Source organism: Argopecten irradians, chromosome 9 (assembly GCF_041381155.1).
Source record: "Argopecten irradians isolate NY chromosome 9, Ai_NY, whole genome shotgun sequence".
Lineage (NCBI taxonomy): Eukaryota > Metazoa > Mollusca > Bivalvia > Pectinida > Pectinidae > Argopecten > Argopecten irradians.
The window spans coordinates 19,418,311-19,490,399 of NC_091142.1; the positions used below are offsets into that span (position 1 = coordinate 19,418,311).

General features: G+C 35.0%; 3 protein-coding genes across 3 annotated transcripts in view; 2 read left to right on the forward strand and 1 right to left on the reverse strand.

Moving 5' to 3' along the window:
• Positions 1-1,903: 1,903 nt before the first annotated feature.
• Positions 1,904-32,831, forward strand: LOC138330859 (lysosomal proton-coupled steroid conjugate and bile acid symporter SLC46A3-like). Its single transcript, XM_069278361.1, has 2 exons — positions 1,904-2,104; positions 31,192-32,831. The coding sequence occupies exon 2, from the start codon at positions 31,232-31,234 to the stop codon at positions 32,735-32,737; it is 1,506 nt and encodes a 501-aa protein (XP_069134462.1). The 5' UTR covers positions 1,904-2,104; positions 31,192-31,231; the 3' UTR covers positions 32,738-32,831.
• On the forward strand, positions 17,820-21,323 carry LOC138330858 (uncharacterized). Its single transcript, XM_069278360.1, has 2 exons — positions 17,820-18,193; positions 19,920-21,323. Exons 1-2 carry the CDS (start codon positions 17,923-17,925, stop codon positions 20,735-20,737), a joined length of 1,089 nt encoding a protein of 362 aa, XP_069134461.1. The 5' UTR covers positions 17,820-17,922; the 3' UTR covers positions 20,738-21,323.
• A 33,713-nt stretch (positions 32,832-66,544) lies between the features above and the next one.
• LOC138331715 (ester hydrolase C11orf54 homolog) overlaps positions 66,545-72,089 on the reverse strand; it is a 7,876-nt gene continuing 2,331 nt past the window's right edge. The window contains exons 3-9 of the mRNA XM_069279466.1: positions 70,739-70,812; positions 70,440-70,541; positions 69,872-69,949; positions 69,452-69,538; positions 68,710-68,859; positions 67,712-67,825; positions 66,545-67,288 (exon numbers count right to left, since the gene is read on the reverse strand). Of these exons, the coding sequence (XP_069135567.1) occupies positions 67,118-67,288; positions 67,712-67,825; positions 68,710-68,859; positions 69,452-69,538; positions 69,872-69,949; positions 70,440-70,541; positions 70,739-70,812 (776 nt within the window). The 3' untranslated portion in view covers positions 66,545-67,117. The remainder of the gene's footprint in view (positions 67,289-67,711; positions 67,826-68,709; positions 68,860-69,451; positions 69,539-69,871; positions 69,950-70,439; positions 70,542-70,738; positions 70,813-72,089) is intronic.

A 72,089-nucleotide genomic window follows, 5' to 3' on the forward strand; every position in this document is an offset into this window, starting at 1 on the left:
CAAACTATTTCGTCCCCAGTCAAGATTCTGGCAGTGCCAATTGGATTGGCCATTTCCAAAGGTCATCTGGACGTGACCCCTAATGGAATGTTGTCAGATCCTTATATTAAACGTAGTGATATTAGTATCTGTATTTTAATCAGATTGATTAAATGTTAACGATCGAATAGATCATAGATTATATAGTCAAATACATAATAGCATAGTCCACGGACAAAGTATAAAATGGTGGTCATCAAGAACCTCCGGGGACTTACGAAATCACCTCGTCAAAAGGATTATTTGTCATAGACATAGTACATAGGAACCTTGACGGGAAATTAAAAAAAAACCACGACATAATCAGTTGTAAGGGTGTTCGTTATTACGTGTTTTATATTGCATTGATCCTTTTTGTCTCACCGTTCTAGCTTAAAGATTTCAGATTGCTTTTAACTTCGACGAGGAAAAGTATGAAGCAGCAAGATATTTCCGTAGTATAACGAGAAATAAATGTATGCTCTTTGTTTTTGTATGGTGAAAACATCAGTGGCATGATGCTTTAACTCTTAACTTGTCAATTGTATCGTTTTCTTAACTCAATTGACCGAAAACAGACATGATGATGGTCTGTCATCCAAATTCTCAATTAAGGCAAACATACATATACTGTTTTAAACTTAAACACACTAGTGTTATACTCGCAATATGCAGACAAACAAAATGATCTGTTACAACACCTTACAAACTGTCATCCGCATATTCAGTTTATCGGAAAATTATCATGTAAAGAATATTGTATAGTATTACTATCATCAGCTATATACTGTCATTTGATATATGCTACAAAATGACATTCCACATATGTTGCATGATGTAATACGAGTTTTACTACGACATTTCTATATGTTTGCTGCTATAATCAATATTACATATAGTGTGGTATTATCAAAACTAACTGTAAGTCAAAACTTACGTACGTTTTAATGTTAAACATTGAAACACTAATTGTCCATATCAGATAACACTATAAGATTTGCTAAATTTGTCTCTATCCGTAGTAAATAAACGTTCAATCATCTGTTAGGTAGAAAAAAATAAATATTATCATTGCTTCCACGATTTTTAAATCGCTTGCTTATTTTCGGATTTCGAAAATATTCTATAATATCAAGATTAACAAAAATAGGTAAAAGTATACAGTAACTATTATTCCTTAAGGAGGATTTTTATCGTAGAAGCTTTTCTTTTACTCTTTTAGAGGCCTTTCTATTATTGTTTTAGGAGTCTTCATCTTTTGTCTGATGTGTTTCTGAAAAAACCACAAAAATACCTACAAACAGACGCAAGTTCCTTATTTAAGTTTTCGAAGTGATATTAGATAACCATCGATTGGGCTTTGTTCCAAGCTAAGTACCACGGGCCTGGAACCAGAAATTTAGTGAGTGATATCTTTCTGTAGGTTATCGGCGGTGTCAACTATGTCATAGTATATCCAATGTGTACGTTACAGTACTGATACACATTCAAACTAATACTGCTAACTAAATAGTACACATCCTTTTGGGACTGAAATTTTATAGGTATTTGATTTATCAGAAATGCAGCAATCAAATCCTCCCGATTTTGTTTCTGACCTTGTTCTTCCTTACCAAGTACCACACACATTCAAACTAATATTGCTTACAAAATAGTGCATGTCTCATTGGGACAGTAGTTTTATACTTAATTTCATTCATGAAAAATGCACCAATCAAATCGTCCCGATATCATTTTTTCCACCTATTGAATGTTGATCCTTCTGATTGAGGGCTGACACTATTAAATCTAACACAAAGATCGATGCCGCGCCGATCCCGCGCGATGCTGCTTTAACATTGGGTATATACGAGTACCGTATGGCATAGATCGTGTTGCTGCCACAGAGGCCAGATGATGATACAGAGGTCGGAGTACTAGTACTGACATCGACTGGACATGATGTAAACTGGACCACCCACAAAACGGTCAATCAATTCGACACTCCTACACCTTAATTCTTAGGAACCGATTTAAGAAATGTCACAGAGTCTGCTGATTTGTTTGTGAATTTCTCTGGATGCGGAATATTGATACCTCTAGATAGGTATGTATTTGTTTTACTTTCGTTGCTGAAGAGAATTTTATGCTATATAACATTAGTTTATATGTGCTGTAGTTTTCGTACTTATCAGTCAATAAGAGGATTTAACATCTTATTCACAAATCAGAAGTTAATGATAATTCTGTACTTAAAATGCTCAAGTGTTAGGTTTACAAATTCAAACACGAGTTCGTAAAGCCAAAAGTCCTGATATTTACAGTGTTGTAGAAGCCAAGTTTTCTGGTGTACCATTTCATTTCACATTTTTGCATCGACACCAGACACTTTAAAGTGACTTTTCAGATGTTTTCATCTAAATGTAAATTAATCATAAAAACAAGAACTATAACGGTGTATCAATGCTGAGTTGTAACTAATGTTTATAAAACATCATGCATGTTCATCTGTGCCTTCGAATGATTTTCACAGCATAATTCAACAAAACCTATAGTTCCTAATAAATAAAGAACAAATAGCATGTCATTTTCTCCGTCCAATTATCGACTTATCAATTTAAAGCAAAAGCTCATTGAAACAATATTAAATATCGTTTGTTAACATTACTTTTTAAATTACTTTTTCCTATACACCCACACACCAGTTGTCATAAAGATATCAATTTATTGTGTTCCAGTCTTTCTAGTCCATGTATGAATTCTATATAATTGCATTTGTAATTTCAAAGCTTGACGTTCATATCTGTTTACAAACAGATCTCTTAGATCAGGTATTGTTGTTATTGAACGATTAGTTCACATTTTCACAATAGAATGCAAGCTAGTAATCGTTGGTATAGTCTAAAAAAAGGTTGTTTGTATTCCTGTTCTCGTGCATAAAAAACTGGAAGATTGGGTAACCGTTGTCAGTATAATATGACTGGATGGGATGTAATGTTACAAAAGAACAATTCATTAAATACAAATTACCATTCGTCGGCGATGTAGCACCTTAAATATAGCATGTAATGTTGAGATAACTTTTCCTATGAACCAGTTGTCATAAACAAATTAAGTTAATGTGTAACCACCTTTATAGTTTTATCTATATATGAATTCTATATAATTCCACTTTTAATTACAATGCCTGAGTTTATAGTTTCCCTGTACTTTAGAAAGAGATGTCTGGAATATTTATTTTTTTTTAACTTTCCGTAAAAGACAATACTATTGTACAAATTTTCGAAATATAATTCAACATCAGTATTAATAAGTAATTGCATCGTACATTTATTTTTAATTTTTAAATATAATATAAATAACAAGACGGCTTAGTAACGTTATAAAAACGAATTCCATATAAACATCGGCATTGTGCATTGTAGTCTCCGTTCAAATGAACTTCGAAATGAGTATATATATTCTATTTACGTGTACTGGGTTCGCATAAAGACATTTTTGAAACATTTAATGAACTTTTGCAATCGATAAGTCTTCTCTTATGTGATTCTAATATAGAACATTAGAATCCAAATTTTTTATAATGACCACTGAAGGGACGAGAAAAATGTTTATTATTATTTATTATTTCCCAACATAGTATATGAAATGGAAGTTTCTACTCCTGTTCAGCGCTCAGCATAAATGGTAGGGGCCATGGTGGCTGAGTGGTAAAGATGTCCCGACATTTTCAAACAAGCCATCCATCTTTGGGTTGCGAGTCCAAACCCCAGGTGGGGCAGTTGCCAGGTACTGACCGCTGGTCAGTGATTTTTCTCCGGATACTCCGGCTTCCTCCACCAAAAAACCTGGCACGTCATTACATGACCCTGACTGTTAATAGGACGTTAAATTGATAAAACCCGAACCATGAATGGTATGTGACGACTGGTTTGGATACACTGTTTGGTACAATATCAATGGTAACCCTTGGTGGCTTGTTTAGATGTATGGTAGTATTTACGTTTACAGTATTTACATATGTTTACATAGATGTCCTAGGTGAATAGTAGAGGTTTCATGGCGTGTTTCTGTCGGTGATTATTCAATCTGTTTGAAATGTTCACAATTTTAACATAGACCACATATTCAGGGCTGGTATTGTAAAATTGTCTGTGGCACCTGTGTAACAGGCATTACATATTTCAAAAGTTCTACACTGGAGGCAACTGACTTGTTTCTGAGAGATACAGCTATAAATAATTACAGTTAATTGCTTTTAACTTAATTGAATCACTTTAAAACATTGTGGTTAAGGGAAATTAAACATTGATTAAAAAGTGGTTTTTCGTATACATAAATATATAAAATATACATCACATATTTCTTGTCTTAACCATCAAACTATACACGATTACCATGCATGTACTATTTATATATGTCTTATTCACAAACAATGATAAGAAAATGCTGAGTTTCAATATACTTGTATATCGTTTCCTGACGTCACGTGATTCTTTCACGTGCATGCTTTATAGATATAAAGAATTAGTAATAAACAATTAGTATTTAAACATGCGTGATGCACACGACAAACTCAACTAAACATCTGCGGGATAAAAGGGGAACGAACAAATAACAGGATTAATTCTTTAGTAGGAATACGTACCTCAAGACATCGATAAACACAATGTAGATCGCTAAAAGGTTTGTCATTAGAAAATGTGAATGTAGTATTGCTCATCAATTTTACATTTGTTTTAAAGATGCATGCTCCATCTTTTTACACGTATCTTTAAAAGCGTTGGCCATACAAATTTATTTAGAAATTATATCAATTATATCATATCAGATTTAGTATAAACTGTATTTTAATTCGAAATTTTAAATTAATGTTATACATAAACAACAAAATAACACAATTTAAGGCGTTCTACACATGTAATATATTTTCTATAATGTTAAGTAAATTAATGGTATGCGTAAGTGAAAATTTTAGCAGCTTTACATTGATCCTCGGGTGTGTTTGTGTCATTCGAGGTGTATTACGTCTTTGCATATAATACAACTCTATCTGCCTTTCGGGGAGGTATAAATTTAGGGTTCTGGTTTTATAAGTTTAACGTCCGGGGTATTTTAATGACGTGCCAGGTTTGTTGATGATGAAAACCGGAGTACCCGGAGAAAAAACATCGACACGCGGCCAGTACGTGGCAACTACCCAACGTGGGATTCGAACTCGCGACCAAGAGATTGAGGGCTTGTGGTAATATGTCGAAAAATCTTAATCACTCGGCCACCGCGACCCAAAAATATGACGTAACGCTGAGAAACACATGACGTGACAATCAATACTTCTCCACATGGACAGATAATTCCGTAATATGCAAATACATAATACCAAATCAGTTTCAAATGTTATTGTCTACATTCTATATCATACTTGGATTTAGTTTCACGAGCCTTGACTTATGGAAACTTCTTAATTCCCCATAGGAAAGAATTAAAGAATTTAAAGTAATGATTTTTCTTAATTTAAGAAATGTTCTTGAAAATGGTGCCAGCTTTAAATGCGCCTTTGATATATATTTAAATGTGGTTTAATGTAAATCATATAAAAGTTATCACGTTTCATAGAATAAAAAACTATAAGGGTTGTTTTAATGGACTGCCTCTCGTGTATGCAGTGTATTGAGTGTGTGAAGTGCGTGTTTTAGAAGACCGGAATATTCCATCTGGTCATATTATACTGACAACAGGCAAACCAATCGTCCCACTCTCTTTATGCTAAACGCTAGGCTGGGGCAGAAACTACCACCTTTATAAAAAAAATAAACACAACCACAAATACTCGTAACGTCATAAGACCACCTGTATAGATGTTTACTGTGTACGATTTTATCGTGTCTTTTAAAACACCTCTTTATACGTGCCTTTAAATATTTTTGTTATATTGAACACATGCATAATACTAGCAAAGATATACTTAATCAGTTTTACACGTTCCTATATAATTGTATTCCAAATGTTAACACGTGTGTTAATCGATAATAATGACACAATTTTTACCATAAAAGATATTTAGCACATCAGTTTGTATTTGTTTACTTTTGAAGACGTATACCCCAAGTTAAGCATCATGCCGTTAAGGATACATGAAGCACATTTCTCTACTCGTGTTTCACACGAGATGTATTGTCAATCGTGGTAACCAGGTCAATACAATGGGTAGAGAAACAGACTACTTTATATACACTTAACTATACAGATCCATGTTAATTTCTCCTTCTCACTACACACAGTTTGTTTGTAAAATATTTGTCTTTTGTGAAACATGACAGCGATTCAAATTCTCGTTCTTAAGGTTGCTTTTTTCCCGCAACTCTGTGGAGTGACTGATTATAGACAAGGGGACCCAACGACGATTGTAAGATGGCCTCATAAATGAAAGAAAAAAGTTGAAAAAGCAATATAAGTATACTGTAATTTTTCACTTTAAAAAAGATACTTGAATTCAAAATATCTAAGAACTCAACAATATTTTTCTATATCCATATATTCATGTATGGACCTCATCAAAAGTTTATATTTGTATGATGATTACCATAATACGTAATATTTTCAATAATTCATAATATCTACTTCTTCGTCAACATTTTTCTTTAGGTCGATATAACCATATGTCGACCTCATTAAAACGGTGTATTTGTATAATATTTACCCGCATTACTGTTCGTATCCTATTATGTAATCGTGTTCGTACTTCCCTGTCCCATATAATATTTACCACATATCATCATGATAAGAGAGCATCTCTTTCCGCGTAGAGCGAAGCTCTACTAACCATTGCACGTGTGTGAGCACATTCCAGTACCCCTTGGACTTTGAAATCGATTCCCGCGGGAAAAGTCTCGCGCCTCCATGCAGGCAGCCATGTTTTAATTCTCGTTATCAGCACGACGAGCTTTGAAATTTTCTCTATAGACAAAACGTGCCATCCGGTTTCACTTTGAAATTACTGTAAAGTAGTTTTAGATAACTACACAAAGACAAGAACGACATAAGAAATGAACTGGTGAAAATGGTATACTGTCTGTGTGTTGTCAAGCGCACGGCAACGACAACCGTGACGTCAGGAAGCTTTGTGCCAAAGATGACGGACCATATTCCCGCGTATTTTTGATACATGACATGTTGCCAAGTTTACCGCCTTTGAGAGATTCTAGTGGAATATTTCTTTCTGATCTGTAGAGTATATGACAACTTTCAATATATATTGCTTGATATAAAATATACATCAATAGTGTTGAAAAAAACATTTAATAAAAATCAATGATCGGACTACAATTTTAAACAGTTTTAATGTCGTTCTGGGGTTATTATCCTAAATATATTCACATTTTTACTCGTAGCTGCGCTCTTCTGAGGCTTTGCCTTAAATTCATATTAGCATTTTATCAGTACTGATTGGTATGAATATCAAATTACACGTACAAGTACAACACCTATGTGTTTAGCTCGAGAGATTAATGTATATTGTGGTTCGTGTATAACCTCTCATTTTGTGCATACCATACCTGTGTTTAAAACCATGTTTTGTAATGCATCGGAACATCTGCTTCCAGTGTTATAGTATTCCTTAAACACCACTATAAATCTTTACGAAACTTTTCTGAAACTATCAGTTTGGATTGGTTTTATGAATTTAATGTCAAGTTAACAGCCATGGTCATTTATGGATGTGGCAAGTTCAGGGGATGAAGGAAAGCCGAAGTACCCGGAGAAAAAACCACAGACCAGTGGTCAGTACCTGGCAACTGCCCAACGCAAGACTCGTACTCACAACCTAGAGGTGATCCCCCCTACCCCACCCCTCCTTAAACTTGCAGTGCCCAAAGACGGTGTACGCTAAAGGGTGTCAATGTACTTTGATTGTAAACATTCATAAAAAGAGATTTATAGAGTAAAAGTTTTCTAAACAAAAATATTCCTCAGTCAATATTGGAAATCTTAATCAACATTAAATTAAATACCTTGACGACGGTAATGCCGTCATTATCGTGGAAGTTTGGCAATGTCACTGTTAAGTATCAATAAAAAACTATTTGTTGACAAAGTGTTTCTATTGTTATATTCTTCCTAATGTTAACGTAGGGCTTTAAAAGGATAATTTTACAATAACCATGATATCTTGAACCAACAGCTGCTTGTGGCCAATATCATGTAAAAAGGGCATGCGAATATCTAATCTACATGCACAGGTTATTATCAGTGAAAGAAATATTATTAGGTAACAGACAAAGAAAAATAGAAATAATATGTGAATATATCTACAGTCAGTAGTGAATTGATAATATAAACCCCGTTGATTTCTACCAAAGGCTACTCAACTTTATTTCTCGATAGATTGAGTATGTCAAGCGCAATTTGGAGCCGCTTGGATGAATTTATGATGGTCCAAATCAGAAACTTTTGGTGTTTTCAGTACCAAACGTACGTTCGATGAACATGTACATGTATCAAAATAGGTTTGAACACATATATACATGTACGTGTGTAAATACAAATGTAGAAAAGTTACATTGTTTATGTTACTACCGTACCTCTTTGAGTATTGCTTCCGTGCGTATGATAAATAAACAATGTTGTACAATGTACAGTTTTGCACATTCCTATGACGTCGCAATGTTTACATGTTGTGTGTCGGTGAGTCGGTGTTGTTCGCTACAACATGTAGATCTACATCCTATTTGTATTTTTAACATCTTTGGTTGTACACAAATGGATAAGATATGTCAGAACACCATCAGTCTTTGAGTTGGATAAGTTTAACCAAAACGACCTAGCACGACAATGCATTTTTGTTCACCTCGGGGGACAGACAAGTCCTACTGTAAATCGGCGAGAGTAGGCCTTACATACACAATGCACGTTTTGGTGTTTAGAAATATCAATGAAACGAAATTCTACAATTGTAGCTTAACAATACTTGTAATATATATCTTTAATATTTTTGAAGTGTTTGAAACAACAATATAAATATAAGCTACGATTTTGAAAGCGGTAAACGTTTACAGTAGTGGGCCTACCTGTGTTTGTACATGTTCCTCGAAACGACGTCCGATACATTTGAAAATCTCCAAAATCCGGAAATAATGACATGGAACTATGTAAACATCCGTATATTCAAGAAATTTCAAACGTGAACTGATTAAGAAGAACTCAAGTGATCATGAATTGAAGAAACTCTCTGTTTGTCACACCTCCTTGACACAGGCGGTTTGAATCGGACGCCGCGTCACAACTACGTTAAATATCCTGCTACGTTATGAATTCGTGTAAGCGTGTGTAATCATACGAAGCAAAAGATTAAGACCCAACTGCTTTGCACCGAAACCCAAGATATATGCTTTATCAGACGGAACTCGTTTTATTTGTATAATCATTGATAAATTGGCGGGAATTTCAATCACTTCGAGTGGCTGTTCCAAATGTCTGTCGGAACCAAACGATATAATTCAATTTTAGTCTTATAAATGCCATAAACACTATTAAGGGTAAATTTTGAGCTATAAAATTAATAGTTAAGACTGTAAATATAAGGATTAAAGTCTCTTTCTGGTGGTTCTATCGAAGGATAAAGTTGAGTAGGGTATCGATATTTGTTTCATTTCGCGGTTCCAAATTCATTCCAAATGTTGATATCCTAGGCTACTCAACTTTATCCTTCGATAGAACCACCAGAAAGAGACTTTAATCCTTAAATATAGATGAATTTTACAGCTGTGCAATTTATTAAAAACGTGGACATGTTCGCTAGTGTTTCATTTCGTTATTTATATAGGTAAATAATTTGCGTTGTTATTAAGATACGTGATCGTAACACAATGCATAATACACCAAATATCAAGGTGAATTAATTGATGATATTTTTTGGTCTTCCTAACTAGTAACTTTATTCTTCCTAACGTCTCCCGTTATTCCACATCACTTTTTGCATTCTGTTGGGCACTCGTCCCTATGAGGAAGGCTCTTGATACTGGTTCGCCCGTTATCAGTATAATGTGACCGGGAGGTGGGTGTTGCTTGGTGTCTTCGGTGGAATGCTTCAGTGATATAAAAAAAAAATGCACCATAAGAGAGCAAGAGTTCCACAATACAATTAAGTCTCTGAAAACAAACACCTTGCACTCCACATACATGGGAGGCCGGCCTTACATGACCCTGGCTGTTAATAGGACGTCCATATAATAAAACAAACCAAACTCGCCTGTTTCGAAATCTTCGTCTTCATGACGTCGATAATCAGTTATGTGTTCATATATGATTTCAGCTGAATAAGACCATTTTTTATTCAAATTGACCATTTTCGAAACGACTTGACCTGTGATCGACTAGTTATAACGATAGCAATGCTTTGTCTGTCAGTGGCCTTTATAGATAAGTATCAAAGTACATTTTATATGAATAAGTAAATTCCTTAAAATCCTTGTAATATCAACGACCGTGGTGTCCGCGATAAACTATGAAAGACAAGATAAGTAAACCTGCCTAGCCGTCACCTTTCTATAAAGACCGCCTACTTATAAAGACTGCTTTTTGTTATCCTAAATGGTTGAGCCCAACACTATTTAATTAGGTATAACTGTATAAAGCTTATATATATTTGCATCAGAATACTTAAGTGGTGTTATAAAGAAAAGCATTTAATACTTTCGTTATTGATAACATATTTGGATATGAGCTAAAAGCAAATCCCCGAAATTATCCGTCGGGGATTATTGTTTCCAATACACTGTCACCATCAGTGAAAACCTAGTGGAAGAAAACGATAAATATTTTATGAATAAAAACATCTGGGTATGCTAATCACTAAATGGTAATTTACTACTTAGATTAGAAAAGGTTATAAAATGGTATCCTTCTTCGGCTGTGACGTCAGCCAGTCGTCGAAATATCCTGGGGCGCGTGCAATAGGAAACGTTCCGCCCTCATCAACTATTAATAACCTTTTTGTATTAAGCTTAAGTATGGCTTCGTTTCTGGTGGATAGTCATTCTGAATAATGGGTCACAATTAGTTACTATTCGAAGGTTGAGTAAAGATTGGTAGAAGAAGGAGTTAGGGAGAGGTCGTCAGTATGTTGGAAAAACTCAATTGTCTACACAATAAAAATACGGTTGAAATCATCAGTAATCTCAGTTCACTAAACTGATGTACGCGATGCCTTCTTTCATCGTGTGTGTTTTATTGTTATTATTTGTTATTTGGTTTTTGTTTGTATTTTATTTTCATTTTTTTTTTCATGAAAAAAAACTCAAAGCAGATTTCTGTTAGGAAACTTGGCGTAACAATCACAAAGAAATGGGAATTTTAAAAGTTACTTTTATCGGGCTCTAGTCTTGTCAATATTCTTAATCTAGGACAAATCTTGCACATAATAATATGTCTTCAACTGCTATTTTTGGAGCATGTTAGTTAAATAAATTTCCTCAGTCTATTTTTCTTTGATGTAAGGAACATTTAATGAAATTGAGCTCAGTACTTCACGGACTATACAATTCTAAAGGTACATTACAGTATGATATATCTACCTCTCCTCTTTTGTACTTTTGTAGTCGTGGATCTTCTGACCCAACCTTTTTGTTTATTGAAGTTCTTCTGGAACAATTAAAAATTCAGTAGACATTTGAAACGCTGCATGTGATAACATTTCCATTCGAATCGTTCTCATTTTGGGACCAGGGGAAATCGATATTGTGGAACAGCGTAGTAACCATGCTAATTGCAATCACCGAAACTTCGTTACACAAAACAAATCTGTGTTGATATATTTCATTGAATCAGTGTCTAGGGTTATAGAACTAGGCATTAGTTTAAATTTCTTCGTACATAATACAAATCTTGTTGATATATTTCATTGAATCAGTGTCTAGGGTTATAGAAATTTGCATTAGTTTAAATTTCTAGGGTTTTTTCAGAGTACAAGATTGGTGGATATAGTAGTATATAGAGCAGTAGCCAATGCCCATCTCATCCATATCGTACAAAAATGACCATAAATACAACAAATATTTCATTATACTAAATCACTTCAGAATATTTATTACCCTATTACAACTATTACAATAATCATAGAAGTCAACTGGTCCCATGGTATACTCTTCAGCTTTAAAAAGCACATAGCTATATGTAGAGTACAACTAAATGTATGTTGTAAACATATAAAATGATCAGAATCTTACACTTTTAGCGGTATCATCGGTCCATGAGGGTGAATAGAGACCATCCAAACCAGATTCTTGATATTCATCGTACATATAAGCAAGAATTTTACTTTTAAATACAACATATTCATATCGACAATACCAGCTTTTTGTTTTAAAAAAATCAATTTTATTCAATACTTCATGTCATTAATATGTTATCATCACACAGGAGTTCTCATACTAATTTTCATATCGAGTTTTCATAATTTTACGCAAAAAGTTACATCATTCTTTCTTTATAACACATTTATTTAGCACACTTTTCACAACTCACCTATTTACATTCATTCCATATCAATATTTACATTGTATATACAGATTTAGATTTCTTCTTTTACTGATATGAATAGTAGATACTTAAAGATGCTCCACCGCCGACAAAGCATAAATGATATTTCATTAGTTGAACAATAATTGTTGTTTGATCATGTATATATATATGTCTAATTAACACAAAAAATAATATAGAATGCTCCATTTCGCCTTTGAGGCATGCGCAATCAGTACTTCCTTCCATATAGGATATAGTGACACGGATTTTTTTCGGGATGCAATTAATTATTTTTCATATTTTTAACTTGAAGTAAAATTAGAAGCTCAAACTTTTCAGTGGTGGTAATGGTGTAAAGTAAGTAACTTTTGTAACTGAAGAAAAATATTTAATCGTCTGTTCCTGTTTTTAATAGTGAAAAAATACCATTTGTCAGCGGTGGAGCATCTTTAAATATTTTTTTTTAATTTGAGTTCCTAATGTTGTGTTTGATTTAATTTGAAAACATAACTTTTCAAGCTCCAGCTTGAAACTAAATCTCACACTCTATGAAGGTACACATGTACTGTGCGATAAACAGAATCTAAACACGTTCAGTAGAAAGATAAACTAATCATTTGATATATCGAGTTAATTGTAACTCCGATGATTGCGGCGGTCTGGTAGAGGTTCGTGTCGTGTATGAATATTGTTCGTGTGCGATATTAAGCGTTTCAATAACCGTGTGATGATAAGAACAGAAGGGACATTAACGTCCAGTGAATCTACAAACAGGTGACAAATCCATTATTGGATGTAGTGCACAGATTAATTTATCATAAACATTGTAGGTTCACGAAATATAGCATTGTATTTTATATATGAAAAGTAACTCTGAATAATGGACGTGCCTTTTACACGTGTGACGCGAATATGGTGCGTGAGTGATGGTCGCACGCCCCGTGGATAACCTTCTGTCTCTGTATATTACAGTGTTTTCTCTCTTGCACATAGATATGAATTGTGACGTAATTACTTTGTGAGCACAGATTGCGTCGTTTTCTTAGTAAATATGGCGTTACACTCATGAATACGTGACGCAAAAATCAACACCTATCCACAAGGACAGATAATAAGATAATAAATGTGCAAATGCTGAATTCAGTAGGTGGTGTTAATTCATCTCTCTGAATAGCATCCTGGTAACTCGAAGAACGATAACAGTGTAATCACTTGACTTGGCCACAAATAGCAGTACAAACAAGTTCGTTTCTCAGCTTCAAACTGATAAGGGAAGCGGTCTGAGAACTTTGGGAGTTGATTTCTGCCCATTCCTTATTTCATTCTGCTTTTGATTAGCGAGGCGACATAACGCTAATTATTTTTCTGTCGAGACGAAATGGCAGAGACCAGCCAACATACTTATCGGATCTTCACTTTATCCCCATGACCAATCTCATTGCGACAGAGATATCGTCCGTCCACTAACGCCTGCTCTGCAATCTCTTAAGGACATTGAGGTTTTGAAATGTAAAGAGACCATGCTATTTATGTTGTCGGGTTACAACGAAAACCCAATGTATTAGATCTAGATTGTTATAAGTCTGCTGCTTGAGCGGTCAGAATAAATTATCCTCGAATCTGAGACTAAAATTCAAAAGTGCAATTTCAGCATAAATCATTACTTCTTCTCTAAAATCGATCATTATCTCTGTCTAGCTTGTACTCCCTTAGCTGAATTTTGATTGTTCATACAGGAAAAATTCGTTCATCCACGTATTGATTGCAAAGCCACATGACGAGCATACTGAAATACAACAATAAAAATTCCAAAAAATGTCGCACACCAAAGTTCGTCTCGTGATCTCGTAAAAACTCCTTGTTGGAATCTTTTTGAATAAATTCGATCTACGAAATTCATTGAGTCTTCGAAACTCTAGGTCGCCTCCTGTGTAAATGTCTATGCATGTTTTGAATCTATCCATTGTTTGCGATAGACATTCTGGAAATTACGGAAATTTTACTGATGTTATGAGCTTATGTCTTTTATTTCTGTACAGTAATCGATGTATGTAATTTGATATTCCTCGATAGTCCAGATAGTACAGGGATTACAATCACTGTTTTAATATCACACCTCTGGACTATCTCGTAGTAAAACTGATGGCAAATCAGTTCGGGAGAAAAAAACTGACCAATCACAAGCCTGCAGATAAATATCAGAGAGTGCGAAACTCAACTTCAAAGAAACGCTATCAATCATAATGTATCGATTAATTTGATGTACATCAAATGACCAAACTACCTGCTTACACTGAGCGCCTTCACTTTTACTATAAGATAGTCCATACAGTGTCGGCATTATATGATCCATTAAAAAATCACTGTTCAAAATGGCGCGTTAACTTTACATCTTTATTGTAAACCAACTTACTATCGAAGCGACTTATTTTCGCGTTTAGTCTTTTTCACTGCAATTTTAACAGAGGATGGAAAATCAAAAGAATTTAAAAGGGAAGTTTATCAGCGTTTGTGGGAAGTTTATCAGCGTTTTTGTGAAGGAATACAACCAACGTTAATACATTACATAGGCGACCATACCAAGAGTGTTACAAGGGCTCGAGGTCGACTAAAACACGGAACGATACGATACGATACGGAACAGGAGTATACTAAAGTACGGAACAAGATACGAAACAAGATACGAGTTCATTCACGCGGTTTTGTGAAATAGTGTCCAACTGTTCTCAGACCAAGTTCGCGGTAATTCATATTTGCGGTGTCAAATCATCCGTGGAATACTTGAAACGAAATAGGTTTCCAGTACAGAACAGTATACCAAGCTCGTGTCGGAGTCTACAATTTTTACAGCAGTGACATAAGTCTGCACAAGAGTTTACTTATTCTATGTACACACAAGGTTTTACTAATTCTATGTACACACAATATATTACTAATTCTACGTATGCAAGAGATATTACTCATTCTACGTATACACAAGATTTCGTATACACTAGGTTTTACTAATTCTACGTCTACACTAGGTTTGACTAATTCTAAGTCTACACTAGGTTTGACTAATTCTAAGTCTACACAATAATTTACTAATTCTACGTATACACAAGGGTTTACAAATTCTGCGTCTACATAAGATTTTACTAATTCTAAGTCTACACTAGATTTTACAAAATAAACGTATACACATGATTTTACTAATTGTACGTATACACAAGGTTTTACTAATTCTGCGATTTGACTAATTCTAAGTCTACACTAGATTTTACTAATTCTACGTATACACAAGATTTTACTAATTCTACTTTGACACAAGATGTTTTGCCTGAATTTGCGTCATGGATTTTGATTCATGTAAAACTAGCATTCCCTGTCAAGACGCACTTCCGGAGGAGCACAAAGTTTCTTACCCATTTTACAAAATGTAGTTATGTTTATTTTAAAAAAAAAACTGAAATTTAAAGTCTAACCATCCAAAAATTCCAAAAAATGTCGCACACCAAAGTTCGTCTCGTGATCTCGTAAAAACTCCTTGTTGGAATCTTTTTGAATAAATTCGATCTACGAAATTCATTGAGTCTTCGAAACTCTAGGTCGCCTCCTGTGTAAATGTCTATGCATGTTTTGAATCTATCCATTGTTTGCGATAGACATTCTGGAAATTACGGAAATTTTACTGATGTTATGAGCTTATGTCTTTTATTTCTGTACAGTAATCGATGTATGTAATTTGATATTCCTCGATAGTCCAGATAGTACAGGGATTACAATCACTGTTTTAATATCAACCTCTGGACTATCTCGTAGTAAAACTGATGGCAAATCAGTTCGGGAGAAAAAAACTGACCAATCACAAGCCTGCAGATAAATATCAGAGAGTGCGAAACTCAACTTCAAAGAAACGCTATCAATCATAATGTATCGATTAATTTGATGTACATCAAATGACCAAACTACCTGCTTACACTGAGCGCCTTCACTTTTACTATAAGATAGTCCATACAGTGTCGGCATTATATGATCCATTAAAAAATCACTGTTCAAAATGGCGCGTTAACTTTACATCTTTATTGTAAACCAACTTACTATCGAAGCGACTTATTTTCGCGTTTAGTCTTTTTCACTGCAATTTTAACAGAGGATGGAAAATCAAAAGAATTTAAAAGGGAAGTTTATCAGCGTTTGTGGGAAGTTTATCAGCGTTTTGTGAAGGAATACAACCAACGTTAATACATTAAATAGGCGACCATACCAAGAGTGTTACAAGGGCTCGAGGTCGACTAAAACACGGAACGATACGATACGATACGGAACAGGAGTATACTAAAGTACGGAACAAGATACGAAACAAGATACGAGTTCATTCACGCGGTTTTGTGAAATAGTGTCCAACTGTTCTCAGACCAAGTTCGCGGTAATTCATATTTGCGGTGTCAAATCATCCGTGGAATACTTGAAACGAAATAGGTTTCCAGTACAGAACAGTATACCAAGCTCGTGTCGGAGTCTACAATTTTTACAGCAGTGACATAAGTCTACACAAGAGTTTACTAATTCAATGTTCACACGAGGTTTTACTAATTCTATGTACACACAAGGTTTTACTAATTCTACGTATGCAAGAGATATTACTCATTCTACGTATACACAAGATTTCGTATACACTAGGTTTTACTAATTCTACGTCTACACTAGGTTTGACTAATTCTAAGTCTACACTAGGTTTGACTAATTCTAAGTCTACACAATAATTTACTAATTCTACGTATACACAAGGGTTTACAAATTCTGCGTCTACATAAGATTTTACTAATTCTAAGTCTACACTAGATTTTACAAAATAAACGTATACACATGATTTTACTAATTGTACGTATACACAAGGTTTTACTAATTCTGCGATTTGACTAATTCTAAGTCTACACTAGATTTTACTAATTCTACGTATACACAAGATTTTACTAATTCTACTTTGACACAAGATGTTTTGCCTGAATTTGCGTCATGGATTTTGATTCATGTAAAACTAGCATTCCCTGTCAAGACGCACTTCCGGAGGAGCACAAAGTTTCTTACCCATTTTACAAAATGTAGTTATGTTTATTTAAAAAAAAAACTGAAATTTAAAGTCTAACCATCCATATTGGATGTTCTAATTTTAGAATATATTTTATTTTTGATTTTATATGCATGAATCAAACCAAGGGATTCTCAAATTAGTTTAAGAATATCTCCGTAGTCAGGTCGCTCTCAACGATGACGTCACAATTAACATAACGTCATAATACTCAATTGTCGAATGCGTCACTTGATACTTGCATAGCTACATTACAGGCTGCAAGATCCCGGGACTGATAAAATCAAGTGTTTCTCTGCGACATCTGACATATTTTAAACTACGATAGAACCAGCATGTCAGATATATCATACTTTACTCTCAATACCAAAGTTAAAGACTACCTACGCCAGTCGCTAGAAGACAAATGCTCAACGGTTGGAGGAAAACATGTCTATTTTGGTCTGAATGATGCTGCGATACGGATGCTTACTCCTATCGATGAGACAGCGACCCCTGTCCCGAGGACGCTATCTCCTCCGAGCAGATCACGGCTTCTTCTTCCGTTTTATAACTCCACCACATGGATCCTGTCAAATCCAGAGGACTTCCCCGTGGGTCCATCAGGTAATAATGGCACCCATTATCTAATCGATATGTATATTTACCATAAGGTTACATGGCATTGAGGTATTCGTTGTATAGGCCGTAGGCCTCTCTGATCTAAGGTGCTAACATGCTATCATTAGTTCCTATACTAATAAGATATGTGTTAGTGAACATACAATATCAACAATCTGTAATGATACATGTAGATTAATAAAGACCAGGAATCTGTGTATGTTTCTCGTCGGGTAATGGTACTTTATCGGTTCGATTGTCGTCCACTAGGTAGCGCAATAGTTAGAGTATCCAACTAGTGTTTGGAGGGTCCCGGGTTCGAATCCCGTTCTGACTCTCATTTTCCCCGCGTTTGGTAGTTCTATGTTGGAATCCTGATCTTAATGTGCATTTTACTGTTCCTACTAGCTCATGGTTCGAATCAATTTCTAATATGCTGCTGCTGCAACAGCACTTTGAATCCAGAACCTCTGAACATTATAGACGGACCCAACCAGTAGTCGTAACGGAACAGTAGTCGTGATTGTGTGCATATTTTAATGAAAGTTCAGATTTCCGAATGTCTGGAGCTGTTGACGAATACTTTATGATGGTGTAGTTTTATTAGGTGGAAATGATGTGTTTTGTGAGATGAAAACAATTAAATGTTTCCTAAATTACGACTACTGTTCCTTCACGACTACTGGTAGGGCCCCAGTACCCTACCCTCTGAGCTACCTGATTGCCGCCAATCGACCCGATCCTGAACTATTAGAGTATTTCCTTGGGCTTCCATTCATTTTAATAAAGAGACTGTAGGTGTCGTTTTAAGTCATTTTCTTTTGTTTATTAATTTTATTTCAACTTAGAGAATTACCATCATGTAGCTTGTCTATATATGCTATATGTATTATTTAATAGCTGGCTAGCATTATTTTATTCATAAATTTTATATTAGATTTTAAAAGATTTCAAAGATAAATTACAAATTCGTATGTGTTGGTATTTTTTCAGTGTTTTATCAAGATAGATTTATGTCTTTCTATGAAAACCTCTATTTTATGTCTTTCAATGAAAAACTTCTTAACCATGTAAAGGTCACGATCGTAAACTTAAATTATACTCATAACAAAAACTGCAATAAATACATTACCGTTACACATTTAATAGATATTCTACCTATCTCAACAAAGCTCTATTTTCCGTAATAACCTGTGCTCTTTCAATTTTCGTTTTAGATATAAATAATAATTTTCTTTGTTACTCATCCTTAACGATTTATGATAAATTCTTAAAGTGAACAGTCGGGCAAAGAAAAGCTAAAGTCGGTAAAACTGGTGTGAATGTATCCAGTATAATTTCTTATAAAATAGAAAAATCGTTTTGATATGAAAAGACTTTTGAAAGGCCAATGAACACATTCAGACTGATTTTCTTTGCCCGACTAATCACTTTAACTATGCGGTAAGTCTAGCTTAAATGACTCATGGATAAATTATACACTTGTAAAATAAACTTCGTATCACAGAGAAGGGGGGGGGCAATCGTTCGGTTGCAAATTTATGAAATCTACATCGTGACGACGTGTTCGCATTAAAATTAACACAGGTTGGGAACAAAATTACTTCTAGCGTCATTCGATAGCGGAAATCATCCTCTATTCATTTGTACTTTACATGTATGTTGTATTTTCGAAGGTACATTGATTACGAAACCAATCATACGTAAATAATTATATTTCTAACTATTTCAGATTTTGATACACAAAGAAGTAAATGTGTCCTGGAACCTGCTATTGAGCCTAGCATTGACATCAATGCTGCTCGAAATAAGAGTGATGTTGGTAAAAGTAAGTCATCGTCATTTAAAACAAAACGAAATAATCGAATTAAGAAATCTAGAACGTCCATTGGTTACAAATCAAACTCGCCTCATAAAGACGTGTCAAGAAGTCATACGAACGCACCCTGCCAGTTCCGGCGAAGTGAACAATTATTGGATAGATATCAGCTTGATGCCAAAGACGCGGAGAAATCTGATTGTCAGCAGAAGCTTACAAACAAAGGACAAAGTGTCCCGGGTAATCCGGTACCAGCGTCATTTCTGCATCTGAGGAAGAAGGATTTGAATGGAACGAAAAGGAAAACGTCCTCTAGAAGGAAAAATGGTTCTGGATTTCAAATACGCTGTGTCAAAGACTCGTCAATAGACACCATTCCTGAATTTGATGATCCCACAGCCACTGTTCCAAAGAAAACACGTACATGTAAGTCTTGTGTTACAAACAAAGTACATAGTGTGATGCCTGTTCAACGTAACCAAAGAGCGTCTCGAAGTCAATCAGGATTAGATTCTCTGTCACTCCCGCCTATCAAACCTGTTTCCAATAGAGGACATTTTGGTCGACGACAAGCAAAAGAAGTAAAGCTGACCATGTCGGTGCTGTTTCACGATACACAGGATGGAGGAGTTACTAAAATGTCTCCGACCGGCATCTCTGTTATTACTAACATCGGAGTTCCCAATACAACCAATCGTCCCGGTAAACAGCGGATTCAGTACGAACATTAAACGTCAATTGAGTATTCAGCGGGAGACGGGTGATTTCCTCTTTACATTACAAATACCACCAGCAATTCTAGAATACAGCGGGAAATTTACCATTTTCTCTTCCACTATTAATCCGGGAATACAGCGGGACTATTTGTATTTTTTTCTTCACAGTGCCAGTACTACAGCGAGACCACTTATATTTTGAATTTCTCAGTACACATACTACCAGATAGAACCATGTGAGAAAATAGCGGAAACATTTATAATTTAGACTCCTCAGTACACGTGGCAACAACTGCAATCATCCGGGAAAACAGCAGGACCACTTACATTTTGTTCTTCACAGTGCAGGTACTACCAGCCATCCGGGAAAACAGCGGGAAGCAACTTAAAGTACAAATACCAATTCCCGTTTGTAACTGGGATGCTTAAGAAGAATATGTATGAAGAAAGTCTGACACAAGATTAGTGGTAAATGGGATTTTTCTTCAAACACGTGTCTTGCTATTTGAACAATGTATGATGTATAAAATAGTGTATTTTTGTTTCGTAAAAAAGTAACAATTAAACCGTCTTAATATAAGTAGTATTTGAAGTGTTTGAAACGAGAATAAAAATATGTTTATAAACATTTTACAAATCCTGTTGTGTTCACTTTTTAATAACTTGTTCTGTCCTCAAATATGTAATTAATATGACCTTGAGAAAGAGTTATACTCTTTGAAGTTTATGTCAATTTTATGTATCTTCAACAACACGTGTATGAGTAATTTATCAAATGCCTTACGACAAGTCTTGGAAATGACTATCAGCGCCAGTATTAACTGGCATAACAATGCTGCCATCATATAAATTTCACTGGAATAACCGCAGGATATCGTCTGTAAGAAAATTTACAAAGTCATATTTTTATCTCTGCTGTATTTTTATCTGATAGCGCCAAATCCTTATTAATATTGTAACTGATTCCCTATGGATTCACGGCCTGATGACCTTTTAAATTATCCGATCAATACTTTGAGAATCTTGAATGGTGATTATCGATAATAGATTGTTTTATTTGCAACAGTTTGTCTTGCGGGTGAAACTGTATGGTGTAGAAATTATTAATGCATGTAAATTGATCTACTTGTAACAATATGCCTTGAAGCGAAATTTAGAAAGTGAAATGTCTTAATACGACTATACCCTTTTGTGGAATGTTGCCAAATCCCTAACGACGTGAAAAAAGGGAATATGGTACTGAACCACCTGATGTATGCTTAAGAAATATGTGATATATAATATGTATAACTTAATTGTGGTCGCGGTTTATACAGGGTGCGCTTTGGTTGTCGGTCATTATACCCATAGACCAAATTATCATCGCGTAAAATCCATATTTGTGATCAGTTGAGAAGCCAAGGCTTCCAGCTGGACAAGTATGTTGACCATGACTCTACCCTTAAATTAGCTGCAATATTGTAGCTTAAAAGACTTTTAGGCAGACAGTGTCTTTTGAATGTGCAGACGACCGTAAACGTATATTCGTTTTACCCTGAAATATGGAGTTGTTAAGAATATCTTATTGAAAGAACGCTTTTGTTGACAAGAACTACGTCCTTTTTTGTGCGGATTGTATCAACGCATGGACGAACATAGTCAAATGGAGATTAAGTCTTTCAAGGGGTATCATTGTAGGAAAGCGATAATAGATCTCACAACCTCTCACAAGCAGACTTATTCCATGTCTGTAGGCATAAACGCCCACAATGAAAGTGTTCAGACCTTGAAAATAACCGGATACAATGAATTGAGATCTAACCAATCAGCGACTAAGATTTGATGGTATTTGCTGTTACTAAACAACGTGTTTAAAGACACTGATTTTCCGAAAGTCCCAATTTTATTGCTACTTGCACGATATTTGGTGTTGTGTCAAAGAGCTGTAAACATTTAAGAGGACAATCAATATTGAACCCTAGTCGTCATGAGTTTGGCGATGGAGTAGCGAGTTACATCCCCTTCTTAGGTCGGATATCTAATATTGTCGCGATCCATTAATGAAGCAATGCAACGACATCAAGAGGATCAATATTGGAGCCCTTACCCCCAGTTAACCGTCTTTTTCATCGAACAACAGTCCATTGTTTAATTGGTATATATCAGCTATAACTGTTTCGTTTAACTGGGTATTTTATTCACGTTTAACCAAATAAGCCCCATTTTCAATACTCGAATGATAGAACCCACATATGATTCTATTGGCCTTTAGATGTTTGTTTTCATAACTGGCGGCTAATTGGGACAACGATTATTAAAACATCAATATTAAAGGTCATTATGTTTATTTACTCGGCAAACAAAACGGTTGGTAACAGATTCGATACGATGATCGCATAAAATCATCATGCCAAAGACATTTGCAGCTTTCAATCTAGCAAATTACTTAAGGAAAGCTATCAATGCTATCTAAGCTTGCATTTTTCCACTGGATGCTTACGAAATATCAAGTAATTATAGTTTCATCGTAATAGGTCATCTCTCTATTGATATTATTGGGAAGCTGTGACGAGAGTCACTCTAAGCCTAAAACGCTCATATACACGGTACAATTATCGACGTTGGTCTTTTTCTGCTTTGGCACTTACAATGTGTTTCACCTGCTAACGAGTGCTATCGATCATATCCCACTTCACGCCTCCGTTTATAGAGTACCCGTGTATTAATAAATGCTGCCAACGATAGGTATTTTGCACTAGTCTTTTAACACACGGAATTAGGTATAGAATGGAATCAATGACTTGTCCTCTATCAACTCGAAATCAAATACAACATAGCCAGATTGCTCTTAATTTGTCTCTCGGGTTTCATTTGGGTGTACTCCACGTTAGCTGGAAATGATTTAATCAAATATCGTTAAGAATCCATTTATTATTAATGAAACTTAAACGTTCGTTACAATGCAGTTAATTAAAAACATCATTTATTAAATTGTTCCGTTATCAAGTATGTTGATAAAAGCATTCTTAATTCATTGATTTTATGTGATGAATTTCGATATAACTTTAGCATTATTTATTTATAATTTCTCATATGATGATTAAGTTGATAACTTTATTTCTCTTTGAGTGTTTTTAACACCTTGTCTGTCCTGTTCTCTCCGACATATTTATGTATTTAGTAGTTAGTGATATAAATTATTCATTCAAGGAAAGTAGTCTAGCGTATCTAAACAGACTTCCTTAGGACAGAGAAAAATATCTTTATAGCCAGTTGGTCTTTATACACAGATTGACCTATGTTGAAATTGGTCATTGGGGATCCTTGAGAAGTGATCTTATTACGTAGGTTGCCTTTATACAGAGGTGGTCACTAAAACAGGGTTTACTGTATCCGGCTCTTGTCTTCCGCTGATACTTAAAACTTGTTTCTATGTGTAAAATTACTGTACCTGATGATATACTTTGTAAACTTCAATTTCTTTTTGTGTGATTTTCCTATAAGAATTTATTCTTCCTAACGTCTATATTCCATCGCCTCATTTTGACCTTAGATTATAGCTTTCACACTGTGATGAATGCTCTGGGTTTCGCCCGCCTAGCAGAGATATTGACAAAGTGGTAGTTTCTTCTACAGCTTATCGCTCAGTACGATTTCAGATTCATATCATCGGCTGGGATGTGTTGCTCGGTGTCTGTGGCAGTAGTATGCTTCAGCGAGATAGCGCTTTAAAATGGTAAAAGCTTCCACAATTAAAGAAGACACAACACGAAGATACCAAAGTCTAACAAGATACGCACACACTTCACATTTGCAACGGGTTATTAACGTTAGCTGTCGGCAAAGTGCTTAGAGTGAATAGTCGGGCAAGGATGGCTAAAGTCGGTGAAAATGGTGTGAATGTATCCAGTATAATTTCTTATGAAATGGAAAAATAAAATCTCTCGCCAAAATCTGTCTGCGTACGAAGAAATTAATTTAAAGTATAGGAATCCTAATACGTCCTCCCGGCTGACTATGTCCGTGGTTACATTTACACGCAGCCTCGCTTTCAATGCTTTCAACTTTCCTTTACTTTAATGGTCAGAACTGGGAAACGTAAGCAGAACTTGGCCGTCGTATTAATGTGTGAGAACTTTTGGAAGGCCAATGAACGCATTTAGACTGGTTTTCTTTGCCCGACTATTCACTTTAATTATTAATTAATCGATGAATTTGAAGCACATGTGTTACACTTGTACAATAAGTGTGCTATGTAGGTCGACCGGATGTTACAATGTGAATTATCAATGATCATGTATTATCACTATAGCTTAAAGCAATTATATTTTTAATCTAATGATCCGTAACGTGAAGTGTAAAGAAATAAAAGTGATGATATGAAAAAAGTGAAAATGACACCTATGCTATTAATCAATAATATATCTTTTTTAATATGCATAACCAAGCATATAGGTATTTTTATCACAGCATTAATCAGTTGATGAATATTTTATCGCATGTTGTACGGAAACGACGGACTTTACATGTAATGAAAAATTATCCAAGTATCTTAAACACTTTGCCATCATAGTTATGTAATGAGTGCAACAAAAATATCATAATAACGTTTGGAAAGACATCACACGAGAATCTGACATTGTATTAAGGTAAGTGATTATTTAATTCATACATTAACAATCCTTAAAACAAAATCGCTCTTGCACTTAAATCATGTGTCGCTGATGTTATTGGCAGCCATTAATACTATTGGACGAGGAAGATCGATGACTGCTTTCACTTTGAAGGTTTGATAATGTCATTAAATAAAGAACAATACATCTTCGTGCAGAATAACAATCTGTACACATAATATTTGTTATGTTAAGGCAAGGTTATATTCGTCTTAGTTTCAATGATATTCAGTGATAATAAATAACTGGATAGAGATGCACACTGCTGCTAAGGCTTTGGAATGGAACAACCTTCGTGTTTATGGGTCTGTCACAGAATATTGATGGACACATTAGTTGTAAAAATGATAAGGAAGTCTGTACTTAATTCTATGTGGCGTCGTTAAAATGATATTTAACACACAAATTCACTTTATTTGAAAAATAAAAGTAAAAACATAGAATAGAAATGGCCGTCAAATGACACGAACGTACTTAGCATTTACGTCTCTTTCATTTAAAAACGTAACATGGGTATGCCGTCCTTGAAGGTGCGAGTTTTAAGCCAATCATGTTCAAGATGTGAGTGAAAAATCCACTTGGTATGTTAATAGATTAAAAAAAACTTGTATCCACCATCGTTAAATATTCTATCCATTAATTGTTAGAAGTAGATTCCAGTTTGATGGCGAATGTGCACTAATGTGCATGTCAATATCGTTTACGTCATTGCGCGTGAATTGCTGCACGTGCTGCAACTTCCTGCAACACCAAAACATACTTAGATGAGTCTGATGGTTAGAAATCGATAGCCATCAGTAAACTGTGTTCACACTAGGACACCACGTCCGGAGATCAAAGACTACTATTAAATAACATTTACTAATGGCTTCTACTTTATGTAGGTGTGGGCTATTGAAGATCGTCCAGGAGGTGTGCCGACTGGGTCAGAACTCAGACCTGTCACTTAATGACAATCTGGGATTTCATGTTAGCTATTTATTTAATTTTAAGTGTCATTAAACATTCGATTAGCACGGGCTATTGTATTTTTATAAAGAGTAGAATAATTACATGTAAATATGCTCTTATATAACTAATATTCTTTAAAATAAACAGGGGGTCATCATCAGGTCATTCTACATCAACCTTAAATTACATTGAACAGTAATATGAAGTTCTTGAAATCTAATGTACTGTAAATATAGTTATTTTAGCGGTTTTGTATTTCGGCGCTTCTCGTGCTATCTTTGAATCGCTTATTCAAGTACAATCCTAAAATGTGTAAAAGGGTATTCCGGTATAGAACAACCGAATAGCGCAAATAAACTGTACTAAAGCATTAATGTTACTATTTTTTAACTTCATGGGAGTATGAAAGAAAGAGGACTCTCACAAAAGTTTGCAAACAAAATTTAGTATGAAAACAAATAAAAATTAATTATACGGTAATAAATCATAGTTTACCTTTTTTGCGCTAAAATGTGCCTATGTTAAAGTAAGTACATTTACAGGATATCGACATTACTGTAAATCAGCCTACGTAATTTCACGGACGATACATTTCCGCGTATATCACGAGAGATAATGATAAATCACGCAAATGAATCGTCGCGAAAAACTTCTCATCATGTGTGTAAGGTAATCATATGACTCAAAATCGTCTTGTAAAGGCGAAATGAAGTCGTCTTGAAAATGTCATTAGGGATTTTAACGCGAAATGAAGTCGTCTTGAAAATGTTATTAGGGTGTAAACCCGAAATTAAGTCGTCTTAAAAATGTCATTAGGGTGTAAACGCGAAATTAAATCGTCTTGCAAAAAATTCGGTTTACAGTATATTGGGATAACTTAGAGTCTTTAAAAAGCCAGACAAGATGATATTATAGTGATTCGATTATTTGCAATGACTTTGATGCTGAAAGGGGCTGCGGTTGCCAAATATATATGTATGTCCCGTGTACTCCAGTTCTTTGTTGCGAGTTCGAATCGTATGTGGGGCTGTTGCCAGGTACTGACCACTGTTTGGGAGTTTTCTCCGGATTTCATCTATCATCAAACCTGGCGCGACCTTAAATGACCCTGGTTGTTAATAGGACGCTACACAAATCAAACAAAAACCAAATTGATGATGAAAATGACAATGAATAATGTATTGAAAGAAGTAGACTACTTTACAAATACCTTTTCAAATCCATGACCGCATAGTCGTTTATTTTCTAGGAATTTTTTCGTTATTTCGCGAAACAGTGCTTATGTTTAGAAATGGTGGCCTATTATTTACTCTTGGTGCAAAATCGCGAAATATTACACTAAAATTTGGTTTTGTAGATTTAGATATCGCATATTACGAATAATTTTCAGCCTTCTATACCACAGTATAATATTGCATGCATCCTGTACACCACGTATGTCAGAAACATTTATAGATTCACGAGACAAAAACACTTTCATTCATTATATTCAGTGGATGCGAAATAATAATTGATATTAAAATGGAGTTATTATTTCACTTCATGCGGAATTATTTCTGTGAATAGGCTATGCGTCTAACTGCAGGTTGGATATAATTGAGCTGAAAAATATATAACACAAATATAATATTTAATCAGTGCTGTAAATTAATAACAGTAAATTCTGAAAAAAAAAGATTTTCTTCGAAACACAATCGCATACTGATTTAGTTTCTAGTTAGGAACATTACTAAATGGGATACGTTTAGTTAAAACACCGCCTGCCGATCGATCCGAAGTATTGATAGAGGCGAAGCTGACAATAAACGATGGTTTAGTCCTGACAATTGTGACCCGTACAATACTGGTCGGTGTAGAAATCATTCCCACCCTCTCTATCGCCAATCACTGTTCCCGTCATCAAAAGGCTGCTTCACACTAAGGGCCGACTCCCTGTATTTGCGGAGTGTTGTCACAGAGCACAATACAGATGCTAGTTCAGCTCTCGCATTACGCCATACTGGACACAAAGGACATTTTCATTGTTACTCAATAATATTACTCGCTGCTTATCGGAAAAGATAATATTTCTCACAAGGACACTCTTTGTGAAAACACCAATATTTATGACTCGAGATATCGTAAAAATTGGATTTCAAACACAAAATCTCGTTTGAACAGAATTAAGCGAGCCACAGCAGACAAAAGATGGAATGGACATTATAATGTTGTTTTGAAATGGTATGTAAATATTGGTGGAAGGAATGCGACACCAAGGGTTGATTTTGATTCGATATCTGAACGCCAACACAAGATCATTTACATAGTGATGTAAAAGGAAGGGGCCCAGAGCTCCAAAACAGCTCATTGATTATTCCAACAAGTCCGACTCTCTGCTCGGAGAACAATTTATGATAACGTGATTTTTACGGCTGGTTAGAAGAATTTGATTGAGTAGTAACTACCCATTAAATAGTGGGTCCAACTTTTAAGAGAACAGACGAGAACAGACGGTCTTCCTTCATAACCATACGTGACCCCAGAATGAACAATCCGGTGCTGATTGACGAACGGATATTAACATCTTTCTAAACGTCTTGACGACTGGAAGCATTTATGATTATTTCTTTATGGAATTCGGTGAATTTTTATTCGACTAAGGGAATAAAAATCAGGGATAATTTCCTGCTTTTGTTTGGTAAGATCTTTTAAAGATAAATACACCAAATATTCAAATGGTGTAAACGGTTTTTTAGAATAAATCTAACTAGGTTTATATGTAACACTTATTATAAGTTATTGGATTTCTGTTAAGTGTGTTTTAGCGAAATTCATTTGAATGTCAAATTTATTTCAGTGCTTTTGAACCAACACTATTTGTTTATTGCTATGTAATTTTGTCATTTAAAACATTAGATTTTCAAATAATTACTAATACTTTCAGGCATCTTAAGCTTAGAAAATGTGCCTTTCTTATGCTCTAGTTTTGTAATATGTTTTTGGAGTTCGTTTTATTTTTTTATATTTGCAGTATGTGTTTGCGACGAAAATGTTTACTTGTCGCAAAAAGAAATAATTGTTACGTAGAGTGAAAACTATAGTAACAAGCTTGGGAGGGATGAAGCGGTCGCTAAGAACAAATAGTCGTCAATAGAAATGGTCGTTTGTAAATAGTTAAACCTAAGACAGGCAATACAAATATTTTCATTTTTTTTCAAGCTTTTCATCTTTAAGACCAATTTTTCATTTCTTACAGAATTATACTTTCTTCCCTTGATCCGCTATCAATTGTATCGTATGTTACCAGATATGTATTCTTTTTGTTGTGTCAAAATAGCCATGCACTTTATGTTTATCCATATTTTACTACCCGGTTCATCGTGTTCTGATATCAAATGACAGCAAACCACACGTGGTGTTAAAATAAGTGTTTCGAAATATTCGGTATTACTAATCTATCTGTAAAGTGCTTTTGTTTCGCGGGGTTGTATTTCGCAATACTTTTAATTTGTTTCAAAGTGCGGATTGAGCGAAAACTATACATACCAAAAACTGGTGTATGGATATTTTTAGACCCCGCTAATAAGTTCCGGATTCGGATTAAATTACTTTACGGTAATCAGAAACATATATACGTATTAAATCAGTACATATAAGGTACAAGGCCTCAAGGTTTTGTCTCTGTGCTGTATATGTAAATTGATGATTGATTATTGCCAATTTTGTTTATCCTGGTTATATTGATACACTTCAGAGCCATATAGTTTTATTGTCGACATTATAACAACGACACCATATGATTAATATGGCGGTGTGTTATCCATTATAAATCAGATGTAATGTTAATAAATACACATACCCGGTCTTCTTCTAACATACTGTCATAGAATTTACAATATGTATGACAATGCTTTTCTTTGTTTTGAAGATAGGTGTGGCAATGCAACTGAAAAGTGGGTTATTCGTTATGGGTATTATTCATAGGTTATCCATTGTAACTGGATGAATTAAATTTTAACTGTGTATTTTCACCAATCTTTATGGTACTTACTATACACAAATTATACAGTACTCCGTAGTATAGATGGATATTTCCTGATAACATGTATACATATTCTAGGAAATATTTTACACCTAATGTGTTGTTTCGCTTTGAAAGCATCCACATGTCTCTGTAAACGCCAGATATCTGAATATTTTGTATGCCAAGCTGTTAAATTGCTTTTTAGTCGCTTTCATGTGTTTTAATGTGCAAAATAATTAATCTAGATTATTTTTGGTATGATCAATGTAGTTTAAATAGTAGTTTAAGAAATTAATTTCCGAATGTTCGAAACCGTTAGAAAACTGTACCATTTCGCGAAATACAAATTTCGCGAGATGACGCGAATTTAAGAAAACCGTGAAAAGTTGTAAAAGCCATATATATCAATTGTCATTAAAAACCGTCGATCGCTAATTCATGTATTCGTGAAAATATTGAAAATAACGAAAACGGGCAATATTTTCTACACGAACGCGAAAATACAGTATTCTACAGTTGGAACTGTTCTAATGCTCAGTATTGACGTTTTTTAAAGTATTGTTGATTGTTTTTGATGTGCCATGTCATGGAAGTGTATTACACGAATCAGTGTAATCTGAATATTTCACAGTCTGTTCCAAAGTATTACATACATTTCCGATTTTTCAAGATACTTTCCCTAATGAATAATACAGTCATTCTTAACTACTTTACCAACGACTGATTATATAATGTTTGTAAGCCGATAAAATGCTTGCTACTCGCAACATTGTATACTGTTTGAGTTAAAAATAATCTATAACTGTTTTTTACCATAATCATAAACACTAATGTTACCTTTGATTATTGTTCTGTCTTTACAGGTTTAAACCGTGCCGGAACTGAGAATTACAGAGAAACAAGATGGAGGAGAACTGCTGTACGTATGATATGGTGGTGGTGGAGCTCATATTCTTCCTGTACAAGACGGGGGAGTCCATGCTCGACGCTACCATCCGTCCATACATCGTGAAGGCAGTGTGTCAGGAAACGTTTCCCTTCAACGCCTCCGTCTGCTTTGACCTAGATAAATACCCGGAACATGAAGACCATGTACAAGGTATCGCGGGAAGCTATTTGATGTATTATCGTCTGCTCGTGAATCTCCCGGCCGTGTTCCTTGGATTGTTCTGTGGTGCTTATAGTGATAGGTATGGTCGTAAACTACCCATGCTGCTCCCCAGTATAGGTAGTGTGCTGGGCGTGTTACTCTACATACCTAGTCTGATGCTGGAGGAGTTCCGAATTCCTTTGATATTGATGGGAGCGTCTCTACAAGGGATATTTGGTAAAAGCTCCGTGATCACAATGGCGGTGAATAGTTATGTGTCTGACATAACGGAGATGGAGGAGCGGACTAAAAAACTTGGAAAACTTCTGGGTATGAACTTCTTTGGTCTGTTTGCCGGATCTCTTCTCTCTGGTCTGTTACAAGACACTACCGATATGTTGACGACTTTCTGCTGTATCGTGATGGTCCACGCCGCCGTCGTATTGATCACAGTAATTGCAATGAACGATTCAATAACCTTCCCGTCAAAGAAGGTAGAAAACAAAGGATTAAAGGGGGAATGTTGTGATGTGTTCAAACCTTCAAACATCAAAGATAGTGTAATGGTTATTTTCAAACAAAGACCACGAAACACCAGAGTTATAATTTTAATACTTTTCTTCACGTCGGTACTAAATCAGACTTGTAAGGTCGGCGAAATGGACATTACAGTGCTCTTCGTGGCCAGAAGTCCACTAAACTGGCCGAAATCCTGGTACGGTTATCTGTTGTCGGTTGACTATGCTGTGATGGGATCGTCACTGTTTCTAATACTTCCTGTGCTTACAGCGTTCTTCAAGGTCTCGGATGTTGCGTTACTTCTCATTGGAATCACATGTAAAATTATTCGTCTTATCTGGGCTGGCTTTTGTAGAGAAACATGGATGGTTTACGTATCGGTTGTGATTGGTGCCTTTGCCGGAATGATTACGTCATCACTGAGATCACTTCTGAGTAAATCGGTTGACGAGGATGAGGCAGGGAAGATATTCTCACTTCTTGCGTGTGGCGAGACGGCATCAAAGCTATTGGGTGTAGTTATTTTTGTAAATATATACAGCGCTACAGCTGCCATATTTCCGGGTTTTGCATACGGCCTGGAGGCATTCATATACCTGTGTATGTTTGTGATGATTTGTTTCATGTATAAAGACATTCGTTCCGCGGGAACAGTGAACTTGTTGCAGGCATTTTCTGAAACACCAATGTACGGAAGTACGACAGGAGGTTATGACACAAAAGACGGAAGACTTCCGATTGTGGACGAATTAGAAGAACAGTCATCATTTCCGCCGCCTCTCCCCGCCACCACACCCTGACAGACCACGCCCCTTTTTACAGACTAGTTAAGTTTAACCCAGATATAACAAATGGCACGTTAAAATGGTCAAGAATAAAATCTGTCCGACAAAAGTTGTTCTTTGTTCTCTAAAGGGATTTGAATAGCAATAACACGGTAATGTATGGTCGGTTATTTTTGCGGCTCAATTTTGAATCTAAACTATAACGGAACAATTATGTTCTATAATTTGTATTTTGCGTTCGGGCTCTAAACGCGTGTATGACTGGCTTTTCAATTGCTGTTGAAGGATTCGATTGATCGCGACCCCAAAAACATTCGAAATATCCCCGCCAAAATTACCGGCTATATGACAGTTTTAAACTCGATAATTCATGTTTAGGAAATACTCTAATAGTTTATACCATAATACCTGGTATACTTACACAAAATATGATTCACTTGCGTCGTACATACCAGATGTTTATTATAATGTTACAAATAATTCTGATGGATTATAAGTTATAAAGATGCAGAACAAATAAATGGTGTGTTTTATATTAATAGCAAAATAAAGTATCATCTGTTGTTTGAACGTACGAAATAATTTGTTGCGATCTCATGAAATGCAATTTTTTATTTAAGATTATATTCCGTCTTGGTAATCGTTATGCAAATATGATAGTAAATAAAACAGTAGCCTTACCGTTAACACAAACATGTCTTACTACCCGTACGTAAAATCAGCTGTTGTTTGCCTATTTCATTTACATCTAATTCTGATCACTCTTACTGACTCAGTACATATCCCCATTGCCAAAAGAAGAATTGGTTTAAGGAGGGACAACAAAGGCACTGGTAATGGTTAATCAATCAAAAAGGAATTACGGTAATGAAAAGCATGTGTCATTCAAATCATAAAAATACACAAACATATTTTCTGTCCAAAATTATTTGGGATAAAACAATATCGAAGTTTTTGGATTCTGTACTCATATGGAACCTTCTGATCACTGTAAATATGTGCTATGCTGCTCTTGAAATCACCGCCTAATCGAATGGTTAACTTTTACAAGAGAGTTATGTAGTTCCCTCCTAAGATAATCAATAATGTTTGATGCTACATCGCCGACATAGCAAATGTTTATTGTTATTCTTTCTACATTAAATAAAATTCGATCGGTACATACATTTATGTTGTGCATACATACATATTCTTTGAATGTTTGGCCAAAGATGTTTTTTTATAATAAAAAGTCATTGACGATGTTGCACCATTATTCGTATACAATGTAACTATACCATAATATCACCAATCGATACCTGAAGTCGATGTACTCGACTAATTCTACAAATACGCCACAACCTTAGCCCTGACAATGCATACTCAGCAAGAAATTAGAATGTGGTGACCACAGCAAAATGGCAACATCTTTCTTACAATGTAAATATATTTATTGGACGGATTATTCTGCAATAGACATCATGAAATATGTATGTTTGGATCTGTGTCACAAAGCAACGACAAACTATAAAATTACGGATAGTGCAAAATACACACAAGCATAAAAGCACTTTCTTCGATTAGATTCCTTCATACAGCTTGTTTGGTCATTCTAAAACTGTAGATTATTCTTAGATGGTGGGGGGATAAGGGTGAATAATGTTTGGATTAAATTTACCTTAGGCCAAAAACATATGTCTGTTAAGGGTTGCATTGGCAACAAAATAGGATGGGTAGGTCGGGATTTCTTTTTTTCTTTTTTTAGTGTCTTTCACTAATAAATGGCTAGAGCCGGAGTCTGAGATAGGAATCCCGACTTTTAATTTCGTTTTTCCGTAGAAAAATGAGAAAAAATTATGGTCGTGGTAAAATATTTGGATCGGTCAGGTAACCCTAAACAGACATTTTTTTTACCTTATATTTATTCAAGGTATTGTTGAATAGATCAGTTTTATCGATATGCATGTAGTTTAGCTAATGAATTAAGGAATGATGTTGATTTTCCTTTCTAAAATTATCTAAATCTCTTCTTTAATATAACATGTTTTAAGTTAGATGTTTTTTAATCGTATTCTCTGACATTATTTTTGAAAACTTCACAAAATCATGTAATGAAGCACACTGTAACATTCGCCTTACATTTCATAAGAGTCCTATGTTGCTATAACATTAAAAAGAAAGTGTTAACCGTGTAATCTACAATTGAAAGAAAAAAAATCATACACTCGAATATCTTTTATGAACCGAAGTTGCTGTTATAGTTTACACAACAATTTGCTCTTGGATATGGAATTTATCTTACAATCTGGAGAAAATTTTTAAAACTTATAGAAACTTTAGAAAATCGCACAAGAGTGTGAAACAGATTCCATATTCAATAACTTCAAGGTATGTGACCTGTTAATACCATAACTGATATAGCTATGGCTTTTTTCCTAATGTATGCTTATAAGATATAGTGATATTTCCTTAAGCAAAAAGTCTAATATTTAAAATTCTTAATTATGTATAGAGTATGTATTGATAACGAACTTTAATTAAAACTAACTCTTTATACATTTCCACTTATTAACAACTTTTTTTAATCTAAGTTTTTATGAATATTTGAATAATATACTACCCGTCGTCGAACTATTCCGTCTTTGCATATTACAGATTTAGCTCCCTTGCGGGTAGGTATCGATTGTTACGTCATTGTTTTGTGAGCGCAATTCATGTCGTTTTCTCCGAAACGTATGACGTTACGCTCGCAAACATATGACGTCACAATCAATACCTACCCGCAAGTGCAGATAACTCTGTAATATGCGGACATGTTTGTGGTACAGTATCACCAATTTCCCGTCAAATCCTTGCAACAAAGTCTAAGCCGACCTTATTCATCGGAAGGTTCCTCATACGACAGGACATAACATTGATACATGGACAATTATGAATTGTAAGTACATTATATACGAATGTAAAAGTGAGAAGGGTACTAGCACCGTCACATATCCGGTTTTCAGCGGTCCGGGACATCGACAGTATGATGTCATTCCATAACTGTAAAACTGTGTTAATAATTTGTGACGTGACAAATTTAGCTTGGGTCAACGTTTACAATTTTGACAACTTAAAGCACCGGAAAGTCATATTCCTCATGTGGTTTGTGGAATATCCATAGATTTATCCAACATTCCGCGCATTTATAATTGTCCGTGAGTGGAATAACACGAGGTATTGTGATGGAAATCGAAAATCCATTTTCTGTAAAATGTCGACGTCTGAGATTAGGAGCCAATATGTTTCTTTGATTAGTATATATAACGACCTAACTTCAATTAAAGGCAATTGAAAACAATATATCACCAAATTACTACAGGCAAATTGAATAAAAAATGAAAAGTATAATCGTTAAAATTTGATCATTTTCGTGTGGTTTATACTCTATATACGTTATGCTAGGTTTACACTATGTTCCCAGCGGCCACGGCAGCCCCGTTTCAGGTCACTGTGGACAAAACGTGGTGACCGCGAGACAATGTGAGACAACGCAGAAGGACGTGATAGACAAACGTGAGCGGCCGTGATTACCGTGGATGCCGTGCCAGATTTTTAAACTGTCAAAAAATTTGCCACGGCAGTCACGGTACAGATGGTGAACGCCACAGGACGTAATAAAACGGGTTTGACGTAACAAAACGTGACAGTGCGTACGAGGCCGTAACAGAGCTTCAAGACGGTCCGTGGTGAAACGGGCAGCAAGCACGTTCCCCAGAATCTCACGGTGATTTCAAGTTTTGTGACGTTCTGTTGCGTTTTTTCCACGTTTGATCACGGTTGATGCAGATTGGCTGCACGTTTTGTGCCGTTTTGTCCAGGTTTGTCAAGGTTTTTACGGCAAGCCAAGGTGGATGAAAACCGTTTTGATGCGTTCTGTCAAGGCATCTTACGGCTTGTAGCGGTTGAAAGTCAGACGTGATACGGCTTGTTACGTCTTATTACGGTCTTACGTTGCAAGCAAAATATGATAAGGGTATCATTGCCTGGCCTGGTACATATTTGCTACTTCATTGAATCATTTGTATTAATAAATAGAAATAGCCATTATCAAACACATTTAAACCCTCAAATTATACCAAAGCTATTATGGCAAAAGGCAGATTAAATGAGTACAGAAAAAAATATTTGCGTAGAAACACTTGGCTATAATAATTATATATTTATACCAAATATGCTTTTAACAAATTTTGTAATTAAAACGTGTTTGAAATGACATTTTCGGCAATAAATATTGTTTCAGTTGCTCCAAAAAGCCCGGCATCAGACTTTCATCCTAGTAAGCCTTGGCGGACCGTGAAAAACGTATCGGAGTTCGATCAAAACGTGTAAAACGTAGCAGACCTCATCAGATCGTAACAGGCCTGGAGAGAACGTAGTTGTATCCTTGATAGACCGTGCTAAAGCCGTAGTGTTCCTTTAATCTCCGGAAACAGCACTTTCCCCTATATCCACGGTCCACCACGTAATCCGTAAAAGACTGTGGCAAAACTTCACAAGACCTCGCTCAACTTGAATACAGTTACAAAAATAGCCAAAATTCTACGGCGCACCACGTTTCGGGCAAACGTGGCTACCGTGGTCGCCGGGAACATAGTGTAAACCTAGCATTAATAATATACACTTGTTATCAGTCAACAGTAAAAACCCTTTTCCCGAGGTATTGTGCCCAACCCTTGGACGTGTTTCCGAAGCAAACAGTATGAAATATATTTTTTTAATTAAAAGCATGAATTCGACAAATTCTCACTAAGTCTCAAAACAGAAAATAAATCGTGATGATGGAAAGTAAAGTATCGGTCTTATAAATGACAAACAACAGGATTGTCCAAATCCTGGCGTTGTATACATGTATATGTGGTCATTCCTCGCAGGCTGCCGTTGATGATGATGACGATGATGATGATTATGAATAATCTTTAAGCTAGGACAGAGATATCCACACTCCAGGATAGGGTAAGACTCTTTCATGTGCAGATAAAAAAGGTAGGGATATTCTACTTTATCCGACAAACCTCAGGTTTTACTACATTTTCTGAACCCTAAAAGATACAAAGTAAATTTTTCTCTCATACCTTGACATTAATATAAATGTTTTACAATTACTGATAAAACATCCTGCCATTTTGAAAATTCTGAAGTAAAATGTTCGAAGAAAACAGAGACTAATCCCTTTTCCATACCTGAATATTGCATGATATTTTTGACGCAAATGTAGTTTTATGCCTTATTTACAGTAAAACCAATATAGTTCTTGAAAACGGCATTCAAATTTTACCAAGATAATTTTGGGGACGCAAAGATGTCACGAGGCTTTATTAAACAGCCTCAGCCGACATGATTTTATTACACGAGGTAAACCAGCTTTTATAGGTAAGAAAACATTCTACACGCGTAATACTAGCTTATCTAGGGCAATACAGCCATGTCGCCTGAAGCTGTATTGCATGACTTCACATGCAATGAAGCCTCGTGACACACAGCGTCAACAAAATTACTATTTTCTCGGCACATTTTAACACTTATTTCAGAAACTAAGCTGGGTTTATTGTAAAAGATTTGCGTTGAAAATATCACGTAATTTTCATATATGGAGAATAGACTTGTAGTCGCGGTTTTTTGTTTAGTGAGGGGGAGTTCAAATGGCGAAACATCATAGTAGTAACAAAGCAAGCCTCGGGTTTCATCAATATTGACCTTAGAATATCCTTATATGAAACGTATGAAAAAGTCTCAATCACACCAAACGTAGGGGTCTTCATCACCTTAAACACATCGACCAATTAAACAAGGCCACGACACTTCCACGCTGTCCTTAAATCAGAAAGCGAACATGTTTAGAGAACATAATAATTAACCCTCTCTTGAGAGGATTCTTTATATTCATCATTTGTTTTCTGGAACACGATAAATTTAAAATTATGAATTATAAATTTAATCATTGATTTAATTTTATCTGGATACCACTTGTATTCATTATACACGTTTAATTAAAATACGCAATATGTGAACTTAGATTCACTGACTTCGTTCAGTTCTACAGATTACTACGCTTCATGCCTCAGCATGTCATACAGCTTGGTACGACGGAAACACAGATTGTGCTTCTCAGCCTGGCACGCTGTTTAACATCCGTTAGTAATTCATTTTACTTTGTAAAACACGAAGCCATCATTTTGTGAATTCTCATAACAATTAAGTTAGTGCACTATTAGATTAAATTCAAAATTGAACAATGTTTATACAGATAATATTTCGTAATTTTTGTCTTAAACCTTTAATATTCTCTGTAGATATGAACAAAACATACAAAAATAGATTGTCTTTGTCTACAACAGATAGACGCATTATTGTTAAGCGCACAAAGATAAAATGAAAACGTTTAACTAATAGCTCGCCCAGCGATCAAAGTTCTAGTTATACGGAGATCTACAGAGCAAGGCAACTGCTGTGATAGTCCATCCTTCCAATTTCCCAAGAAGTTCGGACCAAGCGTAAAATGGCCTTTGGCAAAACTCGTTTAAGCAGAACACGGAGAAATTATGCAGCAGAACGAATTTCTATAATTGAATCTCCATATATAAAGGTATTTGTATGAAAAGTACGGAACCTTAAGAACCCAAGCGTAAAAGTTGTGTCGAGGACACTGCCATCGGCTATTGGATGAATGAAATGACTGACATCTTTGACGTTCCAGATATTAATGGTTATTTCAATTGGGTTTTGTTTTTATGGCTATTGGTCTGGATAAAATGTAGCTAATGCATGTACCAATCAAATTCGAATAGGGATAAGCCAATAAAAATATCCGAAATTAGAGATATCTACCCTCATAAAAAGGAAAACGGGAAATAAGCTACCTGGTATACATATATGTCTATCAAGCTAAACCTAATGGCAATCTCATTTACAAGATGTTTTTAAACTCTTACTTTAGAGCTGCAAACATTTATTTTCTAATGACAATTTTCCTTTATATGTTGTGGTGCGTCCACAGGCAATATGTCTTCAAGTGAATTTCACACGAGCAAATTTCACAAGAACCGGGATAAAAAGTGAATTTTACCTGAAATTCGGGTGATATTTTTCACCCTAATTGCACATGAAAATTCTCACGTGAGTTTCATGTGAAAATAATATTCAAGTGAATTTCATGTAAAAATTTATGCGAAATCCAAATTGAATGTCTGTGTATAGTGTGCGTGTGTATGTGTTTTGGGAGGCTGCAGTATGTTCGTGGTGCATTTCTTTTATAGTGATGTATCACTAAAAATAAACAAACCTAAAAACTAATCCCTCTACCTGGTCATGTTATACCGTCAACAGGCAAACTATTTCATTTACTTTATGGTTGTTGACCACTTCGATTCATATCGTATTGCTGTCATAACAAACATTCCGTCTTCTATTTCTCGCCATTCTGTATTCGAACAACCGGAAGAACATATAATTGTAAACAAGGTCACATGATATTACGGAACGGTGATGTTATATGTGGAACGAAATAATTTTCCTGTTTCTATATTATCAACATCCCCTTTTCTTTGAAAAATACATATAACCACAGATATTGATGCTGACTAGATAAATAGATTTACTACAATAATGTCTCTTATTCCAATTTAATTAATAAAAATGAAAATACTTTGATTTAAAGTGAACAGTCGGGCAAGGATGGCTAAAGTCGGTAAAAATGGTGTGAATGTATCCAGTATAATTTCTTATGAAATGGAAAAATAAAATCTCTCGCCAAAATCTGTCTGCGTACGAAGAAATTAATTTAAAGTATAGGAATCCTAAAACGTCCTCCCGGCTGACTATGTCCGTGGTTACATTTACACGCAGCCTCGCTTTCAATGCTTTCAACTTCCCTTTACTTTAATGGTCAGAACTGGGAAACGTAAGCAGAACTTGGCCGTCGTATTAATATGTGAGAACTTTTGGAAGGCCAATGAACGCATTTAGACTGGTTTTCTTTGCCCGACTATTCACTTTAAACTGTCCATGAAAATACTTTGGTTTAAAGTGTCCATGAAAATACTTTGGTTTAAGTTAAAACGTCAAATGAGTTCTATAATACTAGCACGAACATTCAAATACATGTATTTATAACAGTTCAAATAAACAGGAATGAACAAATTTACAGTTTGTTGTTTTGAAAAACGAATCAATGCCGAACATAGTCTTTAAAATATGCAGATGACTGGCGTAGACGGCCTGAAAGACGTGGTGCTGGAATTGGTTTTCCTCTTGTTCTGATGTTTTCTTCACCTATAGACTTGTCTTTCGGATTGCCTGTATCGTTTTCTGCCAAAGGCTGACTGTTTGGTTGAGGTGAGGTAGTTATGTCAGCACCTTTTGCTGAATTTGGATATTGGTGTTGGCGCTGGTGCCAAGTTTTCAGAAAATCGTATTGGTGATTGATCGCGACAGTATGCTTCAACTTTTGTTAGACGAATGTGTAATCTGTTTCGTCTGTATGTTCCCCCATCTTGAGATTTTACGATGTAGGTATGCAATCCAAGTTCATTGATCACCTTTCCCAGAATCCAACGTTCACCAGATTGCCTTTCAAAGTAGATGTTCTGACCGATTCTGAAACGTGTCTGATCGCGAGCATTTTTATCTTGATAACGCTTGATAGTTTGACGTTTGTGTTCTCGTTTCTTTAGTTTTGACTCGCGTTTCCGATCTATATGTGGGACAAGTGTTTGTGTCTGTCTCCCAAACATCATTTGTGCTGGACTTTGTCCTGTTTCTTGTCGAGGAGTGTTCCTTTGCTCCATAAGTGCCTCGTACTGATCAGTCTTGTCCTTGTTACTGTACACTTCATCATCGTATGTTTCATAATTTTGACTGCGGACTCTGCTTTGCCATTCGCTCTCTGATGATTCGGAGAGGAGTAAGTATGACAGATTTCCCATTTCTTTGTGAAAATGTGAAATTCTGAGTGTCATTGAACATCCGCAACATTGTAGTGCTCTTTCGTACTTGATCCTTTTTCACAAAATTTCTGCAGATAGTGTTGACTTCAGCCGCACTATCTAGTTGATATTTAATTTTGCACTCATTGACCTCCATTAGTGCAGTAACTACTTTTCTTTCGGGAATATTTTTGCTGACAGCATTTAACCAAACTTCATCACTATCAGAGTCAGAATATGTGTCAGTTTCAGCCTGGGCTCCAACAACATTTACCTTTCTACATTCATTTTTGGAAATGGTTCCTTCCATGACATGCATTACATGTTTTACCCCATGCCGGACACAAATGTTTCTTAAATTCATCTTGCTTCCACAGAATTTACATGGTTTGTGATTACTTCTATAACTAGGCATGCTTTGGAAATTATATGTTGCTGCTTTTATACGCAAATCAGTAAGGAATTGGTCAAATGGTTCAAAATATTTCAAAGTCCAGAATCTATGAGACTCAGCTACTTCATTCTTACGTGGATTACAATATTGTTCGATCTTTTGGAAAACATGTTCAGGGTTATCCTTATCTTCTCCATCATTTCCATCAAAATGGTCATATACTTTCAACAACCGTTCTCCACCACAGTTTATAATTGGCTGTGCTTGTACAGAGTTTTGAAGTTGTTGTGTACCACTCGCGAGTAAATATATTTGTACTTGCCTTTTTCTGGACTTGAAATGCTCAGAAATATTTCCTGAAGTGCAATTTAACACTGGGGGCAATCTTATATTTGTGTTTATTGTTACTTGTGGTTGAGGTTGGAGCGCCTCCATTATGGATCTTACGAGCACGTGGTTTTAAACAGTTCACAATTTATGTGAAAAAGTGATTTAAAAATAATCGACACAGACTTCTCTAGATGTCAAAAATATTCCTATTCCTGAGCATGTTGTTTATTATGTTAACAACCTTACCGCCGCTGCCACCATGTTGACCACTTCGATTCATATCGTATTAAAGTCATAACAAACACTCCATCTTCTATTTCTCGCCATGCTGTATTCGAACAACAGGAAGTACATATAATTGTAAACAAGGTCACATGATATTACGGAACGGGTGATGTTATATGTGGAACGAAATAATGCTACCATTTCTATATTATCAACAACGGTGAACGTTAAACGATTGCGGAAACTGTATATCACACTGAATCTAAATCTCTAGACCAGAGTTCTTCCTGATATATATAGAGACCGCAGAACCAATAATTTCGCTATATACGATATATTAACGTTTGCCACCGTCAAGGTTAAATGGAGTTTTGAAGTCTGGTCACCTGTCACTAATTTTTAAAAATGGCATCTCGCATACCTGTGAGGGGTGCCATCTAAAAATGGCATCTCGCATACCTGTGAGGGGTGCCATCTTATGTTGAAGTCCGCACCAAAAATTGACCAAAATATTCATGAAATTCCAATATTGATTACCTTCCCCTGTCACACACACTTTTGACAGAATTTTAAAATTTCTATTATATTTTACATCTACATGTATTGCCCAACCCACACATTAAACATTTGAAACTAATGCACCTTGAATACCCAATCAGCAGGCTCCGAAACATTCACCTCTCTATGAAATCTTGTGCCCAAAAGGGGATTTCCAGGAATCTATTTTTTGTTTGATTCTGCGGTCCCTATAAGTGAAAAGGCCTGGACTCAGTTGTTCAAAAGATGTTTTAGGCTAATCCGAGATTAACGACAACTTTCAAATGAAAATAACATATTTTCTTATATTAGTTAGCTAGTTATACTAGCTTTCAGTAAAGATATAATCACTGTTTTTGCAGTAAATGAGAATTTAAAAAATCACAAATCAAGTGATTAAGCGATAGAAGTTGACCTTCAAAATATACTCTGGCTAATGGAATCAAATGTCATCACTGTCAATTTTCGATAGAAACCCAGACATTAAAAACCAATAAAATGTCAAATGAGTTGTAGGAAATTTATCAAACTGCTCAAAACAATAAGCTTTTAACTGAAGTTCGAAGATATCCTTATTGTTAAATTCAAAATGCTTCTACAGTCAATCACGTCTAGTCGTCATCCCTTACAAACACGCTAGGCGTATCGAAACAATTTACCAGTATTTCCAGTTGCGCTTTACGAATGCTTTGTCGTTTGAAACAAATGTTTTGCTATAGTACCGTATCTTTCCCCTGTGACGAGATAATGACTATCATTAAGCATGGCCCGGGAAACCTTGGAACTGTTTTAAAACCTGTCATACATCAAACTCAAAGACAGGCTGAACAGGAACGCTTCTGCTTGCTTTACCAATAATGTTTCACAGACAGTCAAGTGTATAGGTTTCCATTTAATGAAACATTTATAAATCAACTGCGTCAATGTACAGACCTTTGATAATTTTCCAGACCAGTTATGGGAAACCATTGCTACATTTTTCTAGTTTATTCTTTTTCTTCTATTTTCATTTATTTTTCCCTTAACCCAGTGGTATTGTTACTACATGTATGTTTATCAAAGTATAGTCTAACAACCTACATAGAAAGACAAATTGAAACAACGAACTATAATGTACCTTTCAAAGGTTATCACAATGACGAATTCGATCAATCATCAAAACTGGCTACTGGTTTAGATTTGCGGGGTCCATGTTTCGCCGACTATTTATCGGGTTTATTCCCGACGCTAAACTTTCGCCGTTCACCGATGACATTACTGACTTCATAGTTCTAGGTTTTGACAATTTGTATTTGATTTATAATTGTTTTACACATTCTTTTATTTAATATACACATAACTGATATCGTATTTTCGCGCAGTGATTTTCGTTCACCAAGATTACATAGGTACACCAAGATTACGAAAGTTGTAAATTGAATATATCTTTGTAAGCAGCGAACAACATTCAAAGGGATGCAATATAGTATCAAAATTACAGTTTTTCTCTGTGCCGAGATAATATATCACATCGTTTTAGATGATATAGTCGCTGACACCGCGTTGTTTGCACATAAATACATCCGACTTATCATCATCATTGTATATTTCCCACAATGATGAGATACAAAGGGTTGTGAGCACGAATATCGAATATCGAATACTGTATAGTTGTTGCGTCCCCTTGTAATATTGCGGAAATAGTGGACACATGTCTTTTTTATATTGTTATCTCATTGAATAATTCATTCAGACACCGGAGTGTTAAGTTTTACGAACAATGGGTAAACTAGCCGTCCTACTCTTTATACTGAGTGCGAACCAGGAGCGGAAACTTACCACTTGTATAGACCATATTGTGTCTCGACTGAAGGAAAGACACCACAAACTTCATCACAGGGGCGGATACTCAAATCGAGGCCAAGATATAAAGCAACGTCAAGAGAGACATTAGCATGACACAATAAAAGTCAGTATGGAAGAATTAAAACGATGAGATCCCAATTTAGTAGTCGTATATTTCGATTTTGCAATGGTGGTAATCATGGTGGTTAACAATAACTTTAATATCATACCTGCATGCAGTTCTGATACACTCCAATGGTAGTCAACAAAACATGTGTTTCGTACCTCTCGTAACTTGAAAAATCTTGAAAATATTAGGAAAACTAAATAGATTTGAAAAGAACGAAACTGAGAGTAAACACACAGACAATAACACGGTTATAAACTAGTCTTCATAGATCGCAAAAACGCAGAAATAATTGTTGATTCTTTTGTATAAAAAATGGTATCTTATGCACTGTGTAGATAATGCACGTTCAGTTACTCTTAAGACTAATTTAAGCTGGTACATGTACAAGTGGATTATACCAAATAAAATGTTTGGTAACTTAACCAACTCGGTATTCATGTGTACGTTTCATCTTTTCGAAAACGACATTACATAACACATGTTTTTATAATGCCTAGTTGATAAATCTGGCTTTATCAAGCACGATGTATTGTCGTATCACGTGAAAGGATAGAACTGATGTGACTCCCCCGAGTGGCAGAGAAATAAATCAGATCCGTTTTAATTAAGGAGAGCATGTAACCTGGCAAAGTGATTAAACAGATTAAGGAATATTAAAAGTTATTTTCTGTGTAAATGAATTTGTGTAATGTAAAATTAATCTTTTAATCGACCGAATTTCAAAGAAACTGTCTCCGGCACCAGCCATATTGATCTTAATACAACGTATGCCGTCTTTGTATATTACAAAGTAACCTCCCCTGCGGATAGGTATCCATTTAGACGTCATTGTTTCATAAATACATTTTCATTGCAGCGACATTATGTAACCTTACCAAGCGCAGTTGGCATTCATTAATCTATGAACTGCAATCCGCTTATAATGAGGTTATTATCAATGTGACGTTACAATTTTGTTTTAGTTTTTACTTGCCTTTTTCTAATCCTGATCTTTTAGATACAGTCCTTGTTTATATCATAATACTAATGCATGCTTTGTAGTTTGGCCCTAAATGACCTTAGTTGTCGATGGTCCGTAAAACTCAAACAAACAAACAAACAAACAAACGTTACAATTGTCATGCCCGCGATTATGGAAGATGGCTGTTCAAATAGCCCGATTTTATTTCCGAATTACTTATTCATTATGAATGCAAAATTTCTTGGGATTTCATCGTAAAATTGTTACCAAATGTAAATATAAGCAGAGAGCGCTTCATGGAAATTGTCTCTGTCCAGTTGGCATTCATGTTGTCTATGAATGCCAACTGAGAGACGTTAAATGCTTAAGTGCGCTAAAAAGAATGACGTTATACTCGTAAGCACATGAAGCCATAATCAATAGGTACCCTTAAGGGAAGATAACTCCGTGATATGCAAATACAGAATAGTTGGTAATGAGCACAACTCTCATTCTTTCGTTGCGGATCCATTTACTGCACAGGTGCTTTTATTTGCAGTATTTTTTGAAACGCAAAACGAAAGTATTGTCTGTTTCTGTTTATAATACCAATGTTGTTCTACATCTACGAAAAATCCTCTGTAGGCATTTTGTTTTAAAGAGGCTAAAAGTTTTTAACATGCCTCAAAAATCAACGATATATGTAGATGATCTCAGGTATGATGAAATGTTGCATAAAGATCGACCTCAAGATGTTCCTGAAAATGTTAGTACTAGTGTTTCACAGTTTACACAAAAGGCGAGATCCTTTAGTTAAAGTATTGAGAACCTGGTCTAAATTAATATTATTATATTATTCGTATTGGGTGGTATGATAAGTAACAAAAGTAAAAAAAACAAAAACAAAAATCTTTAATTTTATTATTAAAAAGAATACGAAAAATAAGAAAAGTAATACCATTCATTTATTAATATATGAAATTACGCATCAAAAATTAATTTCACGTTTTTTAATGGCATGAAAATTGACATTGTGATCTCAATACGTAAACGATACCATCACCATTTGTAACGTTGGCTCTGATTGGCTGATACAACGATGGAACAAATTTACGTAAAGTCTCCGAAGAAAAGAGTTTCAAAGTATTAGATTAACTTATTCAAGGTTTATAATAAAATTCCAATTTTATTTCGTGTTTAATATGCTCCATAAGAAACAATCTATTGAATGTAATTCTTAATCATCTGTCTCGTCAATCCAGTTTTATATATAATGTTCATTTCTCCATAAGATTGATACACCATGTAATACATGTTGAAAGTAAGAATTTGATAAGGTCTCAACATGGTCGGATTAAGATCAACTTTGTTTAACAATAAACTGTTACACCAGTCCCTAACCTCCACCTTAATTCTGAGTATTTCATCCCGAAGGTACTAGAAATCATGTCAAATAGTGCATTCTATCTGTGTTCTGATGAATGAAAAGAGTTTCTTGATCAATTTCCAATTGAACTGGAATATATTAACACAACTTTTTCAAAAATTTACTATTAAGTTTACCACTATTCAAATTTGTTAATCCAGCGTACCAGAACATATTGAAATTTTGCTGATTATTTGCTAGAACCGGTTTACATATTTCTCTCAATCGTTTTAAAAATATCTCGATAGAAAACTATAAGAGAGATGACCGTTGCGTACTACGAATGATATCCATCAGATATTGGGTACTGATTGCAGGGTATACGCTTAATGACACTGATGATCTGAGGATGATAGAAATATATTAATTAACGTATTAATATGGCCCTGAGGGATAGTTTAATACAATCAGGGCGCAACTTGTGGACATGATGATCACATCCGGCCGATAGTGAGTTTTTATTCACGGTTATTGAGGCACTTAATTAAATACCGAAATTTTTAATGTCGTATTTTTCACATTGACAAATTAGAATTTTTTTTTTCTGTACTAAACTGCACCCACAGTTTGAGAATAACGATATTTATCGTTCATGGGTTGTACTTTTACAAAAGCAAATTAAAAAAAAACTTTCAATATTTTTATTGTGTTCTTAAGTCAAACCGAGAAACAAAGAAATCGTCATCTTTAGTTTAAACATACTTTTTGTCAAAACAAAAGACAAAAGGATTAGGCAAAAGTCATTACAACTTTGTTATAAAAGCCTTCTCATAACAAACAATGACGAGACATTAGACAATAGACCTAGATAATATAATAAAATTAAAGACAAAATTCACATTTTATATGATTAAAAAACCATCTTCTATAGTCTCATTTCACACTTTTACAGTATATCTGAGCCCAGTGTCACCAATTCCTTAATTTTTAAGTATTTCTTAAGTTAAAATATTTCCTCATTGTAAAGTATTCCATAAATTTTCATTACGTCTGTAATGCTTTCCTATGGCAAATTTACAGTTAAAACATTTATTTTTTGAAAAGTTTTCAAATTCTGCATAGAACTTTCAATAACTTCTGTAATGTTTTTCTATTGATAATTGTAGGTAAAATTTAGAATGTTGATGAAGCTAGACCCAATACATAGTTGTACACATCGTGTCAAGCCTTTGTTGTGTTCTTAATAATGTTTATGAAGTACTATTACCTAAAATAGTGCATGAGTTATATCATCAGTTCAGTATCAGTGGTTTTAATGATTTATTCAGCATACGTAATCAGTCAATGTCAATATATTTATAAAAATTGTTTGACCAGTTGTGGCATAGAAGGCAGCTAAACACTTAGCTTAATTTATGCATCTGGAAGCCTGCATAATATTTGTAATATATTATGCTGATAAGTTTGTAGGAGTTATTTCCTTTTGTTATCTATTGCCAGTACGTAAAAATTAAGTTATGTCCCTTTGCAAGTAGCAAAGGATCATGGGAAGCATTCTGCCATTGCGCGCCTGAAAAAAAATTGTCAACAAATTTTAAATTCCTGATTATCACACGTTTCATCAGTCATTTTCATTTAATATCTTTATTAGTTCAGCTTCAAATTTCGAGAAGCACCCAAAATGATAATTTAATGAAAGCTTCACAGAAATCCGCTATTGAAATGCTTGAAATGACATTATATGTCTGTAATTATAACTTTTAGATCAATCATCGATTTTTTCGAAAATATTTTACTTTAAGCTACTTTTTAAGACGAATGATAACTAATGTATCCTTTATACAATTTTCGAAATGAATGATGTTATATATCTTTTACACCTTAACTTTGGTATTTTATTTATCACTGACGAGTTTATGTTTAAAATCATTACTATACTTCCTATCCGTGACATGCATTTCCTTCGTAGTGCTTCAAAGTAGGTCGTAAAGATTAGGGTATAATTATTCTTCATCATAAATGCATTGAGCGAAGTCGTTAATTTCGCTTTTCGTATTATATTGAATCAATAATTAAAATTCAGAAGATCTATTAACCTGATAATTCAATCCAAATGTCTACCAATAAAAACACACCATTGTCTTCAGAATGTGGGTTATTTTTTTGTTGTTGAATTTTATAGCTTCTATTTCAGGTTACATAATCGTTTCGTTTCTTAAAGTTAAACCATAGTATATCATCAATATTTAATCAGTTTAACATCAATAGTTTTGTTATGTTATATAAAGAGGGGTTAGCTTCTCACACGAATTGGTCTTTTTATTTTATTTTTTTATTTATCAAATTTTGTTTTTGAAATAACTTAAAACGTGGAACGACCGTGTTGTGTCACGTGTTTCTATAACAATTATATTTGCTTTTAGCCGATAGAAATATGACCGGGATAAAGATAAAACTGTGTTTGCGGCCATGTTCGAATAAGATGTAGCGATATTTAAATCAGCTAAAATGTGATAGCACATATATAGCAGTATGGTGTAACTCGGGTATTGACAACCATGCATTCAGGAAAAAGTAGGTCGGTCAAAGTTCACCGTGTCAGCCATGTACAAGGTGTGGAAACACCTAACAGCTGTAACTTTTTAATCAATAGTATGAAAGTTAGAAAGTAATGTTTACATTCACATGGTTAAAAGTCATATCGGTGTGATGATGTTCTGGCAGCAAGTTCAAAACTCCTCCCTGAAAAATTGTTAACTCTATGGCTGTGTTCTAACAAACACTCAACTAATATCAACAATCTTACACATGTCCCATGTCGTCAATTGAATTTTCTAGTGTTCTCAAATTATTATTTGGAAACAAAAATTTGTGAAACAATCTATTTTTAGAAACGGTGACTTTTGTAGTTGAACTTTTGACCCCAAATTCAATCCCAAGTTCCATTTTTCTCATATGTTATTATTGTATGAAGTTTGATCAAATTTCAATGACGTGTTCCCAAGTTATCGTCCGGAAACTTGTGAAACGATCTATTTTTGGTAGCATTGATCTTTGTAGTTTACCTTTTGACCCCAAATTCAAACCTGGGCTTATATGCTATAATTGTGTGAAGATTGATCAAAATGCGTTGATTTTTTTTAAGGTTATTGTCTGGAAACGAAAAATCTTTAAACAGTTTATTTTCTGTAACAGTGACATTTGTGGTTGACCTTTTGACCCCCAATTCAATCCCAAACTGTATTTTCTCATATGCTACTATTGTGTGAAGTTTGATCAAATTCCGTTGATGTTTTCTCAATTTATCGTCTGGAAACTTTTGTGATTCAATATGTTTTGAATAACAGTAGCTTTTTTAGTTGACCTTTTGACCCTATATTCAATTTCATGCTGTATTTTTAGGCCAGGATGACCTTTTTGCGCCATCCAGGATACTGATATTTGGCATGTAGCATGCTGGGATGAAGGGCTACCAAGTTTGTTCAAATCAATGGCCTTGACTTTCATTCAGGGTCACAGGGGTCACATAGGCTAAAATCTTTCAACGTCTTCTTGTGAATAACTAAGAAGCCTAGAGACCTGATATTGGGCTTGTGACATGCTGGAATGAATGGCTACCAAGCTTGTTCAAGTGAATGACTTTGATCTTCATTCAATGTCACAGGGGTTAAATAGGCTTAAATCTTTGAACGGCTTCTTGTAAATAGCTAAGATGCCTTTAGTCTGGATATTGGATTTGTACTATGGTGGGGATCAAGGGACCTTCATTCATTATCTAATTCATCAAATATATCAGAACTTGAACTTCTTTTAAAAGTTATTTTATATGGCATTAATTGTTTGCCACTAATATATTCTTTGAGGAGTTGTATTGTGCCAGTAGTCGAAACGAAACTTTTAACAATTTATTTTAGTTACAGTGACCTTTGTAGTTGACATTTTGCCCCCAAATTCAATCCCAAATTGTATTGTTCCATAAGCGACAATTGTGTGAAGTTTGATCAAAAACCATCAATTCGTTCTCAAGTTATCATATGGAAACTAAATCAGGACAGACAGACAGACGGGAACAAAAACACTATAGTCCCCTCCGGTTTCACCGGCAGGGGACTAATAATGAAATGTTATTATGGATTATGTAACTTTGATAACACTGATTTACACGTCATGTTTTTGCATAATATTTGTTCCCTTACTTTGATAGGAGATTCATGTTTTTATTTTATCACTTTGCGCATGTCATTTTTTATTGTTATTGTTAACCTAGTTTTAACTCTTTGTTTTCTGTATGTGGAATGTGTATAAAAATCATTTGTTCTAATTGTATGCTATATTTAACCTACGTAAATGATAAAGCATTTTTTCATCCTGGACAAAAGTCTGCAGTTTGGTTGTTGTATAAGTTTTCTATCTCACCTTAGGATAAAGTATGTTACACGTACTATTCATACACGTTCTCACCAATATTATGACGTCGAGGTAGCAGTGACGTTATTTCACGACTACCATGTAAAGACGTCACAACGTCAGCGAAAACGACAATTCAATCAGATCACGTCGTTTTTGTTTACCTTGCTGACATATTTATATTATATACACAATGTAGTGCACAGGGTAAGAGAAAATGTCAGCCCGAGGGGTAAGATTATTAGGTTACCTAACACAAGCCTTGCTGAGTGTTGAATATGTTTCCCTTTCTGGATTGTATCAAACTATCTTGTGGTGTTTACATAATGTTTAAACCCTCAGGATTGTTAAGAACAATTGCACGAAAATATAGACCCGCCTAGAGGTCTAACAAAAAATAACTTAATGCCCCATCTATTTAAATCAAACAAAAACAGTAATGATAAATTACTATCTACAACCTGTGTTTTTTTAGATTTTCAAAAACTACTGTAAATATATAGAAAGTTTCGAATTTATATGCAAAGCAGAAGGACATCTTATGAGTAAATGTGATATAAACATCACATACCTATCATTCATACTGTGTTTGGTTTACCTGATGACGAAGACGGTGATGTTGTATGGTGCAAATTATATTGTATGAGCTTCTACAGGCCTGGGGCATGTGATTTAATTCCATTCAATATCCAATGAATACACCCATTATCTTATAAGATAAAATAACTGTATGATTTTCAAATCAATTATGTGTATTTATCTCGTGATTAGTATTTCGCTCACTGCAGGCCGCCAGTCTTACATCCACATTAAGTTATCGCTTCTCTCGGCTCAGTGACCTTTTATAGCCAAGAAAGAGGATTGTCAATAATTACTGGGTTTGATGTCGACCCATCAAACTTTAAATAACACCTTCGTGCTTAGATCAGCAGTAGTTGTTTATTTTTTTCAAATCATTTCTAGGATGTGAAAATATAACATCAATCAATCCTCACATCATCATCATCATCATCATCATCATTATCACCGCCATCGTCTTTCAAACATCATCATCATCATCATAATTTGAGTGAAGGTTTTAGAACAAGTGTATGGCTAAATCATACGTTCTTAGAGAGCAAGTGTCACCAGCCATACAAACTTATGTGAAAGAGAGAGGGTAAACTCACTTAAAGTAGTTTCAAAACAATGTGTCAATCAAGTCGAAATAGTTTCAAAACAAGTCGAACATTAGCGACACTATATAAATTGATATCGAAGGAGGGTAAATTCACTCAAAGCATTTTCCAAGCGAGGGCTAAACATGTTTTGCAATGCGTTATCACTTAACCGTATTTTTCGATTACAACATAACAGTCTGCATTTAGTTCTGTAACTGATATTGTATTACTGTAAATTTGGACATCTTGAATATGGGATGAAATGATTTTATCATTCTTTGCATTAAAATTTTGATGCAATTTTCCCAGCTATGAACTAATTTTCTCCAATAGTAAAATACTATATTGGTCGTCAAAGCCAAGGGTTAAAATGAACATTTGATCACGAGTGTTAAAATTTACAAAAATGGTGTGTCAAGATAAAGTACAACATTGTACTGGGGGCTCTGTGCTTTAACAAGGAGGAATCTATCTTGTAATGTGGGAGACATCCATTATAGCATTACAGAGAATGGGTGTCTTCCGACTGTTACATAGAGTCGACACATGCCGGTTGTGGAACCCTAATGCCATTATAGTGGCTGCAGAAACGTTAAAACTGAAGGAAGCCCTATGGTGCCAACGAACTACCAAATTTGGTATTCCTGTAACATGCTTAACCTTTCCAAATCTTTTACATCGTGTCATAGTAGCATCTGGAAACTCGCATCTGAATCCCTCCCTCTTACATGATATGTCAGATTAGAAAACTCTTTGCAATTTAATGACCTAAATATTCTTAGGGTGTTTAACCCTTGGAATGAATTCGTAAATGGCATACATGGAAGGCATGTTGGTGTCATTGAATTGTATCTGTAAATTGACGTTTGACACACCAATGCCATTATGTGGAAGAAGGTTGTTTTCTTGTTTTGTCTTCATCCTGCATTGGTTTTTAAACAATAATAAAATTGTAACCCAAACTACCAACGTCAACTCTCAAACGTCTTTAAATAAACATAAACAAATCAAATCTGCTGTGTTATTTCACTGAAGTATGCTGCTAAAGGAACACACAAAACAAGCACACCTCATCCGGTTACATTATACTAACATCGGGCAGACCTGACGTCCCATTCTCTTTACTTTAAATTTATAAATCTTGATGTCTCGAAACTAGAATATAAATCCTAGAGCCTTCCTTACATGGGTGAGCGTTCAGCTAATGACCGAAAGTTAAACTGTGTCAAGAGAGATGTTACGAAGGCATATAGGAAGAATAGGAAAAAGATAAGAACTCAAATAAAGTCGTCCTTTTTATAAGCAATGAAGTAGAGTTACAATCAGAGTTACAATCTCTTCAAACGAGCCCAATAACTTTACAAGTAATAATATTGTAACTTTATAGTCTGAACGGTGACGGTGGTAGAGCAATGATAAAGATATCGTGAGGGATTGTTGCAAATTGGTTTGAGAAATCTATATGAATTTAGTTAGGCCTCGGCTGCCGTACATACCCATACGCGATTGTTCTTTCACTTTCGCATTTATACAAATTAAGAATAAAATCTAATGCTATCTGGAATAGAAATGTTACCTCCTGAAACTATCGGGATACCAGCTTCTCCGGCATTGTCGACAAAATAATCAAACTCACTTTAAATGTGTCACTTCACCGGCTGTTCACGTTTGCATCGCCTCCTGATTTGTGTTTCTATAGATTATAATTGATTGTATTGTGATCCCAACGACCTCTGGGCCATTTAACAATTGTTCGAAAGGATGTTATTTGTTCACCATTTCTGAATTAAAATTTGCTATCGCCTTTACTCCACTTAACTTGACTTTCAAAGTAAATATTCTCAGTTACATTTTTTGGAATTGAATTAGTCTTGTTATTTTGTTAAAATACCAAGATCACTTAACGTTATTTCACTCAAACCGCTGAAATCAAATTAATTTTAAGCATAGAACAATTTAGTTGGAAGCTGAAAGTTCGATTATTACGTTTTTCACGTAAATGTACTAATTCAGCATACAAAAATATTCTGTTAGTGTGGGATATCATTCTACTAACAGTCAGACCCAGGCTCATTTAAGGACGTGTCAGGTCCATAGGAGGGGGTGAAAAGTCGGATTACCTGTCAACTGTCCCACATTTGATTCGAGCTCGCGAATTCGAGAACTTGTGGTAATAATGTCGGGACATCTTAACGACTCACTCACCACGACTTAGAACCAGACTGGGGAAATAACGACATCACACAAGTAATTTATCATGCACAAAAATATTCCAATTAATCAAAATAATCTGACAAACCAAACGTCAGCATAATGTAGGAGTTGTCCGGGGTAGAGAGGTGAATTAGCTGTACAACTACTACAAGTATAGCCCTTAGCGTATAGGACAAATGAATATCCATTCCAAATATGTAACAAACTAATTATCTCTTGGCATATAGAGTGGTCCTTGGACTTGCTGTAATTCTCTATACGATTAACTACGCTCGTGAATTACGTGCGAGTTGCGGGCACTGGGTCCTTGAACGACCCCCATTCATATCTATGAATGCGTTTCCTATCAATTCTCCCAGATCAACGTACTTAACATACCGGCTTCTGCAATCTCCTTTTGTGAATCTATGAATAATAGAAACAGAGGTTGGTAATTCTATCTGAATAAAAAAAATACATCTAGACCATATCTGAATGCATCAGAAAAGCAGTGATTTTATCGATGTTTGCGTCTTGCGTCATTGTGTGGATAACTACATTTGCATTCTGTAATAATATCATTTCTTTCTCTCAGGCTGTTTTTCTTCGGAAACCTGTTTTTTTTCTGTAACGTGATTTGTTATTGCTCTCACTCCTATCATCGTTCAATATAATTTTCGTCACGTTATAACACCACCAGTTAAACAATGATATAATAGCAATCTATACCATGTTCGAGATAATAGATTATTAATTAACGAACACAACACTATTATGAACTTCTAAGAATTTCTAAAAAAACACTAATTAATCAAGGATGAAGCATGCAAGTGAAGCATGCATCAAACATTTTCAGAAGCGTTATACAGGCGTAGTGTGTAAATGTCAAATGAATTTTTTATCCGTACATCGAAGAGCTCCAGTAGAATACTTGATGGTTCAACTTGTATCAATTAAATACACATTTTTTTAATTATTTGTTAAATATCTTTTGGTCTTCTATTCAATAAACGGAACATTTGCGTCCACTGTACCAACCGTCCAGATTGCGAGTTTTCCGGACAGTCGGATTTTTTTTACTTAGTTACTTATCAAATCTGTTCCCCGACATTTCCGTCCGAAGTGTGAGGTTTCCGGACTGTCGTTGTCCGGATTATCGAGGGTCCATACGTGGACTTCTTGTAAATCAGAGGACATTCTAATTCTTCCAAATCCAATTGTTATATGCATAAAGTTCATGATTTTTAATGCATCATTTGTTTTTCTTTGAAAATTAGATTAAAGAAATGTATACGAATGTTAAAAACCGGATGGTGAATGTCAAAAGGGGTTTTTTATCCCAAGAAAATGTTGTGTATCAAACATATCTGTTTAAGATAAATAACACAGCAATTACTAAAAATAGCACCATTTATCTTTCTATTAAATTCATATTAAATCTAATCGCTAGCGTCCTGCAGCTATTTAAAAAGAATCAGCTAGAGATAAAAGACATCAAATACGTTACAAGAACATATTTCTTGTCGCGAAATTAAAGAAAATTTGAAAAATAGGCCGTCACTAATTATAGATGATTGTGGTCGTGGCGTAATCTCAGAGAATGCTGCCAGGATTTATGTTGTGTGCTAGAGAATAAATCCCCAGGGACCCATTACAGGCGAGGCTGGTGGACAAATATCTCATTCTTTTACCTTAATGTCTCTCCTAAAGAAAAGGGTTTTGTATATTCAATTACGAGAGAAGACATTACTGGAGAGATTTTATGTAAAATTTAATGCATTACCTGAAGACATTTCTATACAAAATGTACCTAATTTTTGTCTGACATCAAAGTCAATTAAATTTGTCGTTATATGTAACATACCATAATATTTCAGCTGTTTGATTTTGCTGAGCGTCCCATTCGTTGACTATAGTCCTTTAAGAAATGCCTTGTTTGGACATCATGTGGCACGTTTGATGTCTACGTATGTGTTTTGGTAGACTGTCGTGTGTTCATGCTTGTGGATGCCCTCAAAAACTTGCAATCTCACTGAAGTATGCCGCCAAAGACCCCATACAGTACATCCCACCTTGTCACATTATAATAACAACGATAAACCAGTCGTCCAATCCCTATTACACTGAACACTGAAAGCGGAACGGATGTGAATACTGAATATATCTGTAATAGTGAGCGTGTTGTCAGCTTGTGTTTAAAATTAAAATATTCATATAAAGAACATGGTGTGAGAGCCCATCCGCGAAAGGGAAATATATTGTTGGTTACACGATATATTGAATAAAAATATATTAAGTAACAAAAAACCGGAAGCAAAGTCTATTTTGTAATACACGATGGTATGTCTTAGTAGGGACGATGATAAAGAGACATGTATTAAATGACATCGAAACTGAAACATAATCAAGTCAAACAAACAAATGTAGTATCTTTAATTCTAACGACTGCAGCACTAGGAAACATGTTCTAAACAATTGAACAGTGTGTATTGTGGCACAGCCGACCACCCGCAGCTCATGGAAACATCTACAATCCCAATGTGAGTTTATTGTGAGGATATAGTGTCAATGATAGAGGGGGGGGGGTGTTGGAAAACTAATATCTTGTTTATTTGAAACTATGGCTTTATACTAATGCTTATATATTTTAAAACGAATATGTCGCCGCTTCCCTATGCATTAAAACTTTAACACACGCAACACATTTGATACATGTTACGCCATCGTTAAAACCTTAAATGTAGATCTAAATGGATGTTAAGCTCAATCAACGAGTATCATAGAAAAACTATTTCAGTAGAGTGATTTCCTTTATTTTGGGGCCGCGGTGGCCGAGTGGTTAAGATGTCCCGACATATTACCACAAGCCCTCCACCTCTGGGATGCGGGTTCGAATCCCATGTGGGGCAGTTGCCAGGTACTGACCGCTGGTCGGTGGTTTTTCTCCGGGTACTCCGGCTTTTCTCAACCAACAAACCTGGCACGTCCTTACATGACCCTGGCTGTTAATAGGACGTAAAAATAAATAAACCAAACCAAATAAACTTTATTAATTTTTTTTCGAATCAGCATCCAGTAGGTCTTACGGCATTTATACTTGTGCAGTTTTAGCCTATGTATTGCCAATATATTGTAGCAATATTTGTTAAATATTCTGCCTTATTTGTGGATTGAGAGTCTCCAAAACATTACTGGGGCGTTCTAAAGAACAAAATGATCTAGATTGGATTTTCTGTATATATCGTGAACTACCGGGGGAATATGGGTCAGTAAGCTAATATCATTCATAAATGGGCCTCTAAAACACAATTAATATAATAACAATATTTATAACAGTTAGTACTGGAATTACTATCCTAAAAACCAGGGAACATATTGTATAAGCGCAAATCTTTTCTGTAACGCTACAGTTACAGCCGCTTGTGAGATTTTAAATATTTATATTCCTAAGTGTGGGGCCTTCGATTTTATAAATTGATGGTATACTATTCCAGTCCTTAGAGTATAATTGAAAATGTATCCCTGTGGTTCAATCTTTATGTCAAGTAGAATGGTTTGTGCTGTTCAATCTTTCTGTCAAACAAGGAGAATGTTTTGATAGATTATGTAAGCGTGAGATCCTTTCAGTTTACGAAATCACGACATTATATGGCAATGTAAATAATAGTGATAGAGACACAAGTAGTGTAAATCAATAGGAATAAAGGGAACGACCGATTGATGTAGTATGGTTTGTAACATTTGTTTGTTTTGTTTAATTGATGGTTTAATGCTGTTTTGATTTAGTTATTTAAAGGCATGCCAGGTTTTCTGAAATAAACAATCGACCTACGGGTTTTTGTTTTGACTAGTTGACATGTCAACAAGTGGAAAAAATTACGACCGGATAATTCTAAGGAGGGAATTCTGTCAGCAGCTTTATCATCAGCGACAACATCTGCAATGCAAATTTTAATTCAAATCCAACCAGCGTGAAAGTGTGAAGCAACATAAAAAGTATTCAAATTGAGATTCTTGATTTCATAACGCACAACAGCATGCAATTTGTAATGAAGTTCATGATGTAGTTGCATGTCTTTATTAATCACTTTGAATATGTGGGACCGCAGTGACCGATTGAATTTGTTCCTATATATCAGCTTTGACCCTTCACTCTTGGGTTTCCAGTTCGAAGCCAATACTGAGAACATGAATATGGTTTTTTTCTTCGGGTACTCCGGTTTTCATCCGGGTCCTACAACCCGGCAAGTCTTTAAATGACCCTGACTGTTCACTGAGGTCGTAATTTTTCCATTAGTGGTTAACTTAACTGTCCAGCATAAACAGAATTTATAAACCGTTATTCAGTACAATGTAACTTACACATTCTGTATTAATGGCAAGGATGTTTTCCTTTTTTATTTTTTTTTCTCTCTCGGTAACCATTTGCTTCACTGTTAAGCTAATCTGAAGTTGACATATAAAATGGATAGTTTAGTAAATGTAGCTTTGTAGCAGACTGTGAAAACGCTTTGTTTTCTGATTTTAAAATTAAATTGAAGAAGTAGAGTCATTGTGTGAACAAATGTTGCTAATACAGAGAAGTGAAATTTAGAGAAGGTGGTAATTGGTGTGCTTTTGTAACGGGAGAGGTCTATAAACAGTTACATTAGATAGTAAAGTGTTAGTGTTTAAAAGGCCTGTCGCCACGGGGAGGAGTGATGGCCCATGCTGCCTGGTTTAGTTGTCTAGTGGAGTGACAAATATCAGACAAAAACATAGACCTACATCGTCAGCGCTAGCAGCATTCTGGCTTCTTTACATTAACTGTATCGTGTAATACCCTGCTGTGGGAGAATGTCGTCCTGTATCAGAACATCCATCTCTGACATAGACATGTGATAGGGCTATCTTATAATAAAAGTGTATACGTGTAACGGAATGAAATGAAGAAACTATTGCGCGATAGAAATAGATTTGGAAAATTGGTTGAATTGGAAAAAGGTGCAATTAAGATCGTCGGCGCTACGTTTGCTCGATAGAGATTTCTAAAATATTAAATTCACAGTTTTGCAATATATTACTTGAACATTCAAAAATTTAGTGTAGAGAACTAAAAAAGCAAATGAACAGCTTTCAGTGTATAATCAGAACAATCAAAAGTTTGGTTCGGAGCTCAAATATTGAATTGAAAAATTGACAGTTTATCATCAGAACATTCAAAATGTACTAGATGCTTTAAATAGTTTCACATCACTAAAGATGAAAGTTTCATTTAGAAAATCATTTCGATTTTTTTATCAATTTAGAATTTTCGCGTATATTCCATTTTCCATGAATCGTGTGAGTTGCTGCGTTTGTCCCTAAGCGACTATCAAGCGTTGACAGGACTCAGAGCACGACTCCATGGTATGGCCTGATGATGGTCACAATATTAAATGTCGTCTGATTGAATCAGTGAATACCTACGGGAGGGCAGTCGTGCCTCGTGATGTTTTTTTTTTTTTTTTTTTTTTTTTTGTCGGAAAAACAATATACAGCAAAGGAACACTATATCTCATCCGTCACTATCAGTATTCTCCTATATAGCTTTTGTATTCTTAAATTTTGGTCCGTGATTTTTCCTTATTATTCCCCTATCGGTGAGGAAGGGGACTATAATGTCTGTTGTCTCCTTCTATCTGTAAATCTCTCCGACTGTTTGTTTTCAGACGATAACTAGAGAAAGGATTGATATATTGTGTTGAAATTTCATACATTTGTAAGCTATGAGGTAACACCTTTTTTGGTAAATGTGGTACAAAATGGTCACACTTACTGAAAGTATGGATTGATTTTACATTAGTAAAATATATAAACTTTTTTAGAAGAGATCCAGAGTTGCTAGGTTAAGTCCAGGGTCAATTTTACTTTTTATAGAAAATCCTTTATTGATTTTCACCAAATTGAATTTTTAAAGATGAAACAAGTTTTATGATTACGAGGTGAATGTTAACGTCACTTTTACTGTTTTCAGTAAACCATTTGATGTCATTGGCTCCTTTTTATCTTTTATTTACACCACACATCTGGTAGCTGCACAAGAGTCTGGTGTTAAGTCTTGATTTTCTTATTATCAGGTCATGGTCACCGCAACGGTTTTTTTGATGAAAAATGAAAATGTGTTGTTTATCACTTGTTATTTAAGTTTTTTTATGAAATATCCTCACACCAACGTTTTTTTAAGAATAAAAAGGACAATGGTAGCTAGAATCAAATAAACAATATCATCTTTAGAAAATCGTCTTTCCGGAAAAATCGTTAGTAGAATAGATAGTTTTGATCACCTAAGTTGCGAAAAGAGTATACATAATACTTGGTCTTCTAGTATGTAAACATTACAGCAAATTAAAGCGAAAAGTTCCTTACTAAAATTGAGTTGTTGACCACGGGTTTTTTTTTACATTTGAAGTTTTACACGTATTATTTCTCCCCGCTGCTACACCGTACATCATTCATAATCAGTCTGACGAGATCTATTCCATTTTAATCAGTCTCTTACTGTGACCCGAACCTGTCTGCGACAAGGATAGACGATTTCTCATGCTTTATTTCCCGCCGTGATCACGTTACTATTGACAACACCCCGCGTCACTTCGATACAGAGGCGGTCGTCTGTCTATATCGGTATATACTATATTTACTTAGTTTATTAGTATGGCACTTCATTTCATAATTGTTCGTTCAGACAGGAAATTTCAGTATGGTAACCCCTGCGACCATAGCTATAACTGCGATTGTCTTTCAAATTGATACCTCGAAATCGGCGAGACTACATGTTCAAGTAATCGGGGCCACCACATTAGCTACAACGCATTTTTGCTTAAATGTCAAACATCAATGTACATGTATTATCTAGATATGTCGTCCGGACCTGATCTACATTTACAGATTTTTGTATGGCGATTGAAATAGTATTCGAAACATAATTAGAATGCTTTAATTTTCGGAACGCCTGGGTTTTGCCTTCTTATATATTGTTTTTATATATGTAACAACAAAGTATTATCTTTGTTTACCATCGATTTCTGTTGTTTTTGAGTCGTTGACAAAATGCTTCTATTTTGTTTCAAACCGTTCTGGTATGATCAGCGGTGCTTCTTAAATAACAAAATTTTGTACCGTCGATGTTATGTCCTGAACAACTTTCCTTTTTGTTTCAGCCTACCAGCCTCCCATAATATATGTATGTACTTCACACACGCAGAACATAGCATACATGAAGACCATCCTAATTGTTGGATACTCCACTCGAGCCGCTGGAGTTGGGGATTCCTCCATACTCGATTGATGTGAGCAGAGCCAAGATCCACGTACATTCGTTAACTTTAAGAAATTCCTTAACTTAAAATCCCTCATATGAAAGAATTGATGTACATTGTATCTCCTTCGTTCTCACATGCCGGTGGTTCAAAGAAAAATACAATGTCATATCTCATTTAGTATCGAACACTTAGCCTAGGATGTTCAAGGTTTTGTTTAAAACATTAGCCTATCTTCTTATGTTTTTCGTTTGTCTTTGATATCTACCCAAAAATTCCCAGCACATAAAACAACAAAAATATTGTTTTAAAACTAAATTTATGTAAATGCTTTAGGTACATTGTATTTCAGCATATGTTATATAGCATATTCTGGTGAACGTCAATCAAATCTCTGTAAAATCAATTAATGAACGTTTTGGGTGTCAGTTTACAAGCAGGCAGTCCACTAGAGATTTATTAAATCTTGCACTTACACCCACATGGGCGCCATCGTGGCGAGTAGTCTTTTTTTCAGTTCGTTTGGCTGTAGATTGTCCCTCCCTTGATAGTTGTAAAAACGGTAGGTTTTAAATTGAAAAATGTCTCCTGCTTCACATTTAAGTTTCCGGTGACTGCACGTGAGAATTTTCGATTACTCTTACGCTATCTTCGTAAAATGTGTCTCTCATGTGCGTAGCTACCATAGACGCTCGTACTCCCGTTCATCCACATAATTTCGTCCTTTCATTTAGCATTTTATATTGATCGAGAGAACACCAAAAATATACAAAAAAACTGATCTCTTTAACATATCGCATACCGTATGAAAACTAATGGCATAGGTAAAAAAACTGTTGAAAGTTGCAAATAGATCTCAAAAACATATCTCTATTAATTTAGTGTTGTATGACATTTTTCTCTGATTCATGGAAATATAGAGCTTGACGTCATGAACATGAAGTATATGTCATGATTCATGTTATTGAAACATCAACTTTATGCTATATGACATAGAGTATTATCGAAATTCATAGTATTTGTCCACATGGCTAAATACATGTTGTACGCGAATAGTATCAGACAAACTGGTGAATCCTTGAATAAGGCATTTACTAAATATGGTTCGTTATTGTATTGTACAGATTACTATAACTATGAATGTATTTCTGAAGTGTTTGAAAGGATTTATTAATTATTGGGTATTGTTGTATTGTACAGATTACTATAACTATGAATGTATTTCTGAAGTGTTTGAAATGATTTATTTATGCATTGATTAATTATTGTACATTATTGTATTGCACAGACAATAACATGTAATGTATTAATGAAATATTTTGTACACTGTAATTGTTATACGCATTATGTTATGTGACAAGTATGTACATATATACTCTGACGCCTTTAATAGTGAATAAACAAATTGCAATTGAAGTATTTGTCCACATGCGACCATTTTGCGAGCTTGTTATTGTATTGTTTGTATGTTTGTTAGTTTGATTAACGTTCTATAAATAGCCGTAAACATGTAAGGAAAGCCTCCAACTCCATCGTAGCCAGTCGCAAGCCCATGTTGAGTATTAACCTAACTCTTGATCTAAAACAACCAACAAAAGGTACGCTTCCCATGTATGCGTAGTGTTGCGTGTATGAAGCGTGTGGTGCGAATTTAGGAGACTGTAGTATATCCGTGGTATGTCTTCTTGTATAGTGAAACTTTTTCCTTTTTTGTAGTTCTATATCACTGAGGCATGCTACTGAAGACACCAAGCACCACATCCCAACCGGTTACATTATACTGACAACGGTGAACCAGTCGTCACACTCCCTCTATACTGAACTTTAAGCAGAAGCAGAAACTACCACATTTATAGACTTTGGTGTGTCTCGGCCAGGGGACAGAACCCAGAGCCTACCTCACAGGGGCGAGAGTTCAACAGAAGGCCAAAAGTGGGGTGGTGTCAAGGGTAACATTTTGAAGGTATTTCTACATTGCATTTGAAACCCTTGGATTATTTTCTCCTTGCGTCCTGCAGTGTATAACGTATGCTAACTTCTGTATCTTGATTGTCAATTAAATTTGTCAATAATCGTTGGCTACCAGTATTTGTATTTAATACCAACTATACACTAACTTATATTCGATGCAAAAGAAAATAATTTCGCTCCTAAAATGTCGAGAATACCAGAAACAGACTTGTCGATACAGTGTAGGCTACTTCAATCAAAGTATACATATCAAGTAAAATCTATATCATATTTACTATTTTCTTCGGACATCTTCAGCTTTTTGCTAGTTTATTAGGTCATCTGACCCGAAGGGTCAGGATGACCTATTGTCATCATGCACCGTCCGTCGTCGTGCGCCGTCCGCCGTCCGTAAACTTTTCATTCAAACGACTTCTTCTCAATAACCGAAAGGCCCAGGGCACTGATATTTGACCTGTAGCATGCTGGGATTAAGGGCTACCAAGTTTGTTAAAATGAATGACTTTGACCTTCATTCAAGGTCACAGGGGTCGAAAAGGCTTAAATCTTTCAACGACTTCTTCTCAAGAACCAGAAGGTCCAGGGTACTAATATTGGGCCTGTAGCATGCTGGGATGAAGGGCTATCAAATTTGTTCAAATGAGTGACATTGACCTTCATTCAAGGTCACAGGGGTTAAAATGGCTAAAATCTTTAAACAATTTCTTCTCAAGAACCAGGATGCCCAGTGAGATGATATTGGGCCTGAAGGATGCTTGGATAAAGGGCTACTAGGTTTGTACAAATGAATGACCTTGATCTTCATTCAAGGTCACAGGGGTCAAAAAGGCTTAAACCTTTCAACAACTTCTTGAGAATAATTATGAGTCCAAGAGACCTGATATTGGGCCTATGCCATGCTGGGATGATGGGCTACCAAGTTTATTCAAATGAATGATATTGACCTTCATTCAAGATCATAGGGTTCAAAATGGCTAACATCTTAAAATGTCTTCATGTGAATACCTAAGAGGCCTATAGACCTGATATTAGGCCTGTGACATGGTGGGATGAAGGGCTACCACGTTTGTTCAAATGAATGAACTTAATCTTCAAGGTCACAGGGGTCAAATAGGCTAAATTCTTTAAACGACTATGTTGTATTGTGATAATAGTCAGATGACCGTTAAGGCGCATGGGCCTCTTGTTTGATTCCAACTCGATATTTGAAGATTTTTAAAAGTATTTCTGTCACTGATTAGGATTGACAATTCTCACATACGTTATGATGAGTGCAAACCTCGTGGATTTTGTAAAGTTAAAGAGAGGCAACTCTTGTTTGATGCTCTAAATCTGACAAATGGCATGTTTTTCGCCAGAAAAAAATAAGATCAGACGAATTAGTATATATATATATACAATTAAACATCAATTATTGTTCAAAATATGAGTATCGTATGAGTATCGCTCTGTATCGTATGAGTATCGCTCTGTAGGCGATGGAGCATCTTTAATAAGATTTATCGATACATGTGCAGTCGATAAATTATTCATTAATAGGATATATTATTACATACGCTCAATGATAAAGTATTGGGAAAAGTTACTGATGATAATTTACCATGATGTTAAATTCATTTTTTTTCAATAAATTCTCTCGGCATTCCGCAATATTCCACCTCACCCTATCCCTCTTTGAATAATAGTTGAAAATCAAAACGCGAAATTACTAGCTAGAATATATATCAAAGCAAGTGTTACAACGAATTCAGAAAATTTTTTTTATAGCATTCTTATTGTAACCTCGCATTAACAGGCATATGGTTTATGTGTGGAGAAAAACTAGAGAACCTGAAAAAAAACATCGATCAGCTATGAGTACCTGATAACTCAACCCACATGGGATTCGAACTCCCATCCCAGAAGTGGAGGATTTGAGGTAATATGTTGACAGCTCAGCCATAGTGACCCCTCATGCTATTATCTTACCTAATCATTTGCATTACTTTCGGGGGATATTTTTGTGTATGGCTTTTATGATGCAGGTGACATTCCCAACGACAAATAGGTGTTTATAAGGGATCGGGATCAAAGAGAAAGACAATTCTGCTGATGGCACTTAACATAGATAATAAACAAGAAAATTTCGTTTGTACAAATTTGTATACAAAGTTTATTTTCTCATGTCTTTCATAATCAATTGCGCTTTTCAAACAGTATTTTGATTAATATTTTGGCACAACCTTATAAAAATCACTGTAAATCACAACAATACAAGAAAGCAGTCTATTTGCCCAGTTTGGAGAATTGTCAAGCAATTATATTGTAACTTGTAAGAAAAAAATACCTAATAGCATGCCAGACGCTACAGTAAAATCCTCCCCTGAATAAATATTAATAATTTATAAAACGTGTCTCAATTTTATAAACTCTGTTAAAGTTCTGAGAAGACATATTTTAATAAAATAATTAACTTACATAAATATGACTGAATAGTTTTCATATCTTTATTTCTTTGCAGTTGTGTTGTGAATAAGCAAAAATATTCTCCATGTTTCTGTTCTATGTCTTCAAATAAAGGAATGCAAGCTAAGATGGCAGTGAAAGAAATTTCAATTATTAGAACAAGCCTTGAAGTCTTTGACATTAATGCATTGTTTTACCCTGCAGAACTAGCAGCCAGTATTGTGACACCGGTGATCTGTCTACTTGTAGAACTAACGACCCAGTTCTGTGACCTCCGGAGGCTGGTCCACCCTATAGACTTGCTCGGCCAGGACGAAATAGCCTCGGTACTGGACATCGTCCGGAGTTATGTCCCAGTGATAGTGACCACCCTCCCCATGGTCACTGAAACAATGGAAGTGCTCAACCCGGAGATCCATACCCTAATTAAAAAGGAAAATTATGATAATCAGTAACCAAGGTAACAAACTTGTGTTACTTTGAATGCAATCTATAACAATAATAGTGTATCTAAGTTTATCATTGTAATAATAGTATGCAGAATGCTAAACTTTTATTAGAAGCCAACAAAAATGCTTGTTACAAGAGAGGTATCATTGAATATCTAATTCCCCTTTACCTAAATTCTGCCCACTGAAATGCATCCCACCGCTGCCATCAAAAATTGTAAACGTAAATGTGATGTTGACAATAATTACATCTTTATATTCTGTACAGGTAACACAATCATTACAATAACTTTCTGAATAATTTTTTTTTTTTATTTCTGGTTTCAAAATAACAACAAAACATGGATAATTTCTACACAAATAAGATGTCAGTTTACACAGCAGAGTGTAACTTACCGGGTCGTGAGAGACCAGCTCTCCTACACAGACCAAGGTCGCAGACATGTCATAGAAATTGAGCCAGTTCTTCACCTGTTCCTGTGTTGTCATTGGTGTTTTGGAAAAGTCTGGCTGCAAACAGATACATAGGGAAATTAATACAGACCCTTGAGCATTGATTTGTTCTATTCAAACTAGTTCACCATAATATATAATACATTGTATACATTGTATTTTTTATTTATCTTGAGCATGTGTAAGACGAGCTGCTAAGCTCAACATGTAATCAAGTTTAAATAAAACCTATTAATGTTATTAATTATTACCGGTATATGAATTATAAATTCTGTTGCACAGTTTAATTTTTAGCTATTTTATGGCTAGAATGACAAGTCTATAAGTTTGATCCATTCCAATGGCTATTTAGATAATGAATATCTTTAATTTGCTCAATCTAATAATTAGATTTGTAATTCCTCTCCACTACGATGCTCTTTGTTACACTCCTGAATTGGCGCATAACGTAGAGCATGTAGTGGAGCGGAATTACAAATTTAATTTTAATAAAATCCAATTTCAGATTCAGAAATCAGATTTAATTTTAAATTCCACCTGTCATTGTTGTAATTGGTACTTATCATTATATGAAGTTTGGCTTTGCCTTTTTCTGTACTTACCATTATATGAAGTTTGGCTTTGCCTTTTTCTGCACTTACCATTATATGAAGTTTGGCTTTGCCTTTTTGAAGTTCTGGCTTTGCCTTTTTCTGTACTTACCATTATATGAAGTTTGGCTTTGCCTTTTTCTGTACTTACCATTATATGAAGTTGGGCTTTGCCTTTTTCTGTACTTACCATTATATGAAGTTGGGCTTTGCCTTTTTCTGTACTTACCATTATATGAAGTTGGGCTTTGCCTTTTTCTGTACTTACCATTATATGAAGTTGGGCTTTGCCTTTTTCTTTTCTGTACTTACCATTATATGAAGTTGGGCTTTGCCTTTTTCTGTACTTACCATTATATGAAGTTTGGCTTTGCCTTTTTCTATCAGAAACACTCCCCCTAGCGCCACCATTTTGTCGCCATAGTAACTCTGTAACGTCTTCCTCATACATGACACAAAATTCTCCTCTCCCGTTCTCTTCCCCGCTTTCACCTCTAACACCTGTTTATAGATTTATTATTAGTTCACCATTTTAAAATAATAAATCACAACTTGATCTAAAAATATTTTTTTGTACAAAATACAAGATGTGTATCGAATCTCCTGTATCTAGAGATGCTCCACTGCCGACAAAGCATAAATAATAACCACTATTTGAACAATAATTGGTGTTAAATTTATTTTGCTTTCGGCGCATGCGCAATCAGTACTGCATTCCATATAGGACATAGTGCCATGGATTTTTTTCGGGGTGCAATTTATTATTTTAATAATTTATCTTGAAGTAAAATAAGAAGCTCAAACTATTCAATGATGGTAATGGTGTAAAGTAAGTAACTTTTTTATCAGCAGAAAAATACTAAATCGTCTGCTCTTGTTTTTGATAGAGAAAAATTACCATTTGTCAGCTGTGGAGCATCTTTAATTATGAAAAATTCTGTTAAAATAAAATAATGAAAATATTAATTTAGCTCGAAAAACTGTTTTTTGCAGTCAAAAGCACAGGCTTTAACGTCTGAGTTCGTAATAAATATGATGTTCTTTTAATCGATCTTTGAACGTTTTGCGTGAGTCGATTATGAAATCTCTATACCTTACAACATTTGCCCTCTGTTACTAGAAAATTCCCCATCAGATTGAACTCCGGACACGTTAGTTTTTCCAGGATACATGATTCATCCTGCAAAAGTGAAGCAAAATGATTTTATACGTAAAAGATCTAAAAAAACGTGTTCTGTAGTGGAACAAATTAAACATATCTAACATTAAAACATTAATTTCTTAGAAATGATTCAAAACGTTCATCAGATATAAGTTCCAAATATAACTACAAAGTAACAGCGTTATAGCCATTGAATTCCAAAGGCTGAGATGATTTTTATCCGATATACACTGTAAGTACGTATACAATTTTGCACATCCTTGTTCTCAAATAAAATCATATAAAAAATTTATTAGATACATTGTAAGGAAGCATTATGAAGGACCGTCTTTCCGAGATATTCCATCTCACCTTTGGGTCGACTTTAGCGATATGTGCGTTGTTTTTTAGTACTTGTCCGTTATTATCCAGTAACACATTATTCATCAACTGAAACAGGAATAACAGACATTGAGGTCGATATAACGGCAGAGCGGCATGTCATATTAAAGAGTCTTTGGACGCTAGAATTTAGTTAATAAAAGTTACAATTATATATCTGACTGGCGTAACATGATACTGCACATGTATGCTGTGAACCACTTAAATTTATGTTGTGTATTCAATTCATTGGCAATACACAGTTTCACGATAAAGAAATCTTAATGACAATTGTGAGTGCTTTATACAAGTGTGTTTTTCACAATTATTCGCGGTACAATGGAAATCACATTAGAGCTCACACCAGAAACAATACCGGAAATTGTAGCTCACGAAAATATAGTGTAGTTCCCAATCTTTATTTTGAATCAGCAAATATATTGTCAATGGAAGCAAGATACATATATTTGGGAAGCCTGATCTGTTCAATGACCATGGGACAACTTCTATAGTTTAAATTAAGAAGTATTGTTAGTTAGTTGTTGGTATGATTATCTACCTCACTGTTAGAGCCGACGTGTTCACAGGGCCCGGCACCAGCTCCGATCATAAACGCCCCCGGTAAGTCCACTAGTTTGGCAATTTGTGCAAATGTGAATTTCTGTAATAATTTAAAGTAGGTTTATCATTTCATTTTCTGCCAATTTTATGTATGCAAGATCTATAAAACAAAATAAAAAAAAATAATTTTTAAAATATTTGTCGATTTTGTTTCTGAATCTCGGGGGTAATTTTCAATATTATGTGCAATGATTGTCTTCTGAACCAGACGAAGGGAGATAACTCGAGCTGTTGTACCTTATCTAGCTGTGGCATGGGAGTCAGAAATCCGGGACCTCCAACATCCGCTAGTCTTGGGTTTCCTCCTAGTCCTACAGGGAAAATTAATTCATTACAGTTACAGTCAAACCTGTCTATAAAGGACACAAAAGAGGGGGGGGGGGGGGGGGGGGGGGGGGGGGGGGTTACTAAAACGCCCGTCATAGACAGATTCTTTTATACAGAGCAGTTATACCGATAGTATTTTGCACCAAATCGGTTTGAGGAGTCTATATCCTTTACAGGCAGATGTATTTTATATAGAGGTATTCGTTATAGCAGGTTTGATTGTATATATCTAATTTGCTAGTCTCATAAATAAACCAAAATTGTTAATACAGTGTTTAAAGGCGATCAAATCATTCTTTACGGTATGTAAATATAACAACATTACTTGATATGTAGGTAGACTACAGATCGTGGTCTCTAACCGCACGTTAAAAATGTTTTAGGTAGACTAATGTAAAGTTAACATGTTCTTATCAAAATGAAATCACGGGTGAAAGCCTGTCAATACACTTGTATTACGTAATCAAGATGACTAACCTGAACGGTCCAGTATGTGACCGACCCGGATCCGAGTTAGCTACTGTTGTATTTGACAGACTGAATTTTAAGAAGGTGATATCTTTTCTGCTACAACAGTAGCAGGATCCCAGTATAACCTCTGACAATGTTACATAACCGTACGATATTTACAAATTTTGCTTCTTGAATCTGTTACTTTTTCATTAAAGGCCTACTACCTTTCAGAAACAGAAAATAAACGTTTCTTAAAAACACAAATAACATACGGAAATTGATATCAATGACCTAAGGTGAGATTACATAGAGAATGTCATACAAAGTCATGATTTCCTGCGTAATTTGTGTTAGAGCAAAATCGAAATATCATTTCATTATTTTGTCGCCTGGCACATTTATATTCAACTAACGCGCGGTAATTAGGACGACCGCGGGAAACATATATATAAAAACCGGCATTATGAAAATTAACATTTACTTTTATGACTCTACAATATCATCAATCTCATTTTAAAGATGCTCCACCGCCGACAGAGCATAAAGGATATTCATCATTTGAACAATAATTGATGTTTAATCGTGTATACATATGTCGAGTTAACTCAAAAAATAATATAAAATAATTTATTTTGCCTTTGGTGCATGCGTAATAAGTACTTCATTCAATATAGGATATAGTGCCGAGGAATTTTTTCGGGATGCAATTAATTATTTTTCATAAATTTAACTTTAAGTAAATTTAGAAGCTCAAACTTTTCAAAGGTGGAAATGGTGTAAAGTAAGTAACTTTTGTAACTGAAGAAAA

Excerpts from the sequence above, each read along its gene's own strand:
- LOC138330859 (XM_069278361.1), top strand. The coding sequence starts at position 31,232 with ATGGAGGAGAACTGCTGTACGTATGATATGGTGGTGGTGGAGCTCATA.
- LOC138330858 (XM_069278360.1), top strand. The coding sequence starts at position 17,923 with ATGTCAGATATATCATACTTTACTCTCAATACCAAAGTTAAAGACTAC. Across the intron at positions 18,194-19,919 it reads CTTCCCCGTGGGTCCATCAG|ATTTTGATACACAAAGAAGT; the intron begins GTAATAATGGCA and ends TAACTATTTCAG.